The 72,089-nt window shown below is 38.8% G+C and overlaps 1 protein-coding gene across 3 annotated transcripts; it reads right to left on the minus strand.

Annotated features, from left to right (window-relative positions):
• Positions 1 to 3,563: 3,563 nt before the first annotated feature.
• On the minus strand, positions 3,564 to 53,478 carry SEC22A (SEC22 homolog A, vesicle trafficking protein). 3 transcript variants are annotated; one of them, XM_036444602.2, is made up of 7 exons: positions 53,364 to 53,478; positions 45,490 to 45,690; positions 38,231 to 38,394; positions 36,792 to 36,986; positions 22,753 to 22,868; positions 12,392 to 12,457; positions 3,564 to 4,193 (listed from the first exon to the last, which is right to left on the minus strand). In XM_036444602.2, exons 2-7 carry the CDS (start codon positions 45,669 to 45,671, stop codon positions 3,993 to 3,995), a joined length of 924 nt encoding a protein of 307 aa, XP_036300495.1. In that variant the 5' UTR covers positions 45,672 to 45,690; positions 53,364 to 53,478; the 3' UTR covers positions 3,564 to 3,992. The 3 variants fall into 3 exon arrangements, with proteins under 3 accessions (XP_036300495.1, XP_036300496.1, XP_036300494.1); XM_036444603.2 differs by lacking the exon at positions 53,364 to 53,478 and adding an exon at positions 53,070 to 53,305; XM_036444601.2 differs by lacking the exon at positions 53,364 to 53,478 and adding an exon at positions 52,501 to 52,626.
• Positions 53,479 to 72,089: the final 18,611 nt, after the last annotated feature.

Consider the following 72,089-nt stretch of genomic DNA (forward strand, 5'->3'; position numbering starts at 1 on the left):
CTGGAGGCTGCAGCATGCCAGCACTCAGTGTTGGTCCCAGAACATGGATGAAGGTGTCAGCCCCCTCAAACCCTAATCTGTAATACTACATGAATTAAATTCTCAGCTGACACAGCCTTTGTATACAAGCTCATCTATGAAGGGGTTTCTTTTTATTAACTTTTAGCTAAGATTATGCTAAAGCCAGCGTAAACCAAAAATTAGGTTTGATTTTACCACGGCATTTTTAGGCAGGAAAACTCCATTTCCTTTGAGATAATAAAGCATAAGAATACAAAAAAAAGCTTGACCATAGACAAAGGAGGCAGCCCTGAAGACTGACCTGTAATTTGTGGTGAGGCTAAGTGTTCAATTTAGTCTGAAAGGTGGCTGCATTTGAAGTAATTTATTTGCACTTTTACCACATACTCCATGATAACTCAAACTCTTAAAGTGAACAGAGTCTTAAAACAAGAAGATAAAGACACACACACCCACACACACACACACACACTGTCTCTGGAAATCCAACAGTTCAGGCAGGGTCCTTGGGTTACTTAGTAAACATCTGGGGAAAAGGCCAAGCCTGCTTGGTGGGCGGCTAACTGCAGCAGCGAGCACCTCTGTGGCCTGGGGTAAGGCTCACAGGATAAATCTGATCTCTGTGAGAGCCTTGGTGAGTCAGGACTATAATGAGATTCCAGACACGGCCTAACAGAAACGGAGCTGAGCATCTCTCCAGACTAGATTCCCCTGTGAAAAAGATAATCAAAGGATAGCACATTCACTCCACGTAAGTTATAAGACATGAAGTTGGGCAAAGGTTCTCCATGTCTCCAGGCATTTGTCTCGAATGGATTTTCAAGCTTTAACATACTTGTTCTTAGCTTAAAATAAGAATTCTTACTTATGAGAACAAAATCCTCTATTAGACACACACACACACACACACACACAGAACACCCTGAAATAAAAACTTTTAAAGCTGGTACAAGTTGAGGATCCAAGGCACAAACACAGTATGCAATTGTGCATAAAACAGTGAGGATTTTGTTCATTTTAGCATTCCATAGGGTCCCCAGTGCGAACCTTTTTATGAGGACCCATCAGGAAGAAGTGTCCCCTGCGGAGCTGGCATGCTCTGGTACAGAGCAATGGAAACTTTCCCTTCAGCCTTCACTGCCAGGAAGTTCAAGCATCAAATTTTGCATCTGATAACACTCTTTTTTCCATTCTTATTGATGTTGGTTTTCTCCCCTTTCTGTTCTTATTTTATTACCATTACGATATGTTTTTTTTTCTAATGGTATGCTGCTTCAAATTCTTTTAGGAAAGAGGCCAGGTATAGATACATTTCAAATACAGATTAAAAAACAAACAAACAAAAAAGCAGTTACTTTTTAGGATATAAAGGAAAATATCTTTCTTTGTTCTTACAGCACACCTTAATAAAAAGTGGTACTTCAGAATTACCTTAAGATAACATATACCTAGATGTGACAAGAGCAGCCCTGTGCTCATTAAGAAGTCCTCAATTCCTTGATTTTTCAAGCACAGACCTCTTCCCTGAACATAATTTTGGTTATCTTCATTAGTTTCCAAAAGAGCCCTTTGCTGAGACCAGAAGCTGTGTGTGTGGAGCCCGGTGACCCTTGGTGAACCATTGACCTCTGACTGCCTTACCAGTAGTTTCCTCCTTCATAACAGGGCAACTACCACTTCCTCTACCGCACAACTCTCACTCTGGTCAGGTAAGCAGACTGGCTCTTAGGAGTGAACGTGCAGAATACATGCAAGATATTACCATCGTACACATTAGAGGCCTATGTGATACTTCCCCAAGAGTTTAAGGACTGCTTTTCACCCTGGTAAAAACTTCTTTTCAAAATCATGTTTTTTTTGTAACAACACGATAGAGGCAGGGAAGTTATATGCACACACAGAGATGCAGGCACCAAATAACGAAAGAAAGCATTTCTATACATAAAACATTATTTATATCTGCTTTCATTTTTTTTTTTACATTAAGATGTAAACATCCCCTTATCCAAAATAGCTGGTGAAAAAAATAAAACAAATCAAGCCTTTAAAGATAGCTGGTGAATTTTCAAGAGTCCTTGCTGGAGAATCTAAATATCAAACATAACAATAATTCAATGATAAGGAGAACCAACTGAACCAAACTGAGCTATAAAATATCAATATGTAGCAAAATCACAATTAATTGGAATGTTCCAACTTCTAAATGACTATTTAGAACTATTCTTGTTTTAACCATTAGTTTAGAAAAACCTTCCAAAATTGAACCACTTCACTTTCCTGACTCAGTCAGTACAAAATGCCAAACACAAATCAATTTTATTTTGATAATTTAGGATCATGGCGTATCTCTCAAAAGATACATTAATTTCTGTGCAGTTTTGTTAGAGACAGGAAGTTATATTGGAGTTTCTTGTTTTAAATAAAACCCTGATATCATTAGCTTATTATCTTCCTTTTGTCTCATTCTTCTATAAAGAGAGTGTAGCAAAAAGGTTCTAGGTAAGCAGTTGTAGACACATCTGGGCAAACAAGGCCAATGCTTTTAACCCACTGGACTATTTCTTCTACTCAGTAAATATGCCCAATAACATGAATTACATGGAATGGGGCCACTGTTTTTCTGAATATCAAATTTCAGTACTTTATGAATTCCTTGTTTGGAATATTTTCTTTAAAAAAAAAAAAAAAGAAAGAAAAAAAAAAGAACTCATGAAGATGACCTTCAAAACCAGGGAAGTTGTATATTTTGCTAATGGAATCAAACTGTGCTTACTTTCATAATGTTATCAAGGAGCAAATAAGTTCTCTTGCTATAAAATATCAATATGATATTTTATAATCACAATTTAACTCCTCAGAGCCATAAAGGAATGAGCTGCGGGGAGAACAGTTCAGTGTTTCCCTAGCGCAGGATCCTACCCTGCACACACGAGATGGTTCAGGTGGCACACAACACTGAACTAAACAATACTGCATCACAGTGAGAATGTCATTCCCTTTACACTTTTCTTTATCCTGAGAATCCCACACAGAGAGCCTCTGGTGGTGCTGGGTAACCTCTCTCTCACCGCAACAAAGAAATAGCAGGCCTCTCGGATTCAGTGGCTTGGCGGGCATTCCAGCTGAATTCAGATAACATTTTTCATTTTTACTTTGTTTTGTAGTCACCTTTTATTTATGGGAAACGGATCCTGGTTTCCCATTTGGAGTAGCTATTCGTTTCCTTTTAAATTATTTTAAAATTAAAAACAAAATTTTAAGTAAATAATAGTATGTAATACTCAATTGATTTATGTTTGGAAAACAATGGCTATAGTCTAACAAATCATATTTTCAAAAAGATACTACCAATGTAATCCAAAAAGAAAATCTGTCACTGTACTTTCAGTACTTACGATGTTCTAGAGATGAGTTTGCCGTGCCAGAGTTAAAACTCAAGCAAAAATATAAAAGAAAAAAGAACCAATTCCAGACCATTCTGGACTCCATAAACTCATGGTACCATAAATGTGCAAATAATCTTAAATTTAGCAAGTCATTTGTTTGAAACAAACTTTTCAATTTACTGTGGATCTTTTTATTTGGCCTATAATAATGCCTCACCAAGGCAGGCCCCGATGGGAGATTCCTGCTTGGTCCCCCGAAGATCTATATATGTTTGGTTGAACTTCAGCAGGGATTCAGGCCTGCTGGCCAGGGTGCCACTGGCGCTGATGGCTCTTCCACGGGAACAGCTCTGCAGAGAGGTCTCTTCCACCCCTGGCTGTAATCACAGGGCCAACTTCCTTCTGAGAGGAGTTTGCCTCGAGGGTACCGTATGCTCACAGGCATGCCACGTTGGCTTAAAAGAAAAGGAGAGTTGGAGAAAGAAAGCAGAGCTTCTCGTTGGTGGTGAACAGCTTCCTCATCACAGTGGCAGTTAAGATATGCTCCCTCCTGTGTCCCCAGGAAGCCCAGGCAATGAAGGATGGTCAGACGTCATAATCCGGAGCCTTACCCTGGGCTTGCCTTAGCCAGATCTGTAGTGTCACAAACGCTCCCACAGTCACATGAAAGAAAAGCTGCCAGAGATTGCGAAGTTCATAGAGATACATGTTGCATAGACAGATTAAGCCAAAAGTCAAAAAAGATTTGACATTCCGCCAGCCAGTGTAGTAGACAAGTAAATAGCACTGTTTAAAATAGAAAATAAAAAATGATTAGGATTATAGGAAGAAAAAAAAAACCCAGATGCTTTTACTATAAAACTGTAACAGGACACAGAGTAAAATATGAGTGCAATTTCATCTACAGATAAAATAATGTAACATCAAGGCATTCAGCTATGAAAGGGAAATACAGTTTTTCTTTTTATGTTTTTCATTTTTTCAAAAGAAAAATGGAGGAATAATTGAATGACTGCCTTGCAAACAGGCTGGACAAATTTCCCAAAGTGACAGGCAACTAAGGAGCATTCTCAGGATTTTAGGGGGATCCATCTTTTGTATTCATCCCAGAAAAGTACAAAAAGCTCAAATAAACCATTTAGCAAAATGGACTCTTATATAACCTAACTATGAAGATTACTGAAATCAACAATATTTACTTAAAAAGAAAACTGCCCCGCCACCCCTTCAGTGCAAGGAATTAAGCTAGGAGGATATGAGTGAACATTTGAGGGAGAAGTCACTCAAGGGATGTTTACGGAAGGCCTACTATAAATCAGGCATCGTTCTTTAGCTTTAAAGTAAACACACAAACCCCTTGCTCATGCAGAGTTTACATTCTAAAGGAGAGAAAAAGATTATAAACATTATATACATAACAGTTATGTCTTGAAAAAGATTAAATTTTAAAATGTGACAGCCCTGGCCAGTTTTCTCAGCAGTTAGAGCACTGGCCGAAGGACCAAAGGGTCTCGGATTTGATTCCCTGACGAGGGCATGCACCTCAGTTGCAGGCTCAATCCCCTGCCCTGGTCAGAACGCATGCAGTTGGCAACCAATCGATGTGTTTCTTTCACATAGATATTTATCTTGCCCCTCTCTCTCCCCTCCTCTGTCTCCCCCCCCCCCCACCACCCCCACTTTCCCTCCACTCTCTCTAAAAAATATCCTTTGGTGAGGATGAAAAAAAAAGGGGCGGGGGAGGGACAGAAGGCAGTGCCATTTTATTTTTTTTATTTTTTAAATATATTTTATTGATTTTTTACAGAGAGGAAGGGAGAGAGATAGAGAGCCAGAAACGTTGATGAGAGAGAAACATCGACTAGCTGCCTCCTGCACATCCCCTACCGGAGATGTGCCTGCAACCAACGTACATGCCCTTGACCGGAATCGAACCCGGGACCTTTCAGTTTGCAGACCGACGCTCTACCACTGAGTCAAACCAGTTTCAGCTGACTGCCATTTTAAAGAAGTCCCCTACTCTACCCCAAATCCTGGCATTCACCTCCTCCTGCTTTATTTTTCCCCCCCATGTTATTAATATACTTTAAAAATATTATTACTTTGCTTGCCATCTATATTCTTCCAATAGAATCTAAGCTTCATGAAAAGAGATTTTTGACTGTTAAGTCACTCATTTATCTCCAATGCACAGAACAACACAAAAGTGCTCATTGAATTTTATTGAATGAACTGATTTCTAGACGATATCTAAAATTCACAATCTGGTAAATATAGGAATTATATGTGATCACAAAGTCTTAAGAAAGAAGCAGAGATCTCTTTATAAAATTACATCCACCCTTCAGTATAGGAAGGATATTAGGGTATTTGTGACAATGCAGAAAGAATGTGAAAATGTTCTATTCAATGTGTTTAATTTTTATAAATATAGGACTCTGCTTACTTAAAAAGAAGACTGCCACCCAAGAAAAATGCATTGGAAGCATTTACATTGCATAGAAATCATTAGAGGAAAACTTTTTCTTTTAAAATAATTTTAAATTACAGAAATGTTGCAAAAATAGTAGAGTTCCTGTATCCTTTCATCTTGCTCCCCTAATATTATCCTCTCACATAACCATAATATAATCAACAAACCAGGATATGAACATTGATACAATACAATTAACTAATCTATAGGCTTTATTCAAATTGTGCCAGTTGTTCCACTAAGGCCCTTTTTCTGGTCCAGGATTCCATATTGCATGTAGCTGCCATGTTTCCTCAAATCTGTAATGGCTTAAGTCTCTGCTTTTCATGACCTTGACACTCTTGAATAGTACTGATAATTTGTTTTGCAGAATGTCCCTTAATTTTGGTTTGTCTGATATTTCCTTAAGATTGAAGTGAGCCCTAGCTGGTTTGGCTCATTGATGTTTCTCTATCTTTCCTCCTCCTTTACACTCTCTCTAAAGATTAAAGGAGTCCAGCTGGCATGGCTCAGAGGTTGAGTGTCAACCTATGAACCAAGAGGTCACAGTTCCAATTGTCGATCAGGGCACATGCCCAGGTTGTGGGATCCATCCCCAGTAGGGGGTGTGCAGGCAGCAGCTGATCAATGATTCTTTCTCATCATTGATGTTTCCTTCTCCCTTGCAGGCAGCAGCTGATCAATGATTCTCTCTTATCATTGATGTCTCCCTCTCCCTCTCCCCTACCTCTCTGAAATCAATAAACATTTTTAAAAAATCAAGGTAAAAATGTCCTCAGGTGAGGATGAACAAGCAAACAAAAAACAATTGAGTGATATGCAATTTTGGCAAAAATAACATTATGGTGGTATGCAATGTATTATTATTGGCAATGTTAACTCTGATCTTTTGGTAAGTGGTGTCTGACAGGTTTTTCCACTGTGAAGTTACTATTTTCTCTTTGTAATTAGTGTCTTATGGGAGGGGAAATAAAGACATTCTCAGGTGAAAGAAGACTAAGAGAATTTGTTGCCTACGGATATACTCTAAAAGAATGGCTAACAGAAGTTCTCTAAACAGAAAGGAAATAATAAAGGAAGAACATTGAGAAAGGAAAAAAGAAAACTACAGTAAGCAAAAACAGGTAAATACAGTAGATTCTCCTCTTGAGTTTTCTAAATTATGTTTGATGTTTGAAGTGAAAATTATAACACTGTCTGGAGTGGTTCTAAATATATGTAGAAAAAATATTTAAGCAAATATATTATAAATAGAGGAGGGCAAAGTTAGATCATAAAAGGAAGCTCAATTTCTTTTTCACTTGTACAGATAAAATGACAGTACCAGAAAATTGTGATAACTGTGTGTAATACAATACCTGAACAACCATTTTAAAAGCTATACAAAGAGGTACACTCAAGAACATGATAGGTAAATCAAGATGGAGTTCTAAAAAAAATATTCACATATCCCACAGGAAGATGGGAAAAATAAAATATGAAAATTAAAAACAGGGGAAAAAATAAGATGGCAGATTTAATCCCTAACATATCAGTTAAAAGGATGAAAAGAAAAGCTAGACTGGGGGAAGATATTCGCCCAGTTGCATATCTGACAACTGACTAATGTCTAGAATACGTAAAGAATTCTCAAACTTGACATAACAAACAATCCAGATTTAAAAAATAGGCAATAACAGGAATAGAGATTTCACCCAAGAGAATATACAGATGACAAAATAAGCATATGAAGTGATATTCAACATCATTAGCCATTAGATTAAGTGCAAATTAGAACCATAATGAGATATAATGACATACCTATCAGAATGGCTTAAAAAAATATGGAAGACACCAAATGCTGGAGAGGATGTGGAGAAACTGGATCACTCACACATGCGCGTGGGAATATAAAATGGTTGCCACCTTGAAAAACAGTTTGCCACTTACTAGAACTAGGCATGCAATTACCATATGGCCTAGCAACTGTACTCCTAGAAACTATCTCCGAGAAATGAAGACTTAGTGCACACAAAAGCCTGCATGTGAATGTTTAAAGCAGCTTTATTTATAAAATCCCAAAATTGGAAAGAACTCAGATGTCCTTCAATGGATGAATGAGTAACTATGACACATACATACCATGGAAATCTATTTAGTAATAAATAGGAGCAAGCCATTAATATATACAATAACCTAGACAGATCTCCAGAGAACTATGCTGAGTAAAAAGAAGCCAGTCACAAAAGGTTACATACTGTACGGTTCCATTTACATAACATACTTAAAATGAGAACGTTAGAATGGAGAACACATTAGAGGCTGCCAGGGATGAAGGGGCAGAGGGAAGTGGATGTAGCTATGAAAGGGCAACACGAGGAGTCCCTGTGATAGGAATGTACATTATCTTGACTGCATCAACATCAACATTCCAGCTGGGATACTGTGTTATGGTTTAGCAAGATGGAACCAGTGAAGAAAACCAGGTAAAGGTTATATAGAATCTCTCTTACAACTCCAAGTGAATCCATAACAATCTCAATATGTTCCATAGCAGAAACAACTTTATAGATGCATATATGTCTGCAACTTACTTTATAAAGTTAAAAATGGATTCTAGATGCACACACATAGAGAGAGAGATAAAGAGAGAGATGAAGTGTTGCAAAATGTTAAAAACTGATGACTCTAGGTAGGTTTACTAGTCTTTCAATAAACACTAGTGTTGAAAGTTTGCTAGTTTTCAAAATAAAACGAGGGAAAAGGAATCCCTTCTAGTGTCTCCTTTGGTTTCCTATTTGAAATGCTACATAGCAAAAGTACTCCTACCTGGTTGAGCTCTATATAAGTACCTACAGCCTGGAGTAAAAGCCAACAAACCATTTGGTGTGGCCTCTGAGGGCTGATCAAAAGGAGATTAAAAATATCCTGATGCCTAGAAATACAGCATGTCATATGGTAACACATAATCCCTTATGTTTTACTGTGGAAAGCATTATTATCGCTCTACCCAGCATATTTGGAAAGCATGCAATTTCATGCTTGTCGATAGGAAGAAATGTTTTTGTTTGCCCTTTTTTAATTGTTTAAAGTATTACAAATAGTACGCATGTCTCTTTTTCCCCCCATTGACCTCCCCCCACATGTCGCTCTGCTGCACATGCCCTCACTAACACCCCCCCCCCACTCCGTCCCCCAGTATCTTGCATCCATTGGCTATGCTTATATGCATGCATACAAGTCCTTTGGTTGATCTCTTACCTGCCTCCCAACCCTCCCCTGCCTTCCCTCTGTAGTTTGACAATCTGTTCAATGCTTCTTTGTTTTTAAAGCATGACTTTGTTTGCTTCTCTCAAAGGAAAGAACACCTGAGTGACACAGCTCCTCCATGAGGCAACTCTTAGAACTGCTTCCAGCCGTTCTGGGATATGTACTAGATGTGCCCACCTGCAGGCCATGGCACTGGGACTGGAGTCACACAGCCTGGGCTGAGTCACAGACTGGCTATGATGAGGATAACAAGATTAGTGTGGGACTCTGAGAATTTAATGGTGCAAGGAATGTAGAGGGCTTAGCATGAAGTACAGCTCAATACATTTTGCTATTATTATTAGCATTTAAAATTGTTATTGGTGCAAAATAGTCAAAAGCATGTTTTAAAAAATAATTACTCATGAAATTATTTTAAAGTTAATATTCACCTCACATTACTTAGAATCACATGAGGTAATGTATGTAAAAGTTATAACATTATAATTTTATAGCATTATAAAATTATACAAATGTAGGAATTTTGCTGAGAGAGAGCAGGTAGAATGAACATAATATTTAAAATTAGAAAATTCAGAGTCAAGAACTGACTCCACTTAATGGCTCTGCAATCTCTGGATAATACCGAAACTGCCCCAGATTTCTCATCTTCAAAAATGAGAAAATATCCCCTCTGCAGCAAGATTGCAGAGATTACAGCTTAGAAAATCTACATAAGAATACATCGTAATAAAGCACTATTACATTAAAAAATACAATTTTTCACATTTCCTGTATGAAGTGTCATTCATTATAATTAAATGTCATATTTAATAGAAAAACAATTTCTGAAGATAATATAAATGATTAAGAAAAATTAGGGGATTACAAAAATAGGGTCACTGAAACTAAAAATTATAATACATCCTACCTAATAAAAACGTAATATGCAAATTAACCATCACCCAGCCACACCAACCAGCCAATGAGAGGGAGTATGCAAATTAACCCCTACCAAGATGGCTATGGCCACAGAGAGCAGGAGGCAGGCTTGGGTTTCCCAAGCAACAAAAAAAGCCAAGCTTTCTGCCTGCCCTTGCTGACCTAAGCCTCTACTCAAGGCAACAAAGTTTCAATTATAGAATGTAAACAAATCCAAACAGAAATGGCTGCTGGCCACGGAGTGAGCACGAGGCTTGGCTCTGTTCCAGGCTACAAAGTTTCAATTGTAGAAGGTAAATAAATTCCAGATACCAGGGCCTCCACTTGGGTTGCCAGGAGGCGTGGCTGGCCTACAAACCATCACAGGCCCCTCACTCAGGCTGCCCCATGCCCAAAGAATCTCCTACCCTGACCCAGGACACCCTTCAGGGCAAACCAGCTGACCCCCACCCATGCACCAGGCCTCTCTCCTATCTAATAAAAGAGTAATATGCAGATTGACCATCACTCCAACATACAATAGCTGCCCCCAGGGGGTCAAGATGGCTGCTCCCATGTGGACACAAGATGGCCACCACAAGATGGCCAGCAGGGGAGGGCAGTTGGGAGGCACCAGGCCTGCAAGGAAGGGCAGTTGGAGGCAATCAACCTTGCAGGGGAGGGCAGTTAGGGGTGACCAGAACGGCAGAGGAGGGAAGTTGGGGGCAAACAGGTTGGCAGGGGAGCAGTTAGACATCAATCAGGCTGGCAGGCAGAAGCGGTTAGGGGCAATCAGGAAGGCAGGCAGGCGAGCAGTTGGGAGCCAGCAGTCTCCTGGATTGTGAGAGGGATGTCCGACTGCCGGTTTACCCACCTTCCCACCGGGATCGGGCCTAAAAGGGTAGTCGGACATCCCTCAAGGGGTCCCAGATTGGAGAGGGTGAAGGCTGGGCTGAGGGAACCCCCAACCCCGGCCCCATGCACAAATTTTGTGCACCAGGCCTCTAGTCTTTACATAAAAATCAAATGTATATATACCAGTATTCAAATTTTCCCCTAGAAACTTTTACTGAGTTTTAGGTAGCCTTATATTTGCAGTCCTGAGTCCTCCTAATGTTTTTTCTGTGCAAACCAGAGAAATGTATTACTTATAAAAGTTTGATCAAGCCGAAGCCGGTTTGGCTCAGTGGTAGAGCATCGGTCTGCAGACTGAAAGGTCCCAGGTTCAATTCCGGTCAAGGGCATGTACATTGGTTGCGGGCACATCCCCAGTGGGGGGTGTGCAGGAGGCAGCTGGTCGATGTTTCTCTCTCATCGACGTTTCTGGCTCTCTATCTCTCTCCCTTCCTCTCTGTAAAAAATCAATAAAATATATTAAAAAAAAAAAAAGTTTGATCAAAAGGCCATGCATGCGCTAACATGTTTTAGCACATACATTTTTAATGGTTTTTAAATTGATTATTTTTAGAGAGAGATAGGAAGGGAGAGGCACAGAGAAATAAAAACATCCATGAGAGAGAAACATCTATTGGCTGCCTCCTGCACATCGCCTATTGGGGATTGAGTCTACAACCCAGGCATGTGCCTACTGGGAATTGAATCAGTGACCTCCTGGTGCATGGGTCGGTGCTTAACCACTGTGCCACACCAGCTGCACAACAAAGACATTCTTGAGTTTGGATCACTGGCATGGTTATCCCATCCCTCCCTACAAACCTGTGCCTCCTCTCTTCTTGGAAATACAAGCACCCAACTCCTTATCATCCAGGAACAAAACCTCCCCCCACCTTGTCTCATATCTATTCTGTCAAGTCCTAGCAGGCTTCCCTCTCCGTGTCCTTCCCCCACACATCCCTAACTGCCATTACCGCTTACTACCTCCTGCCTGAAGCAATGGAATCACCTCCCAACTAATTTCCTTGCTTCCAATCTCTCCGCTCTGACAATCCATCCTATTCTCTGCTAAATTAAATATTCTAAATTCTGCTTTTGCTGCTCCCTATTTAAATATTTTCTCAAAAGAACAAAATCCTCAGCCTAGAGTATAAGCAGAGTCTGGAAGCTTAACAATCAATCAGTCACACTAAACCTAGACATAATCTTTACCGCCACAAGCAAATGACATGGACCTCTGAAGCCCAGCCCATGAGAGTTAACATTAAGTTCACTGGTATCTATGCCCACTCAAAATTAACAAGTAGGTCACAGAACTAATAGAGACTCAAATTAAAAGGAAGGCAAAACAAACACTTTGGACATTATTTTTATTTACTTAAAAGTGTATAAGCAATTATTAGAATTGATTCTGGAAACAAATAATAATGAGAAAGTATTTCTCAAAAATAGGAGAGAACTTACTTACCTGGTAAAGGCAGGCTGCTGTTCCAAGAAAAAATGCAATGATGTAATTAAAATCCTCACCATCACTCTGCAAAAACAAATAAAAAATTATTTTTTTCTGGTGGAAACCCATTTTCAAAAACCAATCTACCAGGATAGCATACGAAAACACTGATGCACAAATGGCCAAAATTTTCACTAAGTGGTCTATAAAAACTCTCAAGAGTCCTAAAAGGGAAACATAAAATCTATCATAAGATCCAAGGAGTATGAGGTGAGGAAAACCACCAGTGTTCCTCCAGGCTCCTGTCAATGTCATTTTACCTAAGAGAAGATGAAAACCAACGGGAAAAGGTTTCCGCATAAAGGCTCTCTTCTCTCTACTGAAGAAACCATATGAAAGTGTACAACACCCCGGTGGCCTATAAAGTTAGTCTTCCTCACTAGGGTCATTACTTAACTTAAATAATACTGACACATTTTACTATCTAGTAAGCACATCACTAAATTGTCCAATACAGTAATTTGACAAGATTTAAAAAAAAAAAGAAGACATGAAAAGCTATTGCCCACTAGAGTGTGCTAAACCCCAATGAGAAAAATCAGTCATGCATACTGCACTAGAAAAACAGCCACCCAGAGGAAAGCCAGATACATCATGCATAGAATATTTCTTTTAAAAGAAAACTTACAGAAACATATAACAGCCCAGTGTTTTTCTATTGCTTTTTTATTTCTCTTAAATATCTATATTTACTACTTCTTTCAATGTTGTTTTTTTAAAATATATTTTATTTATTTTTCTACAGAGAGGAAGAGAGAGGGATAGAGAGTTAGAAACGTCAATGAGAGAATCATCAATCAGCTGCCTCTTGCACACCCCCTACTAGGGATATGCCCGCAACTAAGGTACATGCCCTTGACCGGATTGAACCTGGGACCTTTCAGTCTGCAGGCCGAAGCTCTATCCACTGAGCCAAACTGGTTCCGGCTCAATGTTTTTATGAAGTAGAAAACAAAGCCTAGACAGGAGCATACATTTGCCCTTATTTTAGAAAAAAAAAAAAAAATTTAATACAATGGAAATTTCCACAAGACATGAGTGTCCCCCATGACCATTTCCTCACGAAATAATATGAAGAGAAAATTCCTTTTCCACTTGCTATTGAACAACAGAACTTACTCTAAGACAGAGGGAGAGGGGCTTATCCTAGTACGAAGATCTTGAGATAGGAACCATTGATCTGTCTGGGATGCTTAGGGACAGTTCTAGCCCAAAGGAAGGGAAAGTCAACATGAACCTTTCCACTTTAATAATTCTAAGACTTTAAACACAGGGTGGGGAGAAAGTAGGTTTATAGTTGTATGTGAAACAGTTTATTCTTGTATTATTATTTATTAATTATTGTATTACTTTCCATATTAACAACTGTAAATCTACTTTTGTCCCACCCTGTAAGTTCTGCTTATTTTCTTAATCCTTTACTTTTTAAATGATCTTTTTTCTGATTATAAAATTTTATGTTCATTGTAGAGAATATGGATTGTTACAAAGAAAAATTCATATAGTCCATAGTATCACAACTCTGGGAGAATTACTGCTATTTTATGTATTTTCTTTCAAGATTTTCTGCACAAAAATATATGTACATTTTGAAAAACTGGAATCATACTTTTATATACTATTTTTTACTACTTCACATTATAATGGTTATATAATTTTTCATTTTAGAGATATACCATGACTTAATTATTGTCCTTGAGTTGGTTATTAATTTTCCCCAAATTTATATCACTTTATAACTCTCTTAATTGCCTTTGGAACACTTAAAAGCATGTTTCTGGAGTCAGTCAGATGTGGGTTTAAATCTTTATTTAGTAGCTGTATGATCTTGGGCTATTTAACTTCAATTTCCTTTTTTGAAAAATAAAAGTTGTAGAGATTAAATGAAATAAAATTTGCAAATACAAAGAATAACTGGCACACAGAAAGCACTAAAAATATTTCACCAACCTCATTTCTCCCTGGATCATTCATTGATAATTAGCTTACCTTTCAGTATTCTTTAAGTCTCTAGTGTACTGGCCTTACCCTCTCAATGAGACCCTAACCTTTCTTCAAGGCAGAAAAAAAAATCTTACTTCTTGCAGGAAACTGCACATAGTAGGAATTCAACAAATGCATGCTACATTGAGTTGAGCTTTGACAAATATTGCTACTTGGTTCAATAAATATTCATTAAGCACTCATGAGCCAGTACTGTGTTACTAGACCTAGGAGTGAAAACAATTAAGTCCATACCAACTCAAGAAACTCACTCTCTAACAAGAAAGCAGATACATAAACCAACAATTCCCATCCTAAATGATAAATGAGGATATAGATATGTGTACAGGGTACTAAGGAAGCCTACTATGAGGGTAGAAAAGAGATCTTGGGAGACTAAGAGAATAGAGGTAAGGGAGTAGGGACAAGAAATATGGTTTACTTCTTCAAAAAATTAGAAGGGAACATACATCAAGATGTTTTGTTTCTTTGTCTTTTAAAGATTGTTCTCTCAGCATGTTTACAGGCTAAGAGAAAAGAGCCAGTTGAGAGAATAATAGCCAAAAACTGGGGGAAGGTGAGGCAGAGGTGCAGAGAGGGGATAGAAGTGGAGGATGGGACAAAGGAATGACAGCTGGGGTAATGTGGGGCAGAAAAGGAGGGGGCAAAGGTAAGGAATTCAAATAAAAACTTTAAAAAGTCACATTCACCTTTGGGGGATTACAAAAACACTGCTTTGAAAACTAATAAAGGGGAATGACATTTTAAGGTGAAAATAAAGTATAGTAGCCACAAAGGGTATTAGGATATACTATTAAAATGTCTGTAATAATTAGAAAATATTCACTTTTTACTCGAAGTGAAAAGATACAAAATTATAAAATAGATATGATTCATATACTTGTATATGTGTGTTAAGTATATGTTTGTGTGTATATATGTATATATATATACTATACAGAGAAAATTTGGGGATGGTTTTATTTTCTTCTTTATACATTTCCCCCCAATTTGTTAACAATAAACACAGAAACAGGAAAAACATTTTTATTTCTTTTGAAAGCAAGCACTGCATCTCAGCATAGATATTTTACCACTAAATAAATAAGGAATTCCCATTGACCTTTAATAGGTTTGCAATTTCTTTAACAAATCTATGGGGAAAACAGAAAGCAAGGAATAAAAGCAAGTTGACTACTTCTGCTTGGTAGTAACCATTAGAAACAATATTAGAATCAGAGTGTCTTAGAACCTTTGTTCAGAAGTGATCACTGAGCCTACGTAATCTAAAACCTTCATCTTGCAGAACAGGAAGATCCAAGGAGGTAAAGTAAAACCCATCCAAAGACACAAAGGTAGTTATGGCAGATGGGACCCAGGATCCTGACTTACTGCTGTATAAGAATACTCTTTTTTTCCCCAATGCACCACATGCAAATTAATTCTAGGTTGGCATCAGCCTAATTAATATCTTTGTTTCAAGGTTTATCCTTAAAGGAGCACAGGTAATATAAACCCAATGTGATAAAAGCTTATTATGCATGAAAGAAGTGCCAATTCACAAAAAAACAAAAAACTTATTAACATTTCTAAACTCAGAACAAGTTAGCAAATGAGTGAAAATAATCTAATTTACACATTACTGTGAACACCAAATCAAATTTACCAACTTAAAAGAAAAATGTGCTCATCCTAACTTCCCCAGTCTGAACTTAGATACCAAAGAAAAACTTCAGTGCTATGTCCTTTAATAAATCACTAGTTATCACCCTAAGAGGTTGATATTAATCTAGAAGAAAAAAACCTGTGCTGAATTTTCAAACAACATTAACAATATACACGAATGTTAATTTATGTGGGTTCTCAAATTTGAATGTGTCTCAGGCACCAAGTTACATACTAGAAGATAAATGTGGCAATTATTTTTAGCACATTCATTCAAAAGAGTATTTAGAATTCATGGCCTTAAAGAAGTAAACTTTAAATTAACAGTGATAAATTGCTCATGTTCAGAAAATACATTATATATTGTCAGCTAGATGTAAAAATATGATCCCCAATAAAAAATCCTTTGCCTGTTTTAGGAACCTCAATTACTGATGAGTATTTGTGGAATATATTAGGTGGGATATGGCAGGAGAAAGATCTAGAAATAATGCTAAGGGAACAACACAAGCTGGTGTGTCTAGTTTAATGGTATCTAAAAATCCCATATGGACAAATTTACAGTCCCCTAGATCAAGAGAAAGAAATATTGTTGGAGTAAATTTAGTCTAGGACAACAGTAAAAAAGAAAGAATTCTGTATCAAACAGCAGAAAGACACACCTTCAAAGGTACAAGCATCCAGAGAGTCCCCAAAGTTATAAATGATCTACTAATAAAAAAAGGCCACTCTTACCTTGTCCCTAACTATAATTTACCTCATACTTATTTCACACACCACCGCCATAACTTTAAGAAATTGTTTGAAACAAAAAACCTTGGAACTTCTAAAGAAACTGTATATTCTAAGACAGAGTCAGAAAATTACAAAAATAGAAAAAATGCTAAGGATCTCCTTATCCCTCACAAAAATATTAATCTTTACTCTGCCTAAAACTTTCATTACTTGAAAATCTACCTATTAAGTTTGCTTAACAAAAATTCTCTTTTTTCCTGCTTATATAACAAGTGCTAATAAATATTTATGTTTATTATTTAAAATCTGAATAATACATTCATATGGTTAAAAAATAAAAATAACATATAAGAAGGTATATATTGTGAAGATTCTCATTTACACTCTGCTTCCCATTTGTCCAGTTCCCATCACATTTATTAATGTCTTATCTTTCCAGAGTTTCTTTATGTGAATTAATGTACATAAAATATATTGTTATTTTCTTAGGCCAGCTTTGGTGGGAGTAGTTGGGGACTGGTAGGTGCAAGGTCAGAGAACCTAGTCTGTCTCTCACTGGCTTTCTCAAAATGACGACTGTTCTCAGAGGACACAGTATTTACATCTGACCTTGAAACATGAATCAGATTCCTGAACCTGTGCTCCACTCCGACTGGGGCTGTGAGGTCCCACCTGGCCTGTGTGAATGGGAAGGCTCAGCCCCTGCATGAAGAGAGAAAGCCTGGCCCGCTGTTCTCCAGGAGCTGGCTCAGTGCAATAGACCGTATGTAATACTTCACTTGCTAAGCAGAGCCACATCAAAGGAAACATCCAAGCCTGGAGGATGCTCCCCCTTTTCCAGTCTGTTTTAATGGTGGTATGTGTGTGTGTGTAGGTGGGAGGAGAGTAAATTAATAGATTTTTGTCTTTAGAGCAGTTTGAGAAACTTAAGCAATAGAGTGCTGATATATCTGCTCTTTCCCCTCCTCGGTTTTCTCTGTTATCAACATCTTGCATTAATGTGATCTGGTTACTATAACTGATGAGCCAACAGTGACATTATTATTAACTAAAGGCCATAGTTTATGTTAGGGTCCACTCCATGTGTAGTACATTCTATGGGTTTTGAGAAATGTGTAATGACTTAACCACCACTAAGTAATATACAGAATAGTTTCACTGCCCTAAAAATCCCATGCTCCAATTATTCAACCATTCTCGCTGCTTCCAAAACCCTGGCAACCACTCATCTTTTTACTTACTGACACTACAGGTTTGCCTCTTCCAAAATGTCATATAGTTAGAACATATTCAATATAATAAAAGCCCAACGACCGAAATGGCAGAACGACCAGAGACTGTGGCCCCTTGCTCAGACTGGCCCCACCTCCCAGGAAGGACCCCCCCTCTCCAATTGGGGGCATGGCCAGCCTGCAAACTGCCAGTGGCCCCTTGCCCTAGCCAGCCCTGTTCCCCAGTGGGGACCCCCATCCCAATTGAAGGTGTGGCCAGCCTCCAAACCACCTGTAGCCCCTCACCCTGGCCGGCCCTGCCCCCCAGCAGACACCCCCCCCACACTGGTTGGAGGTGGGACTGGCCTGCAAACTTCCCATGACCACTTGCCCTGGCCATTTCTGCTCCCCAGCGGGGACCCCCACCTTGATCCAGGGCCTCCATTAGGGCAGGCCAGACGGCCCCCACTATCCTATATAATAAAAGGGTAATATGCAAATTAACCCTAATGGCAGAAAGACCAGAATGACCGCTAGTGCAATCACTAAGAGGCGTACTGAGCTCCTCTCGGTGCCTTTCTCCGGCCAGCAGGCTCTGATAACTTGATAGTGAACAGGGAACCAGGGGTGGGTGGTGGCAGATGCGGGTGCTGGGGGTTCACCCACACACAGAGGGTGAACTGCAGCAGGGGCAGGAACGGGGAGTGGGCAGGAACAGCCAATCCCTCAGTCCCTTCCTCCGGCACTGATCACCCAATGGCAAACGAGGAACTGGGGGTGGGAGTAGGCGGGGGGGGGGGGGGGGGGGGGGGGGACCACCGGCTGGCTGTGGGCAGAAGGGAAGATCGCCCTGATCACAGCCAGGCCTAGGGACTGTACCCATGCACGAATTTCATGTGCCAGGCCTCTAGTAGTATAGTTTTTCAGACTGCCTTTTTTCATTAAGCGATATACTAGTAAATTTAAGGTTTAGCCATGTCTTTTTTGTGACTTGACAGCTCATCTGTTTTCATTACTGAATAATACTCCATTGTACAAATTGTCAGTTTGTTTATCCATTCACCTTGTGAAGGATTTCTTAGTTGCTTTTAGTTTTTAGAAATTATGAATAAAGCTGAGATAAACATTCATGTGTAGGTTTTGTGTGAACATTAAGTTTTCTATTCATTTGGCCAAATATACTGAGGAGTGATTGACTGTTGGATAGTATGGTAAGGCTATGTTTAAGCCAAACTGTCTTCCAAATGACTGTACCTTTTGCATTCCCATCTGCAATGAAGAGTTCCTGTTGTTCTATATCCTCATCAGCACCTGGTATCATCAAGTGTCTTTTTTGGATTTTGCTATTCTAATAGATGTTTAGTGATATCTTAATGTTTTAACTTGCAATTCCTAATGACATATGATGTGAGCATCTTTTCATATACTTTGGTGAGATGTCTGTTTAGTTCTTGTGCTCATTTTTTAATTGGGTTGTTTGCTTTCTTGAGTTTTAAGAGCTCTTTGTATGTTTTGGTAACAAGACCTTTGTCAAATGTGTTCTGCAAATATTTTCTCCTAGTCTATGGCTTATCTTTTCATTCTGTTAATGTCCTTCATAGAGCAGTTTTCCCATTAAGTCTAACTTACCAATTTTTCTTTCATAGATTATGCTTTTGGTGTTGTATCTAAAAATTCATCACCAAATTCAAGGTTGCCTAGGGTTTCTTTTTTGTTGTTAATCCTCACCTGAGGATACTTTTCCACTGATTTTTAAGGGCAGTGGAAGAGAGAGGGAAAGACAGAGAAACACTTTGATTGGTTGAGATAAACACTTTGATTGGTTGACTCCAGCATGAGCCTGACCAGGCCAGGCTGGGGAGGATCCTTGGTATGTGCCCTTGACTAGAATCAAACCTGGGACCCTTTGGCCCCAGGTGGATGATCTATCTATTGAGCAAAACTGGCTAGGGCAGTGGTTGGCAAACCGCGGTTCACAAGTCACATGTGGCTCTTTGGCCTCGAGTGTTCTAACACCACTATTCAAAATAGATTTGCCCAGGCCAAAAACCGACTTCTGTGCATGGGCCATGAAGTTTCAATTGCACTGTACGTGCATGCCCGCACTTGGTATTTTGTGGAAAAGCCACACTCAAGGGGCCAAAGAGCTGCATGTGGCTCGTGAATCGCGGTTTGCTGACCACTGGGCTACAGCAAGGTTGCCTAGGTTTTGTATTATATTTTACTAGAGGCCCAGTGCATGAAATTTGTGCACAGGGAGGAGGGTCCCTCAGCTTGGCCTGCGTCCTCTTCAATCCAGGACCCCTTGGGGGATGTCCCACTGCTGGCGGGCCTAACCCAGCAGTGGGACATCCCTCTGGCAACTACGACTGCTGGTCCTAACCATTCACCTGCTTGCCTGCCTGATTGCCCCTAACCACCTCTGCCTGCCTGCTTGATCTCCCCTCACCACTCTGCCTGCCTGCCTGCCTGATCATCCCTAACTGCCTCTGCCTGCCTGCCTGTCTGGTGCCCCTAACTGGTTCCATGTTGGCCTGATCGCCCCTAATTGCTCTCCCCTGCTGGCCTGATCACCCCTAACCGCCTCTGCCTCTGTTCCCACCACTGTGGATTTATCCAGAAGACATCCAGTCTATCTGGTCTAATTAACATATTACCCTTTTATTAATATAGATAACTTTTAAGTTCTGTGTTTTACATTTAGGTCTGTGATACATCTTGAGTTAAATGCATAATTCTTAAAATTAAAAATGTTTGGCCCAGCCAAAGCCGGTTTGGCTTAGTGGTTGGGCGTTGGTCTGCAGACTGAAAGGTCCCAGGTTCGATTCTGGTCAAGGGCATGTACATTGGTTGTAGGCACATCCCCGGTAGGGGGTGTGCAAGAGGCAGCTGGTCGATGTTTCTCTCTCATTGACGTTTCTAGCTCTCTCTCTCCCTCCTCTCTGTAAAAAATCAATAAAATATATATTTTTTAAAATGTTTGGCCCAGCTGGCATGGCTTAGTGGTTGAGTGTCAACCTATGAACCAAGAGGTCATGGTTTGATTCCCGGTCAGGGCACATGCCCAGATCGCAGGCTCAATCTCCAATGTGGGGTGTGCAGGAGGCAGACCATCAATGATTCTGTCTCATCATTGATGTTTCTTTCTCTCTCTCTCAAATCAATGAAAATATATTTTTTAAAAATGTTCTCCCCTCTATCAGCTCGTCATCTACTGTTTAACTATTGGTAAGTGTGAACCATACTTCAAGAAATACTCATCAAATCCACCCCTTTTTCTTCATTTGATGAGCAATGAAACTGAGGACTAGAAAGAAAGATGAACTGATGAACTGTTCAAGGTCATAGAGTTAATCAGTAGCTGAGTTGGGGTCAATGCTCTCTTTCTTCCACAAACAAAAATCAACTCTTCACACACTTCCACTACTGTCCTTTCCACTACATCAAGTTAAAGAGAGAGAGAGAGAGAGAGAGAGAGAGAGAGAGAGAGAGAGAGAGAGAGAGAGAGAGAGAATATATCTTATTAGCTTTTTCAGTCAACAGTCTTCAAACTGCCTTTGTTTCCTCTTGGCAGGTTGACTAAGTGTCTCCAAATTGAACTCCTATTGGAATACAGCTGACCTGGCTAGGGAATAAGGGCAGGAACATCAAGAGACAATATTCAGCAGTCCTGTGCCTAAACAGAAAAGGCTTCATCTGCAGGCTCAGGGTGTGTGGAAGTGAAATTGGGAAATCATGATCTCATGAGGACAGCTCAGCCACCTGGAACCTGTGATGTCCTCTACTATTGGCTTCATACAGCTGAGGACATCCAGGAGGTCCTCAGAGTGGTACTCTCTGAGTGCTCCCAAACTGATAACAATTTTTAAAACAGAATATAAAGTGTGTTGAGTGCATTTTTATGGGTTTAATGCTGACTCTCCCTCACCTGGCAAAAGAGAACTAATTTACAATGCAGGAGTGTCAAAAGTCTTCAGAGAAAGTGAATATTAATAAGGAAAAGGAAAGCTGTATGTTCTGAAATGTGCTAAACTTTAAGAAAAGTTTCAAGAAGTTTACAAAAAAGTAAGAGAAAAAATAATATACTCTGATAGCCACATTCTCTGAAAGCTACTCTACTAGAAAACAAAATCGTTGGCAATATCTGAAAAAATTAGTGGTTTCACAGGTAGGCACCAAGAAAAAAGGGATAAGAGCAGATAACTAAGTAGGAATACACAGAGGATAGGCCAAAAACCTGCCCATGGCTGCCCTCTTTCTCCTGCCCCTTTCTGTCTACACAGATCCTTCCATGTCCCTCTCAGCCCTGTCCAAAGCCTCCTTCTCCTATCCCGACTCATACTGACCACTCCCCTCTCCTGCTCTCTGTGTACTGGGCGCTTGGCAATTATTTGTGGTCTTATTTGTCTTCCTAATTCAACTCTAGGCCCATGTCATACATATCTTAATGTCCCTAGAGTACCAATAAATAGTGTCTCCTGCAGAATAGATAATAAATATGTGCTAATTGAGACAAAGCAGTCAACTATTGTAGAAATCAGAGGTTTGTGTTTTGAAATTAGTGTTTTAGAGAAAGGGGAGAATAAGGCAAGTATAAAGAATACAAAATCTGAGCATACTTTGTAAGTTGTACTAATACTCAAGTCAATTTGAAGCAATTCTGTAACAAGCAGAATCAATAGACAGAGTACCTGACATAGCAAAAATGCAAAAATAGCACTGTACCTGCAGAAGACTTTCTATGGCATGAAAGCCTCGAATTAAATTCAGAGCTCCACATAAAAGACTAAGAATAAATGCCACAATCCCTGACAGAGTTGCTGGTTCCAATCGCTGGTGAGCTGGAAAAAAAAAAAAAAAAAAAGAAATGGTCAGAAATGAACATCAATATCTCATGTCAATACCTAAACTTATGTAAAATGAGATTCATTGCTCAATTTATATTGTCAAACACAGATTAATCTTCATTAAAGTATCTAATGCTATATCTTAGTAATTAACTATTTTTAAAAAATGTCTAACAACATGACAGCTTCATTCCCCTGAACTCAAGTAAAATTAACTTATTTTCCTCTACTTTTTAATGAAGACATCTCACGTGCATTTGGGAGATATATTGTTAAGGAGTGCTCACATCTGGCAGTAAATCAGGTAGAAAAAACCTTTCTGCCCCTAAATATGTCTACCATTTGCAAGCAGTTGCAAAGATTTGCAAAGGTGATCTTATTTAGAAATTCATTGCATAATTTATACTTTTCTTGAACATTCTAGGAAACATTTTAAAAGACAAACCTAGCTTGCTTTTAAGCAAAGCTCTCCCTTATTTGGGTTCCAGGGCTATAAATACCACAGGAATGCTCAGCTATATTGTCGATCCTTGAACAACAAGATTTGAACTGTGTGGGTCCACTTACACATGAATTCTTTTGCAATAAATAATACAGTACTTCAAATGTATTTTCTCTTCCTTCTGATTTGCTCAACAACATTTTTTTCCTGTAACTTACTTTATTGTAAGAATACAGGAAACATACAAAATATGTGTTAATCAACTATGTTATCTGTAAAGTTTTCAGTCAACAGCAGAGGATTAGTAGTTAAGTTCTGGCGGAGTCAAAAATTACACACAGGTCTTTTACTGCACAGGGATTGGCACCCCATGTTGTTCAAGGTCAAATGCAACCACCAATCTGAACTCCACAATAAATGGAGTCTAACAGTTACAAAGTTCCTGGTCTCTGAAGACCACTTGGAGATACAAATGCTAAAACCCTAGTTGAAGAAGTGACTAGTTTATCTTTATAAACACATTTCCTTATCTGTCAGGATTTCAGTAGTGTGAAACATTTTGTTATACAATAGCTTCTCCATTCCTCCTCATCTTGCGCTTAACAGAATTAACAATAAAGTGTAAATGAAAACACAAAACTAAATACAAAATCATATAGACCTCAAATAGGAGACAGATGGAAAGAGAAGACAACAGAACTGCATTTAGATCATTTTATTCAAATCACTGAAGTGTAAAAGCCCTAACAAAGAAGTTAATGAGGTGGAACATTGATATAAGGAAGAGCTTAAATCTTTGGAACTTATATTCAGCCATTTCAGTAGAAAAACTTCCCTAAACAGTTCATAAAAACACAAACCCACATATCACAAGGAAGTATTTATTCCTCAAGTGCAGCAGAAAATGCTAATATAGGATAACATTTTCTTAATTTTTTTTCTGTTCCCAAGCTTGGTCTCTCAATCAATTTCTTTGAGATTTTAATATGAACACAAAAAAATTAAATGCCTCTGTAAAGTACTGATATCAAGTTTTATCAGTAGAAAAAAAATTCTCACAATTTGAAAAGCTATTCAACTGGCCTACCAATTAGTCATGTTTTTCATCTCTCCCCCATCCTTCCCCACATTCCTCCCTCAGTATTAAGGGAGAACTGGCCTCTAATAAAAAAAGGAAATCCTCAATATGGGTCTCAAGCATAAAGCCACCTGATAACTGACTAGATGATATAAATCACACTTCTGAAGTATACAAAATAAGTTTGCCTTATTAAAAAAATCAAATAATATTCTGTATTATACCAAAAAAGGGGGAAAAAAAAGAAAAACAACTCTCAGCTTTTTATGGTCAAATAAGGCATAGCCATTATTGAATTGTAAAGTACCCTGTTTCCCCGAAAATAAGACAGTGTCTTATATTAATTTTTGCTCCCAAAGATGCGCTAGATCTTATTTTCAGGGGATGTCTTATTTTTCCATGCGCTAGGTCTTATTTTCGGAGGATGTCTTATTTTCGGGGAAGCAAGGTATTATCATTTTAATGTGTTAATCAATGTTTATTTAATAAACAAATATCTATATAAATTAAGTATTTTTAAAGTTTCTAACACTTGTCTGTGGTCTTGGAGCACTCTATATAATGGTAGTAAACTATTTATAAATTATTTCTTTCAAAGTGACCAGAAATATTTTTAAAGGCATGAAAGCAAATGACAAACCTCCTTTAGCAAGGACAAGGCATGCATTATGCTGAAAGACAGGCTGGAGCTGTGCCAAATCACTGTGGGAAAGGAATTCTGAAGCAAAGATTCCCTCCCACCCTACCCCCTTCCTCAGCGGAGTGGGAATGGCTATCCAGAGAAAACTCCATCTGCATACAATATGAAGGTAACACTTCTTAGAGATAATTTCTCAGTTTCGGCAAACTGAATGAGATATTTAATCACATTTTAATGTATTATATTTTTATGATATTTTTGGTTGTTTCAGTAAACAGAGTTTAGATGCATTATTATTCACAAATGTTTACTTCACAGTTCAATTTGGTACCGTGATAGTCATCATGAGGAATAGAGTAGATTTGAAACAATAATAAATTTGAAAGACAACATGAAAAAAAAGCTTGCTGAATGCAAAGCATTGTGACTTAGTCAGTTTTTGTTCTGGTTTGTTTTTGCTAATATTGTCATCTGCTGCTCTTTCTTTCATTAGTCTCTTTGGCCCAATTGTGCATTTTCATAACAAAATTATTTTTTTCTCAAAATGTAACAAGGATTAATAGAGTTTACAGAAGTTTCTAAAGAAGTACAGGCTGGTGTGGCTAAGTGGTTGAGCACTGACCAATGACCCAAGAGGTCCCTGGTTGGATTCCCACTCAGGGCACATGCCAGGGTTGTGGGCTCAGTCTCCAGTAGGAGGAGTGCGGGACACAGCCAACTGATGATGTTTCTCTCTCATCTATGTTTCTATCTCTCTATTCCTCCCCCTTCCTCTCTCTCTACAAATCAATAAAAACTTTTTTTTTAAAGATAATAGTTTCTTGGAACTAAAGGGCTATTTGTTCTACTGAATTAACGTACTTATTTATTCAGCACTTTTTGGCACAATTCTGCATAAGCTGTTGTGTGTCAGAAGGTATGAGAATGATTCTACAATCTGCTTCCACAGCACTTCTCATGCTTTAAAGAGAAGTGGACAGATAAGCATATAAAAAATAATAAGAATTCTCAACTAAAAGGGTTACAGAATTATGAAGAGGAAAGATAATTAGGGGGAAGGTGGTCATGACACAGACGAGCTGAGAACTAGTGAAGATCTTTGAAGATGGATAAAATTTAGACAGGTACAAATGAGAAGAACTGCATTCCATGTGGAGAAAAGAATATGAACATAGGGATGGAAATGAGAGAAACAAATAATAACAGCATCTGCTGCTGCTGCTGTTGGTAACAGTGGCTGCTCTCAGACTGTCAGGCAAGGTGTCAGGCACCAAGCTCTCTATACACACAATCTCATTTCATCCTTCCAAGAACTCAGTGCACTGGCCACTATAATTATCCTGAACTAAGAAAACAAAGCAATCCTAAATATTTGTGCACCACTTAATAACAAACTTTAAAATACATTGAAAATTAGAGACTTAACAGGAGAAAGATAAGCATTCACAAATACAGTCAGAGATTTCAACAACCCTTTCTCAATAATTGATAGAAGTAAACAAAAAATCATCAAGGATATAAAAGACTTAAAGAATATCAACCAACTTGATCTAAATGATATTTATAGAGCACACCACCCAACAATAGAATACATGTTCTTTTCAAATGAACACAGAAAATGACTAAGGATAGATCATGTTCTGGGGAAATAAAACACATTTCAATAAATGTAAAATATTTAAAATTATACATAAGTTGGTATCTGGCCACAATGGAATTAAACTAGAAAACAATAAAAGCAAGATATTTGTAAAACCTCTACATATTTAAAATTATTAAAATAAAATAAAGGTAGGCATTTTTTAAAATAACACAATCCTAAATAACCCATGGATCACAAAAGATACCAAAAGTAAAATTTAAAATCATTTTGAACAAAATGAGAGTGAAAATACACTATACTAAAACTTAAGAAATGTAGCTAAATCAATTATTTTATTTTTTATTTTTTGTATATCGGAGGGTATTTTTTCCATTGATTTTTAGAGAGTGGAAGAGGGGGAGGGAGACAGAGAAAGAGGAAGATTGATGTGAGAGAGACATGTGTCCTTGACTGGAATCGAACCCAGGACTCTTCAGTTCTTGAGCTGATGTTCTACCCACTGAGCAAACAGGCTAGGGGAGTGGTTGGCAAACTCATTAGTCAACAGAGCCAAATATCAACAGTACCATTATTGAAATTTCTTTCGAGAGCCAAATTTTTATTTTTATTTTTATTTTTATTTTTACTTTTTAAAAAAAATATATTTTATTGATTTTTTACAGAGAGGAAGGGAGAGAGATAGAGAGCTAGAAACATCAATGAGAGAGAAACATTGATCAGCTGCCTCTTGCACACTCCCTACCAGGGATGTGCAGGCAATCAAAGTATTATACATGCTCCTGACTGGAATCAAACCTGGGACCTTTCAGTCAGCAGACCGACGCTCTACCACTGAGCCAAACCAGTTTTGAGAGCCAAATTTTTTTAAACTTAAACTTCTAGTGCCACTTCTTCAAAATAGACTCGCCCAGGCTGTGGTATTTTGTGGAAGAGCCACACTCAAGGGGCCAAAGAGCCGCATGTGGCTCATGAGCCGCAGTATGCCGATCAGTGGGCTAGGGGCTAAAGCAGTATTGAAAGGGAGATAAATATAATGGTAAGATATGTACACATATAATACCTTAATTAAAAAAAAAAAAAGAAAAAAAAAGGGGAGATAAATAGTACTAAATGTCTGGACTAGAAAAGAAGTTCTCAAATAAATGATCTCAAGAATCTATAAAAAGAGCAAATTAAACCCTAAGTAAACAGACCATATGAAGTAATAAAGATCAGAACATAAATCAATTAAATAGAAAAAACAAACGAACAATAAAAAGGTCAATGAAAGGAAAAGCTGGTTCTTTAAGAAAATCAATGAAAATTATAAATTCCAATAAGACTGATCAGAAGAAAAATGCAAAAGACAAAAATTATCAGTATAAAAAATGAGAATGGTAAGAAAAAAATGAGAATGGTAAGATCACAATTATTTTTTTTTCTATTTTTTTTATTTATTAAATTATTATCTGTGTACATATTTTATCATGGTCTGATATTGGGTGGTGGTCAAAATTTGGGGTACTTTCACCCTCCAGTCTGCAGGCCGATGCTCTATCCAGTGAGCCAAACCAGTTAGGGCTATGCCATCTTTCTTTCTTTCTTTCTTTCTTTTTTTTTTATGATTTTAATTTAATTAATTAATTTATTTATTTTTACATATTTTATTGATTTTTCCCCCTCCCTCCCTCCCACACATCCCCTCCCTCCCCAGAGCTTTATGTCCATTGGTTGTACTTATATGCATGTATACAAGTCCTTCAGTTGATCTATTATCTCCCCCAGTTCCTCCTCCCCTCCCCGCTGAAATTTGACAATCTGCTTGTTGCTTTACTGTCTCTGTATCTATCTTTTGGTTCATCAGTTTATAATGATCTTTATTACCCACAAATGAGTGAGGTCATGTGGTGTTTCTCTTTCATTGATTGGCTTATTTCACTCAGCATGATGTTCTCCAATTCCATCCAGGTTGCTGCAAATGATGAGAATTCCTTCTTCTTTATGGCAGCATAGTATTCCAATGTGTAGATGTACCAAAGTTTTTGGATCCAATCATCTGCTGACGGGCACCTAGGCTGTTTCCAAATTCTGGCTATTGTAGATTGTGCTGCTATGAACATAGGGGTGCATATATCCTTTCTGATTGGTGTTTCTAGTTTCTAGTTTCTTGGGATATATTCCTAGGAGTGGGATTACTGGATCAAATGGGAGTTCCATTTTCAGTTTTTTGAGGAAATTCCACACTGTTCTCCACAGTGGTTGCACCAGTCTGCATTCCCACCAGCAGTGCACGAGGGTTCCTTTTTCTCCGCAACCTCGCCAACACTTGTCGTTTGTTGATTTGTTGATGTTGGCCATTCTGACAGGTGTGAGATAGTACCGCATTGTTGTTAACATCACAATTATTATACAAATATTAAAGGGATATGAGAATATTAACTTTATGCTAATGAAATGGAAAACTTCCTTAAATTCCTTAAAAGAAACAAACTACTAAAACTCACTCATGAAGAAACAGATAACTTGAATAACCCTACTTCCATCAAAGAAATTGATTTGTAGTTTTAAAAACAAAAACAAAAACATCCCACAAAGAAAACTAGAGGCTTGAAAGTCTTCACTGTACTAAACATTTAAAGAAGAAGAAATAGGCCCTGGCCAGGTGGCTCAGTTGGTTTGGAGCATTGTCCTGTACACCAAGGGGTTGTAGGTTCAATTCCCAGTCAGGGGGCATCCCTAAGTTGTGGGTTCAATCCCTAGATGGGCACATGTAGGAGGCAACCAATTGATGTTTCTCTCTCTCTCTCTCTCTCTCTCTCTCTCTCTCTCTCTCTCTCTCTCTCTCTCTCTCTCTCTCTCTCACATCAATGTTTCTCTCTCTTTCTCCCTATTCCTTTCTCTCAAAAAAAAAATCAATAAATGGCCAAAATTGGTTTGGCTCAGTGGATAGAGCTTCAGCCTGCAAACTGAAAGGTACCAGGTTCAATTCCCCATCAAGGGCATCTACCTTGATTGCGGGCACATCCCCAGTAGGGGGTGTGCAAGAGGCAGCTGATCAATGATTCTCTCTGATCGATGTTTCTGGCTCTCTATCCCTCTCTCTTCCTCTCTGTAAAAAATCAATAAAATATATATATTTTTAAAATCAATAAGCGTATATTGAGTAAAAAAATGGAGAAAGAAAAATTCTACAGAAACATTCCCAAACATTGAAAAAGAGATAATACATCCCAATTTATTTTATGAGGCCAGCTTTATCCTGAGAGTAAAACTATTCTAAAACATTAGAAAAAAAAGGAAAACTACAAATCAATTCCCTCATAAACAAAGATACAAAATATTTTAACAAAATTTTAGTAGAAATTGGGTCTCACAATATACAAAAAGGATAATGCATCATGACAAGTGGGTTTTATCACAGACGTGCTAGGTTGGTTTAATATTTGAAAAGCAAAGTAATTCATCACATATAGCTTTTAAAAAGAAAAATCATATAATCATCTCAGTAAGTGCAGAACTTACATTCCTGATAAAAACTGCTCATCAATCTGAGAACATAAGGGCATAGTCTGAAAAAAGCACCTATATAAACCCTCAGTTAACATCATAGTTAACTGTGAATCCTGAATGCTTTCCTGCTAAGATCAGAATCAGGAACAACACAAGAATATCCAATCTTGCCAATTCATCTTTCAGGATATTTTTGTTAAGCACAGAATTCTACATTTGCAGTTATTTCTTTTATCCTTTAGAGCAGTGGTTCTCAACCTTTCTAATGCCGTGACCCTTTAATACATGTTGTGGTGACCCCCAACCATAAAATTATTTTTGTTGCTACTTCATAACTGTAATTTTGCTACTGGTTACGAATCGTAATGTAAATATCTGCATTTTCCGATGGTCTTAGGTGACCCTGCTACTAGTTCTCAACCTTATGCTGTAGACTAGAGCCTAAGACCATTGGAAAACACAGATGTTTACATTACGATTCATAACCAGTAGCAAAATTAGTTGCAACAAATGAAGTAGCAACAAAAATAATTTTATGGTTGGGGTCACCATATGAGGAACTGTATTAAAGGGTCAAGGCATTAGAAAGGTTGAGAACAACTGCTTTAAAGAGTATGATTAAGTTGTCCTCTAGCTTCCATGGTTTTAATGAGAGGGGAGAAAAGGGAGGAAAGAGAGAGGAGGAAAGAAAGATGAATTCTGATGGTTTGTGTTCATGCAGTTTAATCTATTTACATGCTTGGTTATTTATGATTGTTTGCCAAAAATTCTATTTTCAAAATCTTGTTGTAAATATAAGTTGAAGTTTATGAGACTACTTTTTCCAGGAGAACTATTTGCTTCTGCCAGGATCTTTGGAGAACAGCTCAATCCAATTTTAGAGGCCAGTATGATTCAAAACAAAGGGCAGTCCCGACAAAAGGCTGTCTGCTGCATATTCCCGTCTACCCACATTCCTAAACCAAAGTTGGGAGCAGGTAGGCGAGGTTGCTCATGAGATTCACCACCTTGGTGGGCTCTGACTGCTCTAATCCCAGTCTCCTAGTCTCGAAGATGTCAGCTATTCACTCCAGAATTAATAGGAAAAAGTTACTCCAAACATTAGGCTCAACTCCCAGGGCCTCTTATCTTCCTGGGTATCTTAGTTATCAGTAATTCTTAGTTAACAATTATCTTGTATCTCCAAAGACTTTAGGAATATTCTATTTTAGACTAACTTCTACAATGTATATTAGACCTATATATTCTATAGAATATATACATTCCACTCAGCTTTTCTACATGTATTTAGTGGGATTGTTGGTCTCAATTAACTATTCCATGATGCTCTAAGTTAGGGGTGTTGAACTCAATCAGAGAAGGGGCCAAAATCTAAAATCCAGCCTAAATCGCGGGCCGAATGGTTTACTGAACAGTCATAAACTGTCATTGTGATGGAAACGCAGTGGAGTGCAGTGATGACAGCGCGGTGCGGGCCACATTGCAAGGCCTGGCGGGACGGATTTGGCCCGCGGGCCTTGTGTTTGACACATGTGCTCTAAGTAGAATTCTTCAAAGTAGTATAATAATCACTTGTTTATTAGTGATTTTAAGACTGAAAATTCATCAACAGAAAATTCACCCTTTGTAGGGGTGTCGAACTCAATCAGAGAAGGGGCCAAAATCTAAAATCCAGCCTAAATCGCGGGCCGAATGGTTTACTGAACAGTCATAAACTGTCATTGTGATGGAAACGCAGTGGAGTGCAGTGATGACAGCGTGGTGCGGGCCAAATTGCAAGGCCTGGCAGGACGGATTTGGCCCGAGGGCCTTGGGTTTGACACATGTGCTTTAAAGTGTATAATTCAGAAATTTTCAGTATATTTACAGTTTTAAACTATCATAATGATCTAATTCCACATTTTCATAACCCCTCAAAGAAATCTCATAACCATTAATATAGTCACTGCCTATTGCTCCTCCATCACTCCAGCTTCCTATCAGTCACCAATCTATTTTCTACATCTTTGGATAGGCCTATTCTGGGCACTTTGTATAAATGAAATTTTAAATGTGTCCTTTTATATCTGGCTTCTTTCACATAGCACAGTGTTGTTGTTTTTTATTTATTGTTTAAGATATTACAAATAGGAGTACATATGTCTCCATTATTCCCCCCACATTGACCTCTCCTGGTCTCCCTTACTCCCCGGTACTTGCCCTCCCCCCTCCCAGTGTCTTGTGTTTATATGCATGCATACAAATCCTTCGATTGATCTTTTATTTTTTAATATATTTTATTGATTTTTTACAGAGAGGAAGGGAGAGAGCTAGAGAGCTAGAAACGTCGATGAGAGAGAAACATCGACCAGTTGCCTCTTGCACACCCCCTACTGGGGATGTGCCTGCAACCAAGGTACATGCCCTTGACCACAATCGAACCTGGGACCTTTCAGTCTGAAGACCGATGCTCTACCACTGAGCCAAACTGGTTTCGGCCCTTTGATCGATCTTTTACCCAGCTCCCACCCTCCCGTATCTTCCCCCTGTAGTTTGATAGTCTGTTCCATGCTTCTTTGCCTCTATCTATTTTTGTTCAACAGTTTATAATGTTCTTTATTAGCCATAAATGAATGAGGTCATCTGGTATTTATATTTCACTGACTGGCTTATTTCACTTAGCACAGTGCTCTCTAGTTTCATCCAGGCTGTTGCAAATAGTTAAGAATTCCTTCTTTTTTACAGCAGCATAGTATTGTACCATGTATGGATACTTCGTTCCTTTTTTATCTATACTAATAAAAGGGTAATATGCTAATTAGACCTGGAGATCTTCCAGACATCCTTCAGGACAAAGCCATGGTGGCAGGGCCAAGACAGAGGCAGTTATGGGTGATCAGGCCAGGGGGTAGGGCAGTTGGAGGCAGGCAGAGTGGTTAGGGGCAATCAAGCAGGCAGGAAGATGAGCAGTTAGGAGCCAGCAGGATCGGGCCTAAACCAGCAGTCAGATATCCCCCAAGGGGTCCTAGATTGGAGAGGGTACAGGCCAGACTGTGGGACACCCCACCCTGTGCATGATTTTTGTGCACCTGGCCTCTAATCTACACTAATAAAAGAGAAACATGCAAATTGACCATACCTCTGCTACTCCCACCAGCCAATCAAGAGTGAGTATGCAAAAACCCAACAAGGATGGTGGCGGCCATGGAGCTGGAGCAAGCAGGAGGCTTGGGTTTCCCCCCAAGATGGAGGAAGCCAAGCTTCCCACCCATCCTGGCCAGCCCTGGCCTCCACTCAAGGCTACAAAGTTTCAATTACAGAAGATAAATAAATCCCAGATATTTGCTTCCAGCCTATCCTGGCCTCCACTTAAGGAGGGGCTGGGAAAAAAAACAAAAAAAACAAAGGAGGGCCTGGGAGCCTGGGTCACTGGGTGGGGGTGGGCGGGGGGGGGGGGGGAAAGAGGGGGTGTGTGCATCAGCCATCAGCCCCTCACCCAGGCTGGCCAGGCACCCCAGCAGGGACCCCCACCCTAATGATTGTAAATAGTATTTCCTTATTGTTTTGCATTTCACTAATGACTAATAACGCTGAGTACCTTTTCATGTACTAATTAGCCAGTTGCACTTTGTACAAATGTCTTTTCAATCTTTTTACCATTTCTTAAAATTGGATTATTGTCTTTTTATTGTTGAGTTATAATATATTCTGGATACAAGTTCCTTACAAGATACAGTACATGATTTGCCAATATTTTCTATGTCTGTGGATTGTCATAATTTTCAAGTTCTTGATAGTGTCTTTTGAAAAACAAGGGTTTTTAATTTTGATGAATTCCACTTTATTTATTTTTCCTTTTTCACTGTGCTTTTGGTATCAAATCTAAAAAATCACTGCCTAATACAAAGCCACACTTTTGTATTTCCTTTCATATTTACATCTTTGTTTTCTTCTAAGACTTTTATAGTTTCAGCTGTTAAATTTAGGTCTTTGATCCATTTGAGTTTGTTTTTAGATAACTTTGTAAAGTAGGAATCCAACTTCATTCTTTTGTATATAGTATCCACTTGTACCAGCATGATTTCTGAACAGGCTAGTCTTTCACTATTGTCATGGTACCCTTGTTAAAAAATGAATTTACCATAATGCAAAGGTTTGTTTCCGTATTCTCCACTCTTTACTGTTGGTCTACATGTCTATCCTTAAACCAGACTCTATAGTCAAAGAATCAGCTTTTGGTTTGATTTTTCTCCAATGTTTTTCTATTTCCCATTTCATTTTCATTTATTTCTGCTCTGATCTTTATCATTTCCTTTATTCTTACTTTAGATTTAATTTCCTTTACTTTCCCATGTCTGTTTCTGTGAATTCAAATGACCACCTAGAGTACTTCCTTTGCCCAATGCAGCTTTACTTCCATCCACCACCTTTGTGCTATTATTAAAAAATATATTATATTTCATTTCTACATATCATAGATCCAACAACACATTATATACATTATCTTATACAATTGCTTTTTAAAAGAAAAATGTAGATTTACTATCTTTTATAATTACCTTTGCTATTGCTCTTTGATTGTGTGCATGTGTGTTTGTGTGAATTCAAATTACTGTCTGGGTCATTTGCTTTCAACCTGAAGTACTTCCCTTTAGTATTTCTTGTAGGCAAGTCTGCCAGCAACAAATTCTCTCATTTTCTACTTATCTGCAAATGTCTTTATTTCACCTTCAGTTTTGAAACATAAGGATTTTTGGTTGACAGGTTTTTTCCCCCCCTCTTTGAGTATTTTGAATATGTTCTCCCATTATCTTTAGGTCTCCACTATTTCTGTTGAGAAGTCACTTGTTAATCTTTTAAAGTTCTCTTGTTAAGTGGTGAGTTGTTTTTCTCTTGATGCTTTCAAGGTTTTCTGAGTTTTGTCTTTCAACATTTTTAACTATTTATAGGTGTCTTGCATATATCCTATTTGGAGTTAAATGAGCTTCCTAAAAAGGTACTTTTTTTTTTTTTAGTAAATTAGGAAACTTTTCAGCCATTATTTCTTCAAATACTCCTGCTTCTTTCTCTTCTCCTGGTTCTCCCATCATGCATATGTTGGTGTGCTTAATAGTATCCCATATTTTTCTGAGGTTTTGTTCTTAATTCTTTTTTCCCCCTGTTCTTTGGATTACATAACCTCTATTGATCTATCTTCAAGTTTATTCACTCTTCCAATCTTCTATTGAACTTTACTAGTCAATTTTTCATTTTAGTTGTATTTTTTAATTCCAGAATTTCCATTTGGTTCTTTTTCTTTTATAATTTATATCTGTTTATATTATATATTGGATGCAAGGTCATACCTTCCTTTTTTTTAGGATATGATTTTATTGATTTCAGAGAGTAAGGGAAAGTGAGAGAAATGCTGATGTGAGAGAAAATCATCTATCAGTTGCTCCTCAAACACATGCCAACTGAGGATGGAACCAGCAACAACCTACACATGTGCCCTAAGAATAAAACCTGCAATCTTTCAATGTAGGGATGCTCCAAGCAACTGAGCCACATCAAACAGGGCACTTCCTTACTTTTTAAATCATGGTTTCATTTAGTTCTTTGAAAATAATTATATTGACTAATTTGATGTCTTTGTTAAATCTGACGTCTGATCACTGTCATAGGCAGCTTCTATTGCCTGCTTCCCCCCTGCCTACCCTCTACCCACAGTGTATGTATTATACTTTTCCTCTGCATGTCTTGTAACTTTTTGTTGGACATTTTAGATAACATACTGTAACAACTCTGGGTCTTCATCCACCTCCTCTCCGCCAGGGCTTGTTATTGGTATTTGTGTGTTCACTTGTTTCTCAGCTGGCTAGTGAAATCTGTTTCCTCTTTTCTCCCATAATTTGTATTCAACCAAATATGAAGTGTTGTGTTTAGTCCTGAATGCCACATTTGAAGAATACTAACAAATAAAAGCTTCAAGGATAGGGAGGGTTTCAAAATGTCACAGACAAAAAGGCTAAGGGAAATGAGGATATTTCATATGAAGTTGACCAGATTAACAGGACAGAAAGGACACAGAGTTACTGACTTAAAGTTCTGAAGTGCTGAAAAGAGGGAGGTAGAGGTCTTAGAACTTTTATAAGTAGATAAACATTATAGCAAACACACTTTAGCTCAAATATAAGGAAGAATTTTTTTAAACAAGCAATTCAACTATGGCATAAACTACCTTATAAAATAACGAGGCTTCCATTTTAAGCAGAAGTTTTCAAACTGTCACAACTATAAGTCCTTGTTTGGGAGGGGAGGTGTGAGTAGATGGTCACATTTTCTGTGATTGTCGAAAATCCTGGCCTTGAATATATCTAGCCATTTTGATATAAAGTACTTCACATGCCTCTAAACATATACTATTATAGTAGTATAAGTAAACTATTCACTTCCAGAAACATTTGCTTACAAAGAAGCCCTCTTAAATGTTTCCCTACCAAACAGTTCCTTTGAGATTGCTATTTAAAAGTATTTTCCTGCCTAGTCACATATCTAGTAAATTACTATCAATACATAAACCACTGAGAAAGGATTACTTTGAACTTCTACATTCTCTCATGTACTTGCTTTAAAATACTAAAATAAAAGTAGTTTTTGAGAGTTCCTCAGTTTTTAAAATAAAATAATTGAGATCCAGCACTCACCAGAAGAAATCTTACCAGCACCTTTATAGTCAATAGAAAATGCAGATGTGACTCCATTGGCTGCCCCCAGTTCGCACATGGAAATTTGATAAGGGGGTCTCAGCTTGATTTCCGTCTGCATGTCAGACAGATTTATCTTTGTTGAAAGAGACCTGGGATTATTATATCGCTGCTTGGTCCTCTGAATGAAGTTATCTATGTGAAATAAAAAATAAATTTCCTTGCAGTCATTTGTTAATTAAATAATTTGAGAGTGTGATGTTTATGGGTAGTAAATTTTGCAGATAAACTGTTTAATTTGTTATTCAAAACTGTTGAATTGTCATGAAGTGATCGGATATTTATGTTTAATGGTTAATATATCATGGAGTTATCAGTTGCTCACTCTAGAAATGATATTGTAGGAATTAATAATTGTAAGTAAACTAATGATTTAACACTATTTGACTGAGAATATTTCTATTATTATATCCACTTAAATGAATTACTTTGAACTTCTACAACAAAACAATAAAATAACAGCTTTAATTTTTAAATCAAAATCTTAATTTTATAGGGATTCATATCTCATAAAATAGTAAGTCTGTATTTATCAGTTGTAATTCCATAAGAACATACACTGTAAATTGCATGTTCTTATAAACCTGTTTTCTTATTTATGCCACTAGAATGCATGTTTTAAAAAATAAATTTAATAAAAGACAATTCCTAAATATCTTCCAAGATATCTCTTAAATCAGCAGTCGCAAACCGGTGGTCTGCAGACCATTGGCGGTCCTCGAGGTCCGAGAGATTGGCGATTGCTGTCCTAAATAATATTCCACTTTTATTTTCACAATTTGTAACTTGGTTTCACTATTTTTTCCCTTGTACATCTGGAGTCAAAAACACTAATGCCCACAGGCCAAATCTAGCCTGCTGATCATTTTTGTAAATAAAGTTTTATTAGAATATAACTGCATTCATCCATTTCTACATTGCCTATGGCTGCTTTCCAGCTATAATGGCAGGCTGAGTAGTTGTGACAGAGACCATATGGTGCTTAAAGCCTAAAATAAGTACTATACGGTCCTTTGCAGCAAATGTTTGCCAACTTCTGTTCTATATTAAGCAGACTATAAAAGATTATCACACAAACACAAAATTCTGAATCTCTGACTTATAAATTTCTCATTCAGAAACTATCCTAGGGAATTAATTCTTTGTGCCAATAATCAAAATCACCTCCACAGCTAAAACTCAATTTTTTCTAATATGCATCTAAATGAAGATGTTGTCATAATATAGAACCCTTGTTAAATTATTTTATTAAAGGCAAGGTAGCAGAATTTTCTGAGTTTTCCCTCTCTCCTATTCCTCCCCCCAGTGAAGATTTAAAAAAATCGCTTATGACTGGCTGGAGACAGGATAATGAAAAGGAAAAAAAATCAAGCCCTTACCAAATTCAATGAAACAGTATGGCCTGACAGCAGTGTTGGTCTTCGACATGTTATAAGTAGTAATGAATTCCTTCTGAAGCTCATCGAGGAAAGAGAAGGCCAGAACATTTGGGTAATTTTCAGTGCACAACATCATGTAGCTCACTCCCAGAGAGCTAATAAAACTACAGTGTAAAAAACATAGATTTAAAAATCTCAAAGTAAATTAAGGTAATTCGTTGCTTCACAAGACTGGTTATATTACACCATTAACTGCTACTATAAATGGCAATGAAGATATTAACATTATATATTCTCGCAAAAAAAATTAAAGAAGCTAAAGTAATACTATTTTTTGTCGTGGTTTAAAAATGGTAGACAAAAAAGGGGAATATACCTACAGAGGAACACACAGTATGGTATTAACACTTCAGTTATTTATCACTTGGGGTAGAAAGCAAAGGGGAAAAAGCTTTCCTGGATGAAAAAGTTCTCCAGTAGGACATGCATGCCATTGATCTCTAATCTACTGTTAAAATTGCTAAGTATAAGAAAAATATTATTTTTGATATAGAACTTTCCACACTGAATAACAGTCTCTAAAATAAAGCACTTCAACCATTGAATATAAAAATCTTTGATATTATAAAAGTGAGTATGTCTTATAGATTTTAAAAATCTAAACCAAATACAACTTATAGGAAACAAGGTGAAAACAAGACTTTGCCCTCAATGGTACAGTATGGAGATAAGAACAGGAAAGAGAACTCAGTAACACTGAGTGTCCACCATGAGTGGCATTCTACCATGAACTTATTTTCTCATTTATTCTTCTCTTATTAGGTCAACTTTCAATTACCCTCCAATCATGAAGAGCTAAATAATGAAGTTATCCCATGAATGAAGACCCACTTTAGGCAGTAATTTTAACCTCATTAAATAAAAATTAAAAAACCATTAATATACAATATACCAGTTGATAGCAACTTATAATAGTAAGCTAAAGGAGAAAATGATTCTTTTAAGTGGCCAAAGGTGATTATAGATCAAAGCCTTGGGTAAAACACAGAGCAAGGAAAATTTGCCTTTGACATCCTTCATTTCTTTTCTGCATTTCATCTATTTCCGATTCACTCTTTCCCTCTAACCCTAACAGGGGTCTTCAAACTACGGCCCGCGGGCCACATGCGGCCCGCAGAGGAGTCTGATCCAGCCCGCCATGTTTTTTGGGCAGTGAGCGCAGCCGAGGTGTTACAGTAGAAATTAGTAGTTCATATAGTCCGGCCCTCCAGCTCTCTGAGGGACCGTGATCTGGCCCCCACTTTAAAAAGTTTGAGGACGCCTGCCTAACACCTTCACACCCCAGAAAATGTAGATCCTCACTTTTTAGATAATCTATCACAGGTAATCCCTAATTTACTTACTGGTTAATACTGCAGAAGTTTATAGCACCTATAAATCATTTTCCCACATAAATGACATTGGAAGTTCCTAGACCAGTTCATAAGAGCCTATTTGACATATATGGTGCTGAGAACTGAAGATTTCTCCTTAAACAGTGTGGCTTTGTTGGTTGGAGCATCACCTCTTAAACCAAAAGGCTGTGTGTTCAATTCCAGTCAGGGCATATACCTAGGTTGTAGATGTGGTCCCAGGTTGGGGTGTGCATGAGAGGCAACAAATTGATGTTTCTCTCTCAGATCAATGTTTTTCTCTCTCTAAAAATCAATAAACATATCCTCGAGTAAGGGTTTTAAAAAATGCTAGTAATGAAAAGAAACAGGAAAGTAGGAACCACAAGTTATTTTCTTCCCCCAGGTGGTTTGGCAGCTATTGGTGGGTTGCATTATCCTGCCATGCCTCCTTCCCACCAAACATCTAGTCTCCAATGAGACCATACCCCCTTCATCAATCTTAGACTTCACACATATTCTGTTCCTCATTATTTCTCAACACCCTCCCCCCGAGAGAGAGCGAGAGAGAAAGAGAGAGAGAGAGAGAGAGAGAGAGAGAGAGAGAGAGAGAGAGAGAGAGAGAGAGAGAGAGAGACACAGAGAGAGAGACAGAGAGAGACAGAGAGAGAGAGAGTTTTCACTGAGCTATTTTTCCTGGTTAATTTTTATCTCCATAAAAAATGAAAATAATTAGGAGAATTAGGAATGCTGTCAAGAGAAAGCTTAAAGTTAAAGAGAGACAACTCTTCTACCACAGAATAATGTGAATGCTAAAGACAAAAGACTGTGGTTCAGATATACTATTTATTAGTTTTGTGAGTTTCAGCAAGTTTCTTTATATTTCTGCGGCTCAGTTTCAGTTCCTTCATCTATAAAACAGGTGTAGTAGTACTATAATGGCTATCTGCCCAGCATCCTTCTCGCCTCCCCTTTGGGAAATTATCTCAATCCTACTATCTATTCCCTATGACTTGGGAAAGCTGTTCATCCAAAGGGTGGGTATGTGATCCAGGATCCAACTTAGAGTACCTCAACCCTCTAACCCCAATGTTACTCCAGAAATGAACGACAACATAGCAAGACCAATAAAGTCCCTTTCTGGAAACATGAAGGGGAGGAGCTGCTCAGCTGGAATGAAGTAAGCCTGGAGCTGCCTGTATAGTGTTCTCTACTACATGGAAATACCTATATGCACAAGGAAAGAGACTGGAAAAAGGAAAGATTCTTGGTAACAACCTCTGAGATCCTGGCTGCACCCAACCAAGAAGCCCTTCACAATACCCTTGCTTTTGCTTAAGCCAGTATGAGTTGTGTTTCTGCCCTCAGCAATGGGGAAGAGCTCTATTCATTAGCCATTCAAAGTGCTGTTGTGATATGTAATGATAACGTAAGTACAGAGCCTGATAATTGGAGGTACTGTGATATTGTTGAAATTTTCTGATACTTCTATAATCAGAAAATAACACCAAAGAGTGAAAGAAAAGCACTGCTAGGAACTAAAACCAAAAGACAGGTAAGCTTAAAATAAAAATAGCCTTCCCAAATATAAAATACCAGCAGTCTGGGGATGAAAATGAAGAAAGTGAATCTTCAGGAAGGGAGAGGATCTATGAAGCTCACAGTCATTATCAGACTTCAAATGAATTCAGTGAAAAGAACTAAGAAATTTTATTTCTTGCACTAATATTCACAAGTATGACTGGCCTCCCAAAGACGTTTGTCTTCTCAGAATATCAGTGTCTCAAGGTTTTAAGATCTCATGAGATTCAACTTAGTTTTCATGTGGTTCATAATTACTGCTTTAGTCATTGTTTTTTCCAAAATAGTGACAAATGTTTATATATTAAATATGTATGACAATTTAAGGAAAGTATTAACTTATTTAACAGATGAATACCTTAAAATTTTTATGCAGAGAACTGTAATATCACTACGTAATGTGAAATCACAAAACTGGATTATGCACACACATCCTGCCCCAAATCAATGAGCCGAGTTGAAGAATTTTGGAGAGAAATGAAGACTTAATTTCATGGCACTCTGAACACGGCCAATACTCCCAAAACAACCATCCCTCACTGAGCAGCTACTAGTATGTGTGCAAGCATAGTGCCAGCACGAGCCATGCTCCACAGAATATGCTCCGCTACCTGAACTTTGAAGTATTCAGTCACTACACTCTGATAAAATCATCATTTTTCCAGAAACAGAAAATTAAAGGAAGTTTCTCAATTTTAAATATTATTCTCCTAAATTTTTCTCAAAAATATGATCTTCCTCTATTCAACCAGAATCTAATGTGAAGTACCATCTGAATTAGTACATAATTATCTAGTTATTTGTTTGGTTTGCTGTGGAAAAGCAAAGTCAATTTCTTTTTTTCTTTTTTTTTAATATATTTTATTGATTTTGTATAGAGAGGAAGGGAGAGAAATAGAGTTAGAAACATCGATGAGAGATAGACATCAATCAGCTGCCTCTTGCACACCGCCCACTGGGGACATGCTCGCAACCAAGGTACATGCCCTTGACCGGAATCGAACCTGGGACCTTTCAGTCCCCAAGCCGACGCTCTATCCATTGAGCCAAACCAGTCTTGGCCAGTAACTCAATTTCTATGCAAATTTGGAAACCACAATGCTAAGAAAAATAAAAAATAATGTTATAAGAAAAATCATAAAAAGCTCATTGTTATGGCTGTCCCTTTTTATGTACATCAGATCTCAGTAATATGAAAAACAATGTTTTGATCCAATGGACATTGTGAATCTTGTAAATGATCCATTATCCCCTTTTGTTTTGGCTACAAGAAAGTTCAAAATCTGTGGCTCTTTCTAACAAATGAATGGGCTATAAATAAAAATTAAATAATTCATACCTCCAAAGGACATGTTTGTATCTCTAAACAAAAATGTTATTTCAGTGTACTATTTTACTATCTTTATTTTATTTCTTTACATGATTTTCTTACCTGTACTCTCGATTTTTATTTATTTATTTTTTTTGGTAAATTGAATTCACAACAGTTAAACAGAATTAGAGGGGTGTTTAAAATGTTACTACATTCTACTATACTTTTAAGAGAATAAGGTAGAGGAACAGAAAATATTTGCAAAAAAAGTTGTATGTGTTTGTTTAAGTCCAGGATATCTGTCAGAATTAATATACTATATACAGGCCAATCTTCTATAATGTTGGTATCTGTCTATAGCGTTATACAATAACTAAAATGCAGAATAACCCAGGGAATCCAAAGAGCCTCTGACTATTAAATAAAATATTAAAATGTTTCAAATTTTTTCCTCCAAGTAACAGTAGCCTAAGACATCATTTTAGATATATCCACCATCACCACCACCTTTTTATAATTACACCTTCAGAAAACCCAATTCCTATATAATAAAACCCTAATATGCAAATCAACTGAACGGTGGAATGACTGGTTGCTATGATGTGCACTGACCACCAGATGGCAGAAGCTGACCCCTGGCGGTCAGTGCATTCTCACAGGGGAAGTGCTGTTCAGCCAGAAGCTGGGCTCATGGCTGGCGAGCACAGCAGCGGTGGCAGGAGCCTCTCCTGTCTCTGCTGCAGGTGGGCGGTAAGTAGCAAGGAGTCCCAGACTGTGAGAGCCCTGGACTGTGAGAAGGATGTCTGTCTGCCAACTTAGGCCTTATCCCCATGGGAATCGGGTCTAAGCCGGCAGGCGGATATCCCCTGAGGGGTCCTAGCCTGCCAGAGGGTGCAGGCCGGGCTGAGGGACACCCCCACTCTGAGTGCACAAATTTCGTGTACCCGGCCTCTAGTAAGAAAATAATAGCTTACCATTACTCAGGTGATCCAAGCAACTACTGACATTCTCTAAGATTCTGTTCTGGGCCTCTCAGAAACTCAGAGTGCTTCCACTCTGTTTCAACTTTTATGTGAATGATTCCAAAATTTCTATCCCACCTCAAAATGGAACTTCATTATCTTGCTCTCCTTCATCACCACCCTTCCTCCCCTGGCCCATAAGCAACCCTTTCCAAAGACTTCATTCTGTCCAATTCCAAGGTTTCAGTCAGTTCCTTCCTTCTCCTCATCTCTGGGATTCCATTTTATAAGACTTAGCCGTTTCTTTTTCTGATGTGTCCTTATGGCTGGCATTTTCTTTTGCATTTTTGTTTGTATTTAACTAGCTCAGCCCTAATTATAAGTTAGCCTCTCTCCTCTCGGACTTTCCATTTCACCCTATATTCCACTGTGTCAGCATTTTTTTTTTTTTATCAAGTCACTTCCCTCAAACCTGTAGTAATAGCTTCCTATGACCTATTACATCAAAGTGACATCTATCAATCTAAACTTTCATGGAAGTCAGATTCTGGCATCACACTAATTATCTCACATTTCCCAAAACATCCCTAAATCATCATTCACTTCACCGGGCCAAGCATATTAATCACATTCTTTATTCTGCCTCTCCTCCCTGTAATGGATTTACCTCCTCTCTGCCTTAGCCAAATATACTAATTCTTGAGGACATGGTTCATGTCTTTTCTCAATAATGAAGCCCTCTCTCTCTTCATTATATACCGTACAGACCTTGCCCTTATCTGATTTCTGACTGTATGCACAATCAGTTTCAAACTGCTCAGGAGTTAACTGGGCTCTAATTGTTTCCTGTCTTTGCTCTCCAAGTGGCCTTATCTATTCCCATGGTTTTAATTCCAAACCGTAAGCTGACCTCCAAATCTAAATCTCCATACTTGTCCTTCTTCACTAAACTTCAGACTTACACATCCAGCTACCTGCTTGCCTGACAGTGCCTCCTGGATGTCTGACAGGCATCTCAGTCTTACCATCCCAAACAGACCTCTTGATTTTTTTATCACTGAAACACTTACCTTCCCGTCTTGCTCATTTAAGAACTCTTAATTATTTTCTTTCTCTCACATCCCACTTTAGTCCATGAGGAAGATTTGTTTGTGCTACTCCCAAAATTCAGCCACAATCCCACCACTTCTCATCATTATCACCCTAGTTTAAGTTATAAAAATCACTGCTGCCTGAGTCTCTTAAATGATCTCTCTTCTTCCTCTTTCCCCCTTAGAGCCCATTCCTCACAGAGTAGCCCTGATGATCTACGGTACTCAAAGCCAAAATCAGATTATATAACTCTCCATCTTAGTACTCTTCAATGCCTTCCCTTGTACTATTCAATTCAAACTCCTTCTCATAGCCTAGAAGGCCCTACATTACCTATCCCATTCCTACCTTTCTGACCTCACTTTCTGCCACTCTATTAATTGCCCATATTGCTTCTGCATCTCTGGTTCATCTTGATCTGTACTGATGGCCTTCTGCACCTGCTATTGTTATCTCTGCCTTGCTCTTCATCCATAGCATCCTTTATATGACTGCTTTCTTTTTCATCTTTTAGAGAGACCCTTGACTACCATAAAGTCACTCTCTATCCGATCAGTTTTACTTTCTTTAGATACAATAAATAGTGAAGAATACTATCCCCTTTGACTAGAATGTAAACTTAAGTTTTTTTGAAGGCAGGTATAAGATTTTTTAAACTTCCCATTACAGTTTGCCTAGGTATATAAGAACACCAATAAATACCTAGTGGTCAACTTATAAGATGGCATATCTGAGGTCTGCAAAACTATTAATTTTTCTAAAGCCAGATAAAAAAGCGTAACTACTATTTAATATAAGAATCACATGATTAACTCAAACAAGCTTTCCTAAACAAACACTATTTTCTATTTTCACCAATTAAATTTCATTAAATGACATCCACTAAGCAAGTGATTTTCATGAAGCAAACTAAAGACTTACTTAATGTTATAATGTCCAGTTTTCAGTGTACTTCTATCGGGAAGCTGAGCAAGTTTCCTTGAGAGCATTTTAAAGTACTTTCTGCACTCCTGCACGCCTGCGCCTTGCTCATTGTCAGTAGAGGCAGAAAGCGGCAGTCCATCTCTGACACGAATGACTGAGGCAGATAAAATCATAGACATTTCAAGCGACAGAAAAAACCTAAAACAAAACGAAAAATTTGGATTAGATAAAAAATTAAAGCCAAAGCTTATAAAACAGTGCAAAAATTAATATTCAAAGATATACTAATTAAAATGATGACTATACTTTCCTTAACAAATTCGTTTTAAAAAAAACTACTTGTTTCTTTCTGGCATTTTCCCAAGTATGTGTTGAAGAAAATACTGGAATAAACACTATTCTCAACAATTGGGCAATATTCAACAGAATTTAATAATATTTATTCCCTTTGACCACACACAAAAAAAGTAAATACCATATAATCCTATCCAACGGAAAGTAATTGAAGTTAGATAAAATTTTAAACAGAAAGGTATCCTGTCACAGCAATAACTGAAACAACATGAACATCCAATATCAGGGGGATAGTTAAATAAATTAAGATACACCCATATGACAGAATATATTGCAGATACTGAAAGTTATGTTTGTGAAAAATAGTTTAATAATGTGGTAAAATGCTCTCTGTTAGGTAGAAAAAAAGGCAAAATAAAAACACCAAATGTTATGTTCCATAGAGACAAAGAAAAGGAAGAAGGGAAAGATAAATACAGAAACAAATACAGGAAGGAAACATATCAAAATTAGAATAATGCTTAATTCCAGAAAATAGTATGATGGTTATCGTTTTATAATTTCCTAAATTTTCATAATATTTCACAATGGTCACATCTTACTTTTATACCCAGAAAAAAATATTATTTAAAGTAAAGCTCAAAGCTAAAGGAATTAATGACTTTAATACTATCCTCAATCTTTTTCATTTATTATGAAAGTAAATCATAATAGCCTATCTTATTAGATTCTGATCATGCTTTATAAAAATAAAGATCTACACAGACCTGGGTTTGAAATAAATCAAGTAAATAGTCAAACTTTGATATGAAAAAATAGTAGTTCTCAAATTTTAGCTTATATAAAAAAATCACTGGTAGTTTGGTTAGAAATGTTTATTTCTGGGCCAACCTCCAAAATATTCTGATCCATTGACTTGAGAACCTCCAATTTTTAACAAGTTCCCCAGATAATTACTATCCTACTGTTTAAAGATCATACTTTGAAAAACACTGAATTAAACATGTTGACAGTGTGAAATTAAGTGATAACTGTTTTCTGTTAGGCCATCAGAGCACTGCTCCACTGAATGCTTTTTTTCCACTAGTAGTCAGGCAACTAAAATCTGAGAAAATCTGTTAACAATTTCATATGCTTTTTTTTCATGCTATTATATCTCAGAGAGTAATTTAATCTTTACCTGCCCAGTTCAGGTAGGTCAATTTTATCTCATTCCAAAATGAAAAATTGAGTTAGTAATATATCAAAAGAAAACTAACTGGTACTGAGTTTGGAAATCAGGAATCCCTAGTTTTTATTGCTGTGTGAAGTCAAAATCTGACTGCCAACTGACGATGATAACTGATTGACAATAAACATTAACCCAAATAATAATGCTAAAGCATTATACTTACTCTCCCCTTTTCCTGTTCTTATGAGGAAATGACAGGAATAGCTAGGTATTAATGTCATTACCCTTTATATTTTTCTCTTCTATTTACTTAAAAGGGGGGAAAAAACCAGCAGGAATTAAATTAGCCTTTACCATAATGGATTCTTTAAAGTTCGAACATGACATAAATGATTTGGATAAAAGAATTAAAAAAAAATTTTTTTATTGATTTCAGAGAGGGAGGGAAAGGGAGACAGAAACATCAATAGCGAGAATCATTTATCAGCTGCCTCCTACTGGGAGTTGAGCCTGCAAACCAGGCATGTGCCCTAACCAGAAATCAACCGTGATCTCCTGGTTTATAGGTCAGTATTCAACCTCTGTGCCACACCAGCCATGTAGATAAAATCATTTTTTTCCCTATTCAACCAATTTCTTCTCTAAAAGCAGAAGCAAGAGAAAACTGGGATTTCTCAAGAGACAAAAGCTAAATTGTAATCCCCTTTTTAAAAGTGTTACCATGTTTTATTTAATTAAATCACAGGTGCAAACATTTAGCTTTAAGAAAGCAGGAAAATGTCATTTCATACTCTTTAAATATTTATTAATTAAATGTAAAACTTTTATCTTTACAGATATATACTGAAACACAAGGACTACTCTGATAATAAGAGGAAAGGGTTGTAATGATAGTTTCCAAACATCCATATACTTAGTATTTAAAAGTAGACTGGCCCTGGCCAATATGGCTTGGTTCTTGGAGTGTCGCCCTGTACACCAAAAGGTGGTGGGTTCGATTCTCGGTCACAGCACATACCAGGTTGCAGGTCAGAGTATGGCTGGGGCAGGGATGGAGGCAACTGTATGATTGTTTTTCTCTCTCTCTCCCTCTTTCTTTCCCTCTTACTCCCCTCTCTCTTTCCTACTCTCTCTCCCTCTCTCTCTCTCTCTCTCTCTCTCTCTCTCTCTATCCCTGTCTCTCTGTCTTGCTTCGTCTCTCTAAATATCAATTTAAAAATTTTTAAGAAAAGTAAATAAATAAAATAAAAGCAAACTGTATTCTTTTATGCCTGACCTTTTTAGGATCCCAACAGAAATATTAGAAATTATCTTTATTACAAGGTGATAACTTTCATGTAATCTTTAAAGTTATTCCTTTCTTCGTGACTTAAAAGACAAAAAGATAAGATTCATACTTCCTAAAACATATACTGAGAAAAGAATAACAACCTGTAAGTTCCGTTCATTCAACAAACATTTATTGAGTATTGTTAAAAAGAAAAGCCACAGGCCCAGAAGTGCTCACTTGTGCTAAAAGCCCATGACACCAAAAGCTAGATTAAATACCCACCCTAATTTTAGTTTCAGAATCTCCCTAGAGTGTAATTTTAAACCAATCAACCTGAAATTTCCTGATTCACACAAGTGAGGCTGTTATGCCAGGTAAGACCCCCACTGCCTGTCCTCAACTAACATAATCCACTCTTAACTTCTTAGTCTCAACCCTCCTTCTGCCTTAAAAACACTCCATTTTGTATAGGCATTCAGAGCACTCTACTAGTTGCTAGACAATATGCAGCTGTATTCATGACTAGCTTAATAAAGCCAATTACATCTTCAAGTTTTATTTTGTAACAGTCCATACTGTATGCCAGACATTAGGAATACATAGTTCCTAACATCAAGAAGCAGTAATCCAACCTGGCAGGTGTGGCTCAGTGGTCGAGCATCGATATGAACCAGAAGGTCACAGTTTAATTCCCAGTCAGGGCATATGCCCAGGTTGCGGACTCGATCCCCAGTGTGGGGTGTGCAGGAGGCAGCCAATTGATAATTCTCTCTCATTAGTGATGTTCTGTATCTCTCCCTTTCTCTCTGAAATCAATAAAAATACATTTAAAAAATAAGAGGTATCAATCCAAAATTAAAGAAATTCAGATTAAAAGAGCAAACACAATGCAAACTACATTGACTACGACCTTACTAACTGTAAAACTAGCTAGACAATTTGCGTTTCAGATATTCCTTATACACGCCTTTAGGCTAATACGATACAGCAGTGATATTCCCTGTCAAAATTCTTAAAAGGTTGTCAAGAGAATTATCAGGTGAGATTTTTCTGAGATGAAAACATTTCTTCTTCAGTCATTTGACCTACCATCCAAACCAGTTAACTAGCAAAAGAAACTGTGATGACTGTCCAGTGAGCAACTCCAGGCTTGACTAAGTGTAGACAGACTTCAATAATCTTAGAATAAGCAATCTCTCCTCTATCAACTCAATAAATATTAACATTCTCCCCCATCCCTTTTTCTTTTTACCATGGATTCTCAATGCAGTTGCTTGGAAAAAAAGAAAATCACTCTCATCTAATCTGGACTGTGCTAGCAGAAAGACGAATCTGCCCACATGGAGGCCAACCTAGGATTAGAGTACCCGTAGAATGTAGGCAACATGGTGGCCCAGTGGGAACTGGGGAAAGCAAAAAGTTAACACTTGGCATGGGAAAATTTAGGAGCAATGGTAGTTCTACCAGGGCCACAGATACATTTTTAGGCCCCTGGTCATTTCCCCTCACCTTTACAGTGGAAAAATACTGCATATGCCTTAGACAGCGGCAGAAAAGTCACAGAGAATCTGAGTACTGAACTCTACATTCTCCCCCGAAAAGCAATTGTAGAGGAAAAAGCCCAAGGTTAGAATCTAGGTAGGTCTAGGTAAATATGTATGTAAAGGCTGAGGAAAAGAAAGTCCCACAATGCCAAACTACTCTAGCAGTGGTTAGTACCTTTTAGACCCAAGATAATAAGATGCTGATCTCTCTTCCTCAGAACCTAGTGGGGTAATCACTGTGGGCCCAAGGTACCAGGAAGGCAACCCTCTCAAAAGTAATAAATAAAACCCAATATATTTTGTAAGTATATTTTATATCTATTTTAAGATATAAGTATACTTTATATCTATTTTCTAGCAAGATGCCTTCATAAATGCCTTTTAAGACAAAAACATTTATATTGGGTTAATCACTCATTTTATTTTAGTTCATTATTTCCCAAACTTCAGGCATCCAAGTATCATTTTCAGAATTCTTACTACTACCTGTACTATTTATCTACCTAATATGTCTTTCAATTGATTTATTTTTTGCCCTATCCTTAGCAATAGTATCTGTGAAATCAGTGATAATGTGCTAGGATTTTCTCCCAACTTAATAAGTTAAAATAAAGAATTTTGCGGGGGCCGAAACCAGTTTGGCTCAGTGGTAGAGCGTCGGTCTGCGGACTGAAAGGTACCGGGTTCGATTCTGGTCAAGGGCATGTACATTGGTTGCGGGCACATCCCCGGTGGGGGGTGTGCAGGAGGCAGCTGGTCGATGTTTCTCTCTCATTGATGTTTCTAGCTCTCTATCCCTCTCTCCTCCTCTCTGAAAAAAAATCAATAAAATATATTAAAAAAAAAAAAAAAAAAAAACTTTGGGGGGGTTCATCCAAATATGAGTGTGTGAAATTTTTGAATAATAAATTTTTTTATTTTTTTAAACATATTTTATTGATTTTTTTACAAAGAGGAAGGGAGAGGGGTAGAGAGTTAGAAACATCAATGAGAGAGAAACATCGATCAGCTGCCTGCTGCACACCTCCTACTGGGGATGTGCCCACAACCAAGGTACGTGACCTTGACCGGAATTGAACCTGGGACTCTTCAGTCTGCAGGCTGACGCTCTATTCACTGAGCCAAACTGGTTTTGGCAAGAATTATTTTTTTAATGTTCATCTGCCTACTACTCAAATTATCTTGCATATCTGATGATACCAAAATTTGGTAAACACCACCCTGGTAGATGTAATTTTTATGAAAAATGCTAACAGATCTGTGAGAATTGGGAGGGGGGTTATTTGGGGAGAAAGTTGTACTAACTGTGATGCACAGGATGGGAGCAAAATTAAGGGGAAAAGAAAGTTCTTTCTACAGCCATACATTAACAGGAAGACACTTGGGAAACAATTTGAAGAAGAAAAATGTAAAGCGTACCAAGGATAGGCAGAATTTATTTTGCAACTTGTCCCACCCCCAACCTCTCCAGCAGCCTTTGATACTCCTATTATAGGAGCTTGCACTGAGCAGTATGTTTAAGACCTCAGGCTCCAGAGTAGATTATCGGCACATCTAGGAACAGGGCCCCAAACACACGCACAAATGTGTCAATCCCCAACATCTGTGTAGCACCTCATAGTTTACAGTGCGTAGGTATAACCTTCATTTTAAAGATGAGGAAATGAAGGCTCCCTTTCTCAATGTCACACTGCTCATATATGACAGAACTGGTGCTTAAACCTAAGTTTCTTCTATCTCTACATCTCTGTGCTACACCAGCCACCTAAAACAAACAAGGGGCAAGAACCCAGTGACAAACTACCTAGCTACTCATTTTGAAGTAATAATAAAAGACCAGTTTACATTTTCTTTATTAAGAGGCTGTACAGTAATTAACAGGATGAACTCTGGAATTAGATTGTCTGGATTCCAAAACTGGCTCAACTATTTACTAACTGTGCCTTTCTATCATATACTCAATTTCCTCACCTATAAAGTGTGGCTACTAACAGTACATATCTCATAGGATTATTTTAAAGAAACTAATAGTATCTATCTTACAGGAACATGAAAAGAACCTGATATTAAGCATTTGCTGCTGTTATTATTATTATTATTATTATTATTATTATTATTTACTTACTACCCTCTTTTTACCAGGTACTTTATACACATTACCTCATGGAAAGTCTTCCAATAACCTGAGGTAGGTATTATCAGATTCATTTTATCTTTGAGGAAATTCAAGCTCAGAAAGGTTCATTTATTCGGTCCCTAAACTAGCAAGTGATTGACGACCTAAACTCAGGCCTAACAGCTAACCACCCTCTGAGGCATTGCCTCTCAACATATCCAAGCTTCTTATTCAACTACTTGGCGAGGAAGGTCACAGGCACCCCTGCTCTGCTAAGAGCTGGGCGTCTTTCATACACCAATACAAAATATACCTAGATTTTTAAAAAAAAATCATACACCAAAAGAAGCACTAAACCGAGATCATGGGTCCTAAGCATCGGAAATATCCAGATGTCCCCATTAACTTAGGGTATGGCCACAGATGTCAGATTCAATTACTGAACCACAACCCTCATATTCCAGAAATCGTAGGTACTGTTCCAAGATACTGCCTAATTCCCTGTAATGTCAGCACATGAGCAGATGCCATGTTCCAAGATACTGCCTAATTCCTTATAATGTCAGCACATGAGTAACATAATTCAGGAAGTTTTTAACAGTGGCTATTGCACCTGTCAGCTGGGATCCCAACATCTCCAGTCTAGGGGCTGACACCTCAGCCCTGGGCTTTGTCTTGGCTCAACAGGCACAGAAAGGACTGTTCTCAAAGCTGGCCAACTACCCCCAGATGGACAACCCAGGAAACTTAAGGAGCACCAGAAAAGTCCAAAACGGCTTTCACGGGCAGAGAGAGTCAAGCCGGCTGGGGCTCCATCTTTTATTCTGAAGCCCTTTTCCATCGGTCAGGCCAACGACGGCTCAGGTCTCCAGGCGCATCGTCCCCAAAATGCCAGTAACAAGGCCTGATGAGGTTTCTGAGAGCCAACGCGATTCTCTGGGCTCAGGACTCCTTCAGCCCCCAGAAAACGCACATTTACAGAAAACGCACATTTAGCCACCGGTTCAAACCCCACCCTGCCTAAAAGAAATGGAAAATGCCACGTCAAACTCTCGGGGGCGTCTAAGCCGCTTAGGTGGATGGCGGGGTTTGCGACACCTGGGCGCCCAGGAATGGCCCCCGCCGCTGACATCCCACGGCGACTGCCCCTCCCCGTCGGCCCCCGGCCCGGCTATGCCATACCCAGGGAAGGTCGGCCGAGGGGCAACCGCCGCCCACGCGGCCCCAAAGACCCCGCCAGTCGGAGGGGCCCAAGTCCCTGGCGCAATCCCCCTCCTCCTGCGCTCCGTGGTTCCCACAACGCCCGGCTCCCGCCCCCGCGGCACGGGCCGGGCTCCCGCCCGGGAATAGGTCTGTAGATACGCTGGCAAGGGCCAGGGCCGTGCGGGGGGCGGGGAAATGGAGGGGAGCGGCCCGCCAGGGTTTTGAGCGACCCCGAGAGGGAAGAAACGAAGACTGGGAGGGGCCAGTGCGTACCTGTCCGGCGGGGACCTGCCGCTCCGAATGACGCGGCCTGCAGTGCATTGTGGGACCAGGGCGTGGCCTGAGCACGGGGCAGCCCGGCTTCCGACGTGGCTGGCTCCCGGCTGGATCAAGCCCCGCCCCTTTTCCCTCAGCGTGCCCGGGCCAATTAGGTTCTCTCGGTAGGACGCGCCAACCCGCCCCCTCCTGGGGCGCAGGTAGTCCCGCCCCTTTCCGGAGAGATTGGCAGGTTTTCACGCACCTGCTGAAGGAGATGGTGAACTCCGGTACTGACAGTCTATGCCAGAGGTCGGCAAACCGCGGCTCTCGAGCCCCATGCAGCTTTTTGGCCCCTTCAGTGTGGCTCTTCCACAAGTCTATTTTGAAGAAGTGGCGTTAGAAGAAGTTTAAGTTTAAAACATATGGCTCTCAGAAGAAATTTCAATCGTTGTACTGTTGATATTTGGCTCTGCTGACTGATGAGTTTGCCGACTACTGGTCTATGCTGACCCCCACAAATAAGACAAACCTCTTCTGCCTACTGCCTGTTTCGGGAAGCAGTTTGTTTCTCACGCATCCCCTTCCAGCTTTTGCACCTGCCGTGCATGAATAAACAAGCACTTACTGATGGTTTACCATGTGCCACACACCGTGTTCGGCATTGAGTTACAGGAATGAACATAACACTGGATGGAATCTAAAGCCTAACAGGAGCAAGAAACGTTAAAGCATAAATCATTATAAATAGATTATAAATTATGACCATTACTCTGAAGTAAAATTATTGAATGTGATGATGGATTAATTTTGGGCTATTAAAAAAAGCTTTTTGAAGAAGTGCCTTTTAAGTTCCAGACATATGAAATAGTCTTTAAGAATGTTAAAGGCCAAGGGAATATTATATGTGAGGTTTGGGGGACATGAGAGAACTTGATATGTTCTAGGAACTGAAAGGAAGTCTGTGGTTGGGTTGTAGGAAGCAAGTATGGGCTGTAGTGAGGCAAAGGCCAGACTATGCAGGCTCTTATTGGCCACATTATAAGTTTTAGACACTATCCTGTTGGAATGTAACCTAAGGTCATTGGGCAACTAATAGAGATCTGATTTACATAGTTAAAAGCTCACTCAGGCTGTTTGTGGGGAATAGTTTGGAAGAGGGCAAGAAGGATGGCTGGAAGGCCAGTTTGGAGGCAATTATGTTAGTCAAGGCCAGAAATGATGATGGCTTGAACGAGGGTAATGACAGTAGAGACACAAAGAGATGGATAATTTTGAAACATGATGAAATCAGAGGTGGAATCCAAGTGACCTAATGGATTGGTTTGCTAAGAAGCTTAAAGAAAAGAGGAGCATTAAGGATGACTCCTTAAGTAACTAGATGGATTAAGAAGACATTTTCATAGAAGGCAGAGAAAATGATTGGAATATGTTAAATTTGAGGTGCTTATAAATGGTGATATCAAACATAGTTGGATATGTAAGTCTGGAATTCAGAAATGTCGGAACTAATTATATAAATGTAGTGGTTGTAGGTTAACACAATAATTCAACTCCTATATGTATATACAACAGCATTCATATATTCAGCAAAAGACATATATAAAAATGTTCATAGGATGAAAAAATTTTAGAATATTCACATAGTGGAATAGTACACAGGAAAGAGAAAGAACAAACTTCAACTGCACATAAAACATGGATGAATCTCACAATCTTAAAATTGAGTGAAAAAAGTCAGATGTACCAATTGTATACTACATGATTCCACTTATATAATGTTCAAAAAAAGACAAAAATAATATATGGTAATAGAAGTCAGGATATTGCTTATCTTAGGTGATATTAATGTTTGGAAAGGGTCACCAGAGGGCTTCTGGAGCTCTAATAATGTTCTACTTGATCTGGGTGTTGATTACACCAATGTGTTTAATTAATGAAAATTCATCAAGCTGTACTTAATATTTATGCATTTTAATATGCATTTTATTATTCCATAAAAAGGTTACATTTCTGCCAGGACCGGTTTGGCTCAGTGGATAGAGTGTCAGCTTGGGGACTGAAGGGTCCCGGGTTCGATTATGGTCAAGGGCATGTGCTTGGTTGCAGGCACATCCCCAGTGGGGGGTGTGCAGGAGGCAGCTGATCAATGATTCTCTCTCATCGATGTTTCTGACTCTATCCCTCTCTCTTCCTCTCTGTGGAATATCAATAGAATATATTTAAAAAAAAAAAAAGGTTACATTTCTAAAATGTTATGAGTGATCAAGCCATAAATAAGTAGCCTGTACCACACTTACATTCCTGCCACAAATGATAGAAAACTGGACCAGATCTATGAAATAAATGTTTTCAGACATTGGACAATGGGTACAGTAAGACTCTATGATCCTGGAAAGAAGGAAAACAAATTAAATGACCCCAAGATTTCTGCAGATCTCTTCCTGGGAGTATTTACCTAAGGACAAGATAGAAGAAAGTCAAGCAGAATTCAGTACTTGTGGTAACTGGGGAGAAAAAAAAATTGAAATTAAGATTGATTGAGGCAATTGAAGTTTCCATGGCAGAGAAATATGCATAAGGTCTCCTTGAATCTTTGGTGTAGATTTAAGAATAGACTTTATGAAACTAATTAAACAACAACTATTACGAGAACTATAAGTTGAACAACTCCTGGAGCTTGAAGAGAGTCAAGAAGCTTTTAATATTTGACCAACTGGAATGGAGAAACCTTATTAAACACCTGGGCATTTTGTAAAGAGACCTCAGAAAGGCCACTCTTTGGAGAAGTTATCCTAAAAATAAAAGGCCAAAGTGAGAGGCATCAAGCATTTATTTTAAGATTTTTTAAAAATAACAATAGGAAAGCACTGACTCAGGCAGAAACCCAAATAGTGGTCCAATTAGAAGACAAAGGCAAGGGGCATTTATGAGAAAGGGAAGGGGAACAATACATCAATAGAAATAAAGTGTTTATTTAATACCAATAAGCTAACATAGTTAAATTTTCAGTTTGGTAGTCATAATATCTACTTTCTTGTTATTCTTACAGACAATTCTTTAGGACACATGCTACTGTAGGCTTAATCCAAAGGTTATTTAGCCCTGCTTTACATTCCAAAGGTCTAAGACATAAGATGTGCAAGGTAATTCCTCTGGGATGACATCTCTGATTCTATTTTAAAGTGAGTCTGTTTATATTATTTTTAACTAAATTGTGGGTGAGATTGGTTAATAAGATTATATAGGTTTCAGAGAAACTAAGATGGCGGCATAGATAAACACCTAAACTGCTGCTTCGCACAATTTCAAAACTACAACTAAAAGACAAAACGGACATCATCCAGAACCACAGAAGGCTGGCTGAGTGGAAATTCTACAACTAGAAGGAAAGAGAAAAGCACACTGAGAGGAGCTGTAGGAGGCAGAGATACTGAGACGCATGTGTAGAGAGGACTGGCAACTGAGTACGTGGCGGGCTTTCTCAAGTGGGAGGGAGACAAAAGCTCCTAACTATACTGAACTCCGGTTCCAGGTGGGACTCTGATTCTGGACCTAGACTCATTAGGGGACAAACTGGACTGTCTGGCAGCAGGCAGAACTCAAGGGCAGCTTTCTCTCAGAGATGCTTGTAGCAATTACCATGGGACACTGAGTGAGACACAGGGGCCTATTAGGGCAGGGCTGATGGGAAACCAATGTGTCTGCTCCAACCTGAGACTCTGCCCCATCCAAGAGGCTTTTGCAAGTCTTGTCAGCACAGAAGTTCTCCCATCGTAGACACAGCTGATCCTCAAAGCCAATTTGCCTAGAAGTCAATTCATCTCAGTGATACCAACAACAATCAAGGCTTAACTACAACAAGACTGTGCACACAGCCCACAAAGGGGTGACCCAAGAGTTCCACCTCAGCTAAATGGGGAGGCTGAGCCACTGGGCCCTATAGGACATCTAGCACACAAAGCCACTCTGTCAACTCAGGGAAGCAGACAAAATATAGAGACAAAGAAACAGATCATAAATGAAAGAATTGGAGGAAAGTAAATGACTGGATATAGAATTCAAAACCATGGTTATAAGATTTTTCAATAATTTTGTAGAAAAGGCCAATACATTTAGCAAGACCCTTGAGGATATGAAAAAGGACCAACTAGAAATTAAGCATACAAGACTGAAATAAAAAATATTATACAGAGACATAATAGCAACTAGAGGATCACAAGAATCAAGTCAAAGATTTGAAATACAAAGAAACAAAAACACTCAATTGGAAAAGCAAAAAGAAAAAAAGAATTCAAAAATATGAAGATAGCCAAAACTGGTTTGGCTCAGTGGCTAGAGCATTGGCCTGCAGACTGAAAGGTCCCTGGTTTGATTCCGGTCAAGGGCATGTACCCTGGTTGTGGGCACATCCCAGTGTGGGGTATGCAAGAGGCAGCTGATCGATGACGCTCTCTCATCGATGTTTCTAACTCTCTATCCCTCTCTCTTCCTCTCTGTAGAAAAATTAATAAAATATATTTTTTAAAAACATGAAGATAAAATAAGGAGCCTCTTGGACAACTTCAAGCATACCAACATCTGAATTAGGGGTGCCAGAAGAAGAGAGAGAGCAAGATACTAAAAACCTATTTGATGAAATAATGACCAAAAACTTCCCCCACCTGGTGAAAGAAATAAATTTACAAGTCCAGGAAGCTCACAGAACCCCAAACAAAAGGAATCCAAAGAGGACCACACCAAGACACATCATAATTAAAATGCCAAGAGCAAAAGACAAAGAGAAAAATATTTAAAGCAGCAAGAGAAAAACAGTTAGTTACCTACAAAGGAGCACCCATATGCCTGTCAGCTGATTTCTCAACAGAAACTATGCAGGCCAGACAGGAGTGACAAAAAATATTCAAAGTTATGAATAGCAAGAACCTACAATCAAGATTACTCTACCCAGCAAAGCTATTATTCAGAATTGAAGGTCAGATAAAGAGCTTCATAGATAAGAAAAAGCTAAAGAAATTCATCACCACAAACCAGTATTATATGAAATGCTAAGAGGAAAAAGAAGAAAAGGGTAAAGATAAAAATTTTGAACAGCAAATACATATCTATCAACAAGTGAATCTAAAAATCAAGTAAATAAAAAAATCTGATGAACAGAATAAACTGGTGAATATAATAGAATCAGGGGCATAGAAAGGGAGTGGACTGACAATTCTCTGGGGGAAAGGAGTGTGGGGGGTGTGGGAAGAGACTAGACAAAAATTGTACACCTATGCATGAGGACAGTGGGGAGGGGGGGTAAGGGCATAGTGTGGGGTGTGAACCGGGTGGGTGGGAGCTATAGGGGACAAGGGGAAGAGGAACAATTGTAATAATATGAACAATAAATATTTATTAATTTTTTAAAAATATATTTTATTGATTTTTTACAGAGAGGAAGGGAGAGGGAGAGAGAGTTAGAAACATCGATGAGAGAGAAACATCGACCAGCTGCCTCTTGCACACCCCCTACCGGGGATGTGCCCGCAACCAATGTACATGCCCTTGACCGGAATCAAACCTGGGACCTTTCAGTCCGCAGACCAACGCTCTACCACTGAGCCAAACTGGTTTTGGCATATTTATTAAATTAAAAAAAAAGATTATATAGGCTTCAAGTGTACAATTCTCTGGTACCTTATCTGTATATTGCAATATGTGCCCACTACCCAAAGTCAAATCTTCTTCCATCACCATATTTGATCCCCTTACCCATTACTGCCTCTCAACCTCATTCCTCTGGTAACCACTGTCTGTGTCTGTGTCTTTGAGTATTTTGTTGTTTTCTTTTCTTGTTTGTTCATTTGCTGCTTTCAGTTTTATATCCCACCTAAGAGTGAAATCATATGTTCTGAACTTTTTCTGTATGAATTATTTTGCTTAGCTTGATAAGTCTGAAGATCCATCCATGTGTCACAAATGCCAGTATTTCATCTTTATTGTATGTATGTACCACATCTTCTTTATCCAATCACCTAGCAAAAGACAATGTGGTTGTTTCCATGTCTTGGCCACTGTGAATAATGTTGCAATGAACATAGGGGTGCATTTTTTTCTTTGCAAATAAATGTTTTCAAATTTTTCAAGTTACAGAGGAAAAGCTAATCTAGCCCAAGAGTGAAGGCTATTCTAGACTCACTCAAAGTTGAAAAAGTTTATCTGAAAGTAAGTTTACTGCTAGCTTGAACGAAATTTAAGAATATTTAAAGGAAGACAACAAAATCGAGGCACTAAACTATATAATGCCCACAATGTCCATTATTTAATAAAAAATTACTATAGTATACATGCAGAAACAGGAAAATGTAAATCATAAGCAGGAGAAAAATCAGTTAATAGAAACAAACCCAGAAATGACAAGGGATGATGAAATTAGCAGATAAGAACAGCTATTATATGTGTGGTAAGAATTTAAAGGAAAACCTAAGTATAATAAAAGAAATAGAAAATGTAAAAAGAACCAAATGAAATGTCTATATATAACCCCAAATTGTCTTGGCTTCCAGATTAGCATTTAAGGAAGTTATGGGAAGGAAATTCAAAGAAAGAAGTAACTGGAACTCTCCCAAAAGATTAACAGAACCTTGTATGTCTTAGGGTTAAAATTATATAATATTCAGGCCATGAGAATGTGTTTGGGGTTCAGTAATTGTTTGAATTTATGATACCTGGAAAGAAGTTTTGTCCCAGGTGCTAGAGCTGAAGTTGTCTTTCAAAGGCTTTCCAGCTGAGACCATTGCCCTAAAGGTAGAGCCATGAGGACAGCCCTAAGATGGGGTTGGGTGGTCCCACCCTCCCAAGCTTCTCATCTCCCCTCTTTCCATGCTGCCCCTTCCTCTCTGTGCAGTGCGTGATCTGCTGCCTGCAGATGGAATCCTGAACCAGGAGAATGATCTCAAGATTGATGAGAGTGCTCTAACTGGGGAATTGGACCATGTCAAGAAGTCCATGGAAAGAGACCCCATGTTGTTCTCAGGTATGGCCTGTGGCCACCCCTGTTTTCATTATGCCTACCCCCAGACAGCCACGCCACAGAGACTTGATCCATACCCTGCTCTCGCTTCTGTCCGTGTCCCATTTCCTTCTGGATTCAGCTGGGCCAATACCTAAAAGAGGTTACCTGTGAAGCAAGTGCTGTAGAGGGTCTTGAAAAGGCTCTGCTGATTGAGGGTGAATTGTGGGGAAGGAACCTTACCCTAAAGCAGTTAGATACACTTTTCTCCTTACATCCCCATTTTTCTTGGTCTATTTTAAATAGGCCCAGATCTTGACCTTTTCCTACTATCTGCTAAAAACATTATTATCCATGGGGGAGAAATGAAGAGGGACTGTTTTTTTTTTTTTCTTCTAAGTTTGTGTTTCACGCCAAAGCATGGATAGGCGAAAACAAAACAACCCTCTTCCCATCTTCTCATACCCATGTCATGGAAGCTTCTGGACAGATGGGAGCGACTGCTGTGGGTGTCAGCTCCCAGGCTGGAATCATCTTTACCTTCCTGGGGACCAGGGAGAGAGAAGAGGAGGAGAAAATCCTATACTTACTTACATCCTCACCCATAATGTGTACATTTTTCCAAATTATCACCAAAGTTGGACTTGTATAATTAGACTATTTAAATTTTTTTTTCTAATTTGAAAAGTGGGGAAAAAATGTTACTTCATTGTTTAATTTGCAATTTGTATATTATTAGCAAGGATGATAATTGTTTATATATGCTTCTTGGCCAAATGTGTTTCAACATTTGTAAACTGCTCATTTACCTGTCTCTTTGGCTAGACAATGCATGAGTACTATTAATTTGGCAAAATCCTATAATTAAAAAGAAGCTCTTCAAATATTACAAACTCTATTAACCAAGGATAAAATGTTTCAGGTTTAACAAGGATTCTAATTTCCCAGACTCTTGTTCAGAATGTTTGCCATACTTTCCAGACAGTCCTATTATCATAATCTTCCAGGTGGAGAATCAGAGCACGAAGTGTTGTACTTAGTTAGAGTCACAAAATGATGCAGTGGCAGGCATACATCTCAAATCCATCATTCCATCTTATTTTTCAATTATGTGCCCCACACTTTCCTTCTCCAATTCACTCCCAACCAGTCTCATTTACTGGAATATAAAGAGCTAGTTAGTATTCATAGGTTTTATCCAAACACATAAAAATGTAAGTCATGGGAGAATAGAATGACCACACATAAGCTATAAATTATTCCTTGTTCTTGTTTACAAATAATGTTTTAATTACTGTATTCTTCTTGGCTAAAGAGAAAACATGACTTAGAAATAATTTCCTCTTCCATCAAAATTTAGTAAGAAATATGCTTCAGTACAGTGGTGCTTGCTCAGAGAGAGAGACCTCAATGTGACATTACTGCTGTGCTTTAGAGGTGGGGGAAAGGTAAGCTGCCAGAAAAGGACTTTAAATTTTTATTATAGGAGAAGGTTTTAGGTGGGGGAGGATCTCCAAATCCAAAATGTAGTTTCCCTAACTGCTATAAATACATCCATCATTTTTTTTTTGCCACCCCATATGGCAGTGACCTTGTGGAATAAAATGGAGTGGAGAGAAAAGCCTATTTCAGAAATAAGGAGTTGATTTTGTGGGAGAAATACCTCCTCTTTAACCACTTCCTAGTGACTGGGATATGTTGCTGATAGCACTGGTAAAAATGATTAAAAATAACTGTTACCATTTACTTATTATGTGCTAATTACTTTGCATTCATCTCAATTAGTTTTTCTAAAAGTTCAATACCTTAAGTATTATGATTATTATTTCACTAGAGGCCCAGTTCACGAAATTCATGCACAGGGGAAGGGGGGTGTCTCTCAGCCAGCCTGCACCCTTTCCAATCTGGGACATCCCTCTCACAACCCAGGACTGCTGGCTCCAAACTGCTCGCCTGCCTGCCTTCCTAATTGCCCCTAACCGCCTCTGCCTGCCAGCCTGATCACCCCCTAAACACTCCCCTGGAAGCCTGATTGCCCCTAAATGCCCTCTCCTGCAGGCCTGGCCACCCCTTAACTGCCTTCCCCTGCAGGCCTAGTCCCTAAAAATGCCCTCCCCTGCAGGCCTGATCCCCCAAAATGCCCTCCCCTGCAGGTCTTCTGGTCCCTCCCACAACTGCTCTACCCTGCAGACCTGGTTACCCCTCAACTGCCCTTCCCTGAAGAGCCAGTCACCCCAACTTTCCTCCTCTGCCTGCCTGGTCACCCCTAACTGCCCTGCCTTACAAGCCTGGTCCCTCCCAACTTCCCTCCCTGCTGGCCATCTCTTGGCTGCCATCTTGTGTGTTGGAGTGATGGTCAATTTGCATATTACTGTTTTATTAGATAGAATAGAGGCCTGGTACATGGGTGGGGGCCAGCTGGTTTGTCCTGGATCAGGGTGGGGGTTCACTTGGGGCATATGGTTGCCTGGGCTAGGGGCTTTGGTGGTTTGCAGGCCAGCCACACACCCCGGTGATCCAAGTGGAGGCCCTGGTATCTGGGATTTATTTATCTTCTATAATTAAAACTTTGTATCCTTGAGTGGAGGCCTGGGTGGGCCAGGGTGTGCAGAAAGCTTGGCTTCCTCGATTGCAGGGAAACCCAAGCCTCCTGCTTGCTCCGTGGCCACAGCCATCTTGGTTGGGTTAATTTGCATACTTTCTCCTGATTGGCTAGTGGGCGTGGTTTTTGGTGTAGCTGAGTAGTGGTTAATTTGCATATTACTCCTTTATTAGATAAGATAGGACTAAGCCTCAGAAAACTTGACTTCTATCACTTGGGAGAAACCAAACTATGAAAGTTTGGAGGCTAGCTGTGATTTAAAGGCAAACAGTGGGCTAGGGATGCAGGAGCAGAGGGCAAGCAGTGCACCTTGAGGTGCATTGACTGACCAGCTAGACAACCATATTAGCAAGATGTAGGTTATTTTTCTTGGCATACCCAACTGACCCTTTAAGTTTTTTACTCAGATTCCTGTAAGGATTAATTTACCAAATTACATGATCAATTCCCACTTAGCCACAGCTGTTTGGACCATCTGACCAAAGGAGCTGGTTAGCAACCAATTGGATTCTTTGAATTTGACCTAAAGAACACAAAGGATGAGTTGGTCAGAGGCCATGTGCATGGAGCTGTAAGGTCATGTAGAGGGTAAACCAGAGAGTCCATGAAGTGCCACACATGGCCAAAATTACAGGGGAGTAGATGTTTAGAACATAACAAAGAGAGCCCAATAGAAGTGAACAAGACTATGTATACCAGAGGCAAGAGGAGACAGATAACTCAATTTATGGCATCCAAAGGTAATAGGCTATCTCCTGCAATTAAATCTCTGCGAGGTTCCCCTGGGTCTTGATAAGAAATCCTCTTTTGATGAGTTTCCTAGAGTGGATTTCTTTTTTTACCAACAATTTCTGACTCTGACACTGAATTGTAAGAATAATAATTATAATGCTTAAGGTATTCATGAACAATGAGATGATCCTGCACAAAAAGAATTATAATATCCACATACACGGCAAATGGAATAATAATCAGAACGTGACTTTGTGTTCGAAGTGTTGGGCCATCGCATGAGAAGTTTGAATCAGGCTGAGGCAGCAGTTAGAGAATGCAACATTTTTGAGCACCTACAGAGGGACCATTGGATGTTATGTTGGATTGTATAATTTAATGGCCATAATACTAATCCTATTGTCCAATATAATAAAGAGCTAATATGCAAATGGTCATCATGCCCTTATGCCCTCTTGCCCTCTCACCCACATGCCCTTGCACTGGGGCCAGGGAACCTGAGGCTGCACCTCTCACCTCAGAGTCGGGTGGGGGTACCTGAGGCTAGTTCAGGGGACTTGAAGCCATGCCTCCTGCCCTGGCACTGGGGTCAGGGACCTGAGGCTGTGACCCCACTTGGTGCCAGTGTGGGGGACCTGAGGCTGAATGTCCCCCACCCAGTACTGGGCCAGGAGACCTGAAGCTGTGCCCCCTGCCCTTTGGGGCTTGATAGGGGTGGGGCACTGGGTCTTGTGTGATTTTGAGGCACACATGTGTGGGCAGAGACTTGATTCTGGGCCTTGCGGCATGCCCCAGACTCTGACAGTAGGGAGATTTTCATATACATTTTACTAATTCTCTTTCATCTCTGACACTTCTATTATAGAGAAAGGGCAAATAGCAATATTAAAATATTTCCTCTAATTAATATTAAAATTTTCCCTCCCTTTACATGTGCACGAATTTCATGCACCAGGTCACTAGTTCAGTTATAAAAGAGTCTGAAGCTCTAAGAGGTTAACTAAACTGCTGAAGGTCACAAAACTAAGAAGAAATACAATTAGGACTAAAAGTCAGGCCATTTTTGTGGGGCATCTTGTCTTCCAGGGCCTGAAATACTAGCAACTGCCTGTTGCAGCCCCTATCCAACTTGGTTAACATTATGCGTTAAGTTGGCTGGGCCACAGTGTTTCCTGGTTAATCAAACATTATTCTATACTAGAGGCCTGGTGTACAAAATTTGTGCAGGATGGGGGGAGGTTATCCCTCAGCCCAGTCTGCACCCTCTCCAATTCAGGACCCCAAGAGATTGGGCCTAAATGGGCAGTGGGACATCCCTCTCACAATCCAGGACTGCTGGCTCCCAATTGCTCACCTGCCTGCTTTCCTGATTGCCCCTAACCACTTCTGCCTGCCAGCCTGATCACACCTTAACCACTCCCCTGCCAGCCTGATTGATGTCTAACTGCTCCCCTGCCAGCCTGTTTGCCCCCAACTTCCCTCCTCTGTTGGCCTGGTCCCTCCCAGCTGCCCTCTTCTGTTGGCCTGATTGCCCACATCTGCCCTCTCTTGCAGACCTAGTTCCTCCAACTTCTCTCCCTGCTGGCCATCGTGTGGTGGCCATCATGTGTCCACATGGGGGCAGGATCTTTGACCACATGGGGCCAGCCATCTTGTGTGTTGGAGTGATAGTCAATCTGCATATTACTCTTTTATTAAATAGGATAGAGGCCTAATGCATGGGTGGGAGCCAGCTGGTTTGCCCTGAAGGGTGTCCTGGATCAGGGTGGGAGTTCCCTTGGAGTGTTCGGAGGCCTGGGAAAGAGGCCTGTGGTGGTTTGCAGGTTGGCCATGCCCCCTGGCAACCCAAGCAGAGACGCTGGTATCTGGGATTTATTTATCTTCTATAATTGAAACTTTGTAGCCTTAAGCAGAGGCCTAGGCCAGCCAGGGCAGGAGAAAAACTTGGCTTCATCCATCCCCAAGGAAACCAAGCCTCCCTTCTGCTCTCTATGGCCGCAGCCATTTTGGTTGGGTTAATTTGCATACTTGCTCCTGATTGGCTAATGGGCATGGCTTGTGGGTGTAGAGGAATGGTGGTTAATTTGCAAATTACTCTTTTATTAGATAGGATATTTCTGGATGAGATTTATATTTAAATCTGTTGACTTTGAGAAAAGCAGATCATCTTCCATAATGTGGGTGGGCCTTATCCAACCAGTAGAAGGTCTAAATAGAAAAAAACTGACCTTCGCTGATCAAAAAGGAATTCTGCCAGCAGATGACCTTCAGATTCAAACTGAACTGCAGCTCTGGCGCTTCGCTGGGTCTCCAACCTGCTGGCCCACCCAGAAGATTTTGGATTTGCCAGCCTTTATCATCCCATGAGCCAATTACATAAAATCTTCCTCACCCTCTTTTTCTCCCTCTCCCTCTCTTTTTCCCTCTCCCTCTCCCTCCCCTTCTCCTATCCGTTCTGTATCTCTATACAACCCTGACTAATATAGATAGTGATGGATAACTACCACTAGATTATCTTTGTAGTCTAAATGAGTTATTTCTAACATCTTGGGCTCAAAGAAAAGAGCACTCAAAACCACAAAATAGGGTATTTTCAAAAACTCCCTTCCCTTGTATATTAAATCTTTTTAGATTCCATTTTACAGAATGACTTTCCTGACCTTGTCTTCAGATTCCAGCTTACCTTGAGGTTTAAATCCTGGGAATATATAAATTCACCAGGATATTACTTGTCATACTTTAACACCAGGAATAATAAGTACTGATTCTGAACCTATATTCTTCGGCACAATCACAAATCTCCATAACCTCTGTCCAAAGACAAATGTCACTGATACCTGCAAGTACCAGGGAGGAGATGCTAATTTGAAAACTTTTTTGTCTGTAATTTGTTTGCAGTTGGTGAACTGAATCACAAATCAAGCTAAGGGTGTGCTCCGATACTCCTCATTAGTATACAGAATGGTTGGAAAGACATGGGGAGGGTGAGCCAAAGCTGAAACCGCAGATCATTCAATCATGCATATTCTATTTTGAAACATTTTCTCATTTCTGGCAACTAAGAACTCTTTTGGAGGAAAAACTGAAGAACAGATGTAAGTGTTTACTAAAATTGAATTGTGAACTTCGTGACAAATGACAATGATATAATTTAGGCTACACGATTGCCCATGTTTTAAAAAATAAAATTAGTAATAATAATAATACAATTATAGCTAGTCTCATATATTTTGAAATAACAATGCATCCTTATAAATAATCCATGGGTTAAAGAAAAAATGTCACTGGAAATTATGGCCATTAAAATTGTACAATGACCATTTACCGTATTTTCCGGTGTATAAGACGACACTGTGTTCTAGTAAAAAGCCTGCTCAGATTGGCCAGAGTCAGAGAGGCGGTCTATTAAAAAAAGAACTGGTGTTGCCTCGGAAGTGGGGGGTAGTCTTATACAGCGAATATAGGCCTAAACCTGTGTTTTAACTGTAAAATTAGGGAGTCGTCTTATACGCTGGAAAATACGGTAAAATTTTTTTTAAAAATTGTACAATGAAAATAGGTATGACATATGAAAACTTGAGTGATACAGTCAAATAGAACTAGAAAAATTACTATATCCTTATGATTACTTTTGTTAGAAAACAAGAAAGGTGGCAAATTAATCAACAAAGTGTTTTATACAGATAAGTTTTAAAAAATGAGTAGTATAATGAACTAAAAAAAATAGGAGAAAAATAGTGAAGATAAAACCAGGAATTATGAGAATAAAAACAAACGATGATTATCGAAACCAAAACACATTCTTTTTTTTTTTTTTTAATGTAATCTACGTTTTTTTATTATTGATTTTTTTACGGAGAGGAAGGGAGATGGATAGAGAGTTAGAAACATCGGTGAGAGAGAAACATCGATCAGTTACCTCCTTCACACTCCCCACTGGTTTGTGCCTGCAACCAAGGTACATGCCCTTGTTTGTCATGGAATCGAACCTGGGACCCTTCAGTCCGCAGGCTGACACTCTATCCACTGAGCCAAACCAGTTAGGGCCAAAACACATTCTTTGAAAGATTAATAAAAAAAAAAATAGTAAACCTCTTACAGTCCTGATCAAAGAGCAAGAAAAAGCACAATGAAAAATATTATTAATGAAAAGGGTGATGTAACTATAAACCTAGTAGAAAAGAAGGAAAGAGAGTGCTTGGGACTGATGGCAAACGGAGCTCTGGCGACAGAGAGATGCCTGTATTTAATGAGTGGGGGGAAAGGAGAAAATTGGAGGTATGTCTAGTTGTAAAGAAGGTCCTGGTGAGCCCAGTGGCAAGAAGGGCTTGGAGGCAAAGGAAATCAGGGCATTGGTAGGAATGGAGAAAAGGTAAGTCAGGTAGAGGAGCAGTGTCAGAGTGGCGGCAGAGAAAAGGCGTGACAGGTAAAGGGAGTAACTGGAGTGTGAAGTTTAGGGTGCAGTGAGAGAAGAGAGAGCATGGATGTGAAGAGGTCAGAGCTGAGATGGCTACAACGCCCACAGACTGATATAGGCCAGTGTTCCAGAGGGCTCCCACGCAGGGGCTGCTAACTGCTAATCCAGAGGGTGAGGGGGTAAGACCCTGGGTGCCTGAGTTAGACAGGGCACATCAGAGGAACGGCGGAAGCCAGGGGGCACCAGAGGGAGCGCTGTTTCCACAAACTCAACCTCAAGGTCAAGCAGAGATGGCGTCCTCCTCAGAGTGCTTGCCCAGGTGGCAGCTAGAGATGGAAGCGTGAGCTGAAGCAGGATATGCAAGGAAGGCCAGGGAGGGAGCCCCTGAGCTACACTTCCCTCTGCGTACATAAGAGGATGTGCGCAGCAATGCTCTCAGTCAGCATGGTTTGTCAGAATAAAAATAAAGTTTATTTGTACCATAAAATGGGTTCATTCATGTTCCACTAATCAGCAGCGGAATGCAAATGAATTAGAACCATACACATTAACACAAAAAGAAATCTTCAAAAAAATTAAATTAGAAAGGTAAGTTACAAAAGGATACTATGAGTATGATATTATGTAAAGTTTATAATATGCAAAACAACACTATTGTTTTTAGATGCTTGTGTGAGTAATAAATGCATAAACTTCCATAAAAGTGATAAATACAAAATCCAGGATAATGGTGATTTGGGGGTGGGAGAATGGAGAGGAATGAAATCAGAGAAGTGCCTTCAACTGTATTATAAGGTCTTCAGTTGAGGAATAGACAGTGATGCTCTTTATATGATTTCAGTGCCTTTTAAATATCTGAAATAAATTATTATTTAAAGAAGAAATTTGGAGGCATGTAGTTTATTGTATTTTTCTGGATTTGAAGTTATTTTCAAATAAATAATATTTCATATTTATTTGAAAATAACTTAATATAAACTCTAGATGCATAACTTGTCCTCTTATGTCACCTATATTTTACTATTCAAATGAATTGAATGAGGATGGAATGCAGATATTATTTGAAAAGTAGTGAGCCAAGGCCTCCTATGCAGAGAACTAGAACTTGAAATAAGTTGGTTCAGTCTGGAGTGTTAATTGGATTTAATTATTTATGAGCTAAGTGTCATAAGAGTTCATGATTTTTCATAAAAGAATTAAGCACATTTGAAAGGACATTGAAAACCATATAAATGTAATAAAGTTACATAGTCTAATCATCAGCACGTTATGTGAAAGTCTGTGAGGAAGTGATCTAATTAATATTTGAGAAAGTAGCCCAGACTTTTGCATCAGATTTTGTACAATATCATTTAATGCTCATGGAAAAGAAGCAAAGATTTTATACACACACAGACACACATAAGCAACTCCAACATATATTTCATAAGGATACATGTATAGTTAACAATATATATCAGATACATTGGTGAAGAGTGGAGATGAATGGGTAAAAATAAAGTAAAATGTTATAAAACCAGAAAGAGGTCCTATATGGACTGATAATGACAATTTACTATGAACCTAGGAGTAAGATTAACCCCACTCTCAGCACTTGAGATTAAACAATAACAACATAAACCTGGTTCCTTGTCCTTAAGATGCTTATAAATTAGAGAGGGAAGAGGACTTTGTAATATAAATGTGATAGGTTGTAAGATGCCAGGAACTTCTGGATTCTTGGCAAAAGACACAGTCTGATAATATCTCACCTCATGGGTTTATTTGTCCTGATGCATTAGTAATTTGGTTACTAAACAATTTCTTTCCCAAAAGGGGGAAAAGACTATCTTAACATGTTCATTGGATTCTTTGTGCATTGATCTCTTTTGAACTGTTGCATTGGGCTACACAGGAAGAACCAAGGCATGCAGTTTGCAGAGAAGCCACGGGGTGAAGAGCAATCTGCTCAAAGATGTCCCAACCCTGGCCGGGGGTGAAAAAAATTTTTAAGGCAAATATCCATGTGATACTACATGTAACACATGAGGACACAGACTGTGTAAACATTAGACCCTAGTTACATTATTGGAAGCAGACTATATATACCAAAATTAATGTGATGTGACATCAAACCCTCTTATGGGAGAATTCAGAAATTTTTGTAAAATACAGTTTGTTTAGACAAGATAGGACAGGCTTAATGCACTAAAGGCTTACTTATCACTCATGTCAGTCTGGTGCCTAGCTTTCTCAGCAGCAACTTTCCAAAGAGGACTCAGGGATCTTGGTTCCTTCCTCTAGAACACAGAGCATCCCAGGGAGGAGGGAGCTGGAGAATCAGGCAGCATGTTTTAAGAAGGTGGCTTACCTGGCTCCTCCTCATTTCAGTATGTAGAAGCCAGCCATGGAGCCCACAAGATAACAGCAAGGAGGCTGGGAAATGTAGTCTTTCTCGGTGCCCAAGAGCAGCAAACAGAATGAAGGACACACCAAACAATTGGCATCAGGAAAATTATTGAAGAAATCATAAGTTGCTCCCTTTTGGTGCTGTGACAATAATCAATACTATGAGATTTATAGACACAAAATGTGACCCGGTAAGACAACTAATCCTGATCTTCAGATTGATCTTGATAGCAAATCTAAATGTGAAAGAGCAAAAGTCCAGCCCAGTTTTTCCCTTGTTGCGCAAAAGCTCAGGAAAGGTGTTTGTAGAATGACTGATGCTCCTGATGAGACAGATCTGATAGCGATGGATAAACCTCATATTCCATTAAGGTTCATTACTGTATATCTCTCAAAATGTGATTATTTTAACCCTATGTAATTTCATTTAGTTGAAAAATAAAATAAAAATCCAATCATTTTATTTGGATGTCAATTTCAAAAAAAAAAAATAAAAAACAAAAGGTGGAGAAGATGACAACTGGCAAGAAGGTAGGGAGGGAGAGTGTGTGAGAGAGTGAGGGAGTGATAGAGGAGTGTGTGGATATATGTGGGGGGGGTGTGTGTGTCTGTCTGTGTGTGTGTGTGTGTGTCTTGAAGAACAAAAGTTTTCCATTTTAATGAAGTCCCATTTATTTTTTTCTCTTGTTACTTGTGCTTTGATATATGTATGAAAGTCAAGCCTTATTTTTATTTTTTAAAAATATGTTTTATTGATTTTTTACAGAGAGGAAGGTAGAGAGACAGAGAGCTAGAAACATCGATGACAGAGGAAAATCGACCAGTTGCCTCCTGCACACCCCCTACTGGGGATGTGCCCACAACCAATGTACATGCCCTTGACCGGAATCAAACCTGGGACCTTTCAGTCCTCGGACCGACGCTCTATCCACTGAGCCAAACCGGTTTCGGCTAGCCTTATTTTTAATAAAAAATGTTTAAAAACAGAATTATATTAAATAAAACATTTTTATCCTGATTTTTTTCAAATCATATTTCTTCAGGAGCATTTTCACCTGTAATTTATTTAAACATTTTCCCCAGCATTTTACTTTAAGATTTGTGTCTGGTTATCAAGCCTTTCGAGACAATGAGATTCCAGAAGCTGCTGGGGGGGGGGGGGATCTAAACTAGTAAATTTCCTATCCAAAAATTTAATACATGTTCATTTTTAAAGTTATATAATCACATTACAAAAATGTAGAAAGTAGAAAAAAGAAACAAAAGCACTCATACTCTCATCACCCTAATAGCCCATTACTATTATTTTAATGTATTTTCTTTTAAAAATATATTTTATTGATTTTTTTACAGAGAGGAAGGGAGAGAGATAGTTAGAAACATTGATGAGCCGAGACCGGTCTGGCTCAATGGATAGAGCATCGGCTTGGGGACTGAAGGGTCCCCGGTTCGATTCTGGTCAAGGGCATGTGCCTTGGTTGCAGGCATATCCCCGGTAGGGATGTGCAGGAGGCAGCTGATCTATGACTCTCTCTCATCGATGTTTCTGACTCTCTATCTCGCTCCCTTTCTCTCTGTACAAAATAAATAAAATATATTAAAAAAAAGAAAAAA

The sequence above is a fragment of the Pipistrellus kuhlii genome, unplaced genomic scaffold (assembly GCF_014108245.1).
Source record: "Pipistrellus kuhlii isolate mPipKuh1 unplaced genomic scaffold, mPipKuh1.p scaffold_m20_p_2, whole genome shotgun sequence".
NCBI lineage: Eukaryota > Metazoa > Chordata > Mammalia > Chiroptera > Vespertilionidae > Pipistrellus > Pipistrellus kuhlii.

Coding starts and splice junctions, on each gene's coding strand:
- SEC22A (XM_036444602.2), bottom strand. CDS start 45,671: ATGTCTATGATTTTATCTGCCTCAGTCATTCGTGTCAGAGATGGACTG. Junction 36,987..38,230: donor ATACTGTTTCATTGAATTTG/GTAAGGGCTTGA, acceptor TATTTCACATAG/ATAACTTCATTCAGAGGACC. Junction 4,194..12,391: donor CAGCAGCCTGCCTTTACCAG/GTAAGTAAGTTC, acceptor TATTTTAAACAG/TGCTATTTACTTGTCTACTA.